The sequence below is a fragment of the Ammospiza nelsoni genome, chromosome 10 (genome assembly GCF_027579445.1).
Source record: "Ammospiza nelsoni isolate bAmmNel1 chromosome 10, bAmmNel1.pri, whole genome shotgun sequence".
In the NCBI taxonomy this organism is placed as follows: domain Eukaryota; kingdom Metazoa; phylum Chordata; class Aves; order Passeriformes; family Passerellidae; genus Ammospiza; species Ammospiza nelsoni.
Genome location: NC_080642.1, coordinates 20,451,784 through 20,521,972, shown reverse-complemented (window position 1 = coordinate 20,521,972; position 70,189 = coordinate 20,451,784). Strand labels below are relative to the sequence as shown.

The 70,189-nt window shown below is 48.6% G+C and overlaps 2 protein-coding genes across 3 annotated transcripts; one reads left to right on the top strand and one right to left on the bottom strand.

The window, feature by feature from the left end:
• The first annotated feature begins 16,029 nt into the window (after positions 1-16,029).
• CLDN18 (claudin 18) lies at positions 16,030-33,932 on the top strand. Of its 2 annotated transcripts, none has more exons than XM_059479720.1 (5): positions 16,030-16,254; positions 28,933-29,097; positions 30,607-30,712; positions 31,093-31,203; positions 31,972-33,932. In XM_059479720.1, the coding sequence occupies exons 1-5, from the start codon at positions 16,035-16,037 to the stop codon at positions 32,147-32,149; spliced, it is 780 nt and encodes a 259-aa protein (XP_059335703.1). In that variant the 5' UTR covers positions 16,030-16,034; the 3' UTR covers positions 32,150-33,932. The 2 variants fall into 2 exon arrangements, with proteins under 2 accessions (XP_059335703.1, XP_059335702.1); XM_059479719.1 differs by lacking the exon at positions 16,030-16,254 and adding an exon at positions 24,167-24,574.
• Positions 33,933-45,743: 11,811 nt separating this feature from the next.
• On the bottom strand, positions 45,744-48,974 carry A4GNT (alpha-1,4-N-acetylglucosaminyltransferase). The gene is made up of 3 exons (XM_059478887.1): positions 48,786-48,974; positions 47,655-48,104; positions 45,744-46,355 (listed from the first exon to the last, which is right to left on the bottom strand). The coding sequence occupies exons 1-3, from the start codon at positions 48,900-48,902 to the stop codon at positions 45,744-45,746; spliced, it is 1,179 nt and encodes a 392-aa protein (XP_059334870.1). The 5' UTR covers positions 48,903-48,974.
• Positions 48,975-70,189: the final 21,215 nt, after the last annotated feature.

Here is a 70,189-nt window from a genome sequence, read left to right as displayed (position 1 = left end):
AACCTCTCCTGCCCCAGGCTTCTCACTGTCATTGATGTCTCCTCTCACGCCACAGGGACACAAGAGCTGGAAAAGAGCTGGATCTGGTGGAGAGGCTGGATCACTGGGGATCCTCCCCATCCCTTCCACATGCTCTGAGAAGGGGGAGGTTAACTGAGGAGAAGATGTTTCCCTGTATCCCTTAAAATCTTCTTTGAACAGAGCTGGGTTTGCCAGCCACAAACCAAAAGGAAACCTCCCAAGCCACAAGAACAAATGGAATAATAAAGCCCAGATAATTTGAATGGGGTGGTTATTAAGGGCTTTGCTGCTCCTTGGACCTGTTAACTTGTCCTGCCCAGAGGCAGTGCATCCTGCTTGGAATAACCAACTTTGGATCACTAGTTTTTCCCTCTGGTCATCAGCTCCTGCTCTGGTTCCTGTTCTGTTCATGAGAGAATAAGGTTACCAGCATCATCCCAGCTTGTTCCAGCTTGAATTCTCTGCCAGAGCTGGGATGCTCAGAGGAGCAGCAGGCCCACACTGGTGGCCCCTGTCAGTCCTGATCCTGCTTGTGCAGGGAAATGGAGAAGAACCTCCTTCTTACTGAGACCATAGAACACCAGAATGGTTTGGATTGGAAGGGAACTTCAAAGCCACCTCATTCCACACCTCTACCATGGACAAGGACACCTTCCAGCAGAGAAGGCTGCTCAAATCCTCATGTAGATGATCCATGACCTACAGGATGAGGCACTGGCAGATCACCCTACTCCAGATAATTCTGTGGAGTGGCGCCACCAGTCAATTCCCTTGTCATTACACGATTCATCCTCAGACCTCAGAATCTGGGTTTTAGCTGGGTCAGACTCATCATCCCCTTATTCCTTGACAGATCAGGAGTAGTTTTTCCTCTTTCCATTGCCCTCTGGAGCTGGTGCCTTCTCAGCCAAGGCATTTTAGGAATGGGGGAGCTATGAGGTGATTCAGAACACCATGTCTGTGCCCTGCTCCCACTGCAGATGGCACAGGGAGGGGAAGATCCCAGACACCCCATGTGCTGCAGGCTTGTTTTGGTCAGGGTTGGATCCCTGCCCAAGAAAAGCCTCTCCGGGACTGGTGCTGCAAGTCTTTTCCACCTCCTCATGAGAATGGTGACCTGGACTTCTCTCCTCCATCCCGGACAAATCCCATTGAGTCGCAGGGGTGAGTGAGCCAGACTCATAGAGTCCGGCAGCTCTTCCTGCTGGAGGGGACAATGTTTGAAAGGACGTTCTGCCTGTCCTTTCAAACCAGAGCCAGAGAGTTGGGAAGGGAGGGAAAGGGGGGAAAGGGGGAGGAAGGAGACACAAAGGATGAGGCTTTGCTAGAAAGGGAACACAGCTCTCCCCAGTCTAATATCTGCCCTTTATTCTGCATTACAATATCTGCAGACTTCCAGACTGGACACGATGCCGGAATCAAGGCTGAAATTACTTTTCAGCCATTCATTCATAACTGTTATGTTTGAAAAAAAAAAAAAAGAAAAAAAAAAGAAGAAGAAGAAGGAAGAAAAAAGAGGGAGAGAGAAGGTGGGGGAAACAAAAGTAAATACAAAAAGAGAAATGTTAACATGTGTGGCACAGAATGTGTATGGCAGACAAAGCTCTGCTTGTTCTGCCACAAAGGCTTTGAAAAGCAGGTGTCATAGCAGCTGTACAAGGTTAAAGCACAGGGACCATTATGTACAAAATGAGGGAGTCTTTATCCACAGTCTGCTTCAGCTCTTAAGAATGTGCTTCCTATTGTGCCAGTGTTTGCTGGAAGGACTCCATCTACACAATGGAGAAATTTTTCATTCTCACCTTCCCCCCAACCTCCGTTCCACCATCCAAATCTACAGTTATGGATATAATACAGACCTCTGGCATTCAAGGTCCCCATTGCCCCACACTTCTGAAACAAAAGCTATTGTGCTGCACCATGAAAGGCGCCTGCGGCAGAATAAAGCCCTTCAGCAGAGGACCCTGAGAGAGTATTTGTGAGGCTCTCTCCAAAGTTAAAATCCTGGCGAAAACAAAACACTTCCAATTAAAAATGTTCCCTCACTTTGTTTTGTGTGGTTCTTTTCCTTTGCTCCCTCTCCCCCTCTCAGAGATGTCCAGAGAGATCCTCGTACAAAAAGGCAAGTGACCTGTCCTTGTTTTCGTTCTCAAAGGGAAGGATGGAACAGCAGGAATGCAGGGCTTGGAGACAAACAGCATTATTAAAAGAAAGAAGTTGGAAAGCAGGCCAGGAAGCATCTTCTTCCCTGTGGGCAGTGTGCTCTGAAACACAAGGTACGAGCTCAGCAATGACACACAATTTTTGGTATTAACAAAGGGGTAACAGGACTATCCCATTCCCAGCTTTTCCATATCTTTCCCCACAGCACATCCAGCATGCCTCAGGTGTCTCCTAGAGGGAGCAGGACAGATGGTCCCTATATCACCTGACTTGTCCCCTGGGCTTATCTTTGAGGCACAGCAGTGTCACAGGCATGGAGGTGGCTCCTGTTTCCTGTTCCCAACCCTACCAAAAATAAACACTCAACCAAACCCTGAAGCCAGCAGAGATCAGTGAGCACTTGGCTGTCACCCCCAGGAGATGCTACTGAGGTAAACCCAACCTGTTATTCCAGAAATATTCACAGAATCTCACAATGGGCCAGGCTGGAAGGGACCACAGTGCTCACCTGGTGCCACCTCCCTGCTTCAGCAGGGCCATCCCAGAGCCCATGGCACAGACTGTGTCCACAAAGGTCTGGAATATCTTCAGTGAGGGAGACTCCACACTGGTGGAGTCATCATCCCTTGAAGAATTCAAAAAAAGACTGGATGTGGCACTTGCTGCCATGATCTAGTTGAACAGTTAGAACATCGACTGGACTTGATGATCTTATAGGTCTCTTCCAGTCTTGAACTTCTGTGATTCTGTGATTCTCTGGGATCTGTTTAGTGCTTGGTCACTGCACAGGAAAGTTCTTCTTCCTGTCCAGGTGGAACTTCCCAGGCATCAGTTTCCCATTGCCTCTCGTCCCTGGGCACTCAGAAGGTTGCACATATTTTCTATCTTGAGCTCCCACTCTGTTCTTTCCATGGGATGTGTCCCCATGTTTGTGGCATGGTCCCTACTGGCTTGCACACCCTTCCTGGGCTCTGAAAGCATCAGTGTGTAGCTGAGGAGGCAGCACAAGGCTGGAATCTGCTGAGGGCGACTGAAATGAGGGGGACACCCAAGGAATATTGAGCTGGCAGGGAGCTGATGTCTCCAGGGTGGTGATTAAACCCCCCAGAGGGTTCAGTGAGGTGAAAACTCCTGGCTGTAAAGGGGGTGTGTGCAAGGGTGGTTGTGTTAGGCTCCCAAGATCTGTGCCTCAAATTTCCCACATTTATCAGTGTCTTTGGTATTGCAGAGAGCAACACAGGGAAGGCAGGGACAGTTTGAGCTTGATTTGTCCATAGCTGGCTGTTTTCAGTATGAATTTTTTATTTAGTGTGTGTCTGGTGGAGTGTGGAGCCAGGCAAGGGAATCTTTGGCTAAGCAGCTACTGCAGCCCATGGCGAGCACAACTCAGTGTAAATAATGTCCCTTTGAGAGCACTGCCTGGCTTGTGACACCAACCCCAGCCAGACTGTGCATCCAGGGTGCTGAGTGGGACTTGCACAGATGAGGATGAGGAACTAAGCCCCAGGACCCCTTGCACTCCAGCAGGTGACAAAGGCTGGAGTTGCTCTTTCATCCTCAGTGCTTGGGTGGGAGCTCAGGTGCCAGCTGGGAGTTCCCAGATGAGGATCCCCCCTCTGGCTCCTGTCCAGTGTTCCCCATTCCCTGATGGCTTCCACTGCAGTAGGAATGTCTTTTCCATCAGCACCAAGGTTTTTGCACTGCCTGGGACATGTGTGACCAGGTGCTGGTGTGACACACTGGTTGTTGAGCTCTGTGCATGCACAGCCTTGGTCACGTCTGCCTGGGTGTGGTTCAAGTTATAAATGCAAGGAGTTGAGAACAGGGATCAGGATGGAAAACCAGAGAGGGTGTGTGGAGGGTGGCCCTCCATAACCAGGATGGCCACAGAATCCCAGCATGGTTTGGGTTGGAAGGGACCTTAAAGCTCATCCAGTCCCACCCCCTGCCATGGGCTTCCACTGTCCCAGGTTGCTCCAAGCCCTGTCCAACCTGGCCTTGGACACTTCCAGGGATCCAGGGGCAGCCACAGCTGCTCTGGGGCACCCTGTGCCAGGGCCTCAGCATCCTCACAAGGAGGAATCTCTTCCTAAGAACTTACCAGCTTCTCTTGACACTTTGCCATCAAATGAGTTATAAAACTCTCTGAGGAACCTTGTTCCCAAATTGTGAGAAGCATTTGAGCCTCTTTCTGTGTGGTCCCGAAGGTGTTTTATTTATATTGTATTTTAATCACCTGGGTGCTTTTTGAACCCTGCTTTTAGGGAGCTGTTGCTGTCACTGTACCTTTATCAGGTCTATTCCCAGCTGGATTTTCCTCTGGCACTGGTGTGAGCACCCCACCCTTTCCAGTGGAGTGACAGTGACACTGTGATCCTGGAGGAGTTAATCCCAGCTGACAGCTGGACCATTTCCATGAGCCCAAGAGTGAATTAATGCCAGGTGTGGGGGAAGGCTGGACATCATGGCTTGGCTTCTGGACCCAGAGATGGTTTCAGTATGAAACCCAACACTTGGGGCCACTGAGGCAGAGTGACAAAAACTGCAGTGCCAGTTCCTTCTTTCTGACACAATCACCTCCCATTCAAGGGGTAAAAATGTCCCCTAGAACTCAGATCCAATGGCAAATAGCTCATGAACAGTTTTTCTGCCTCTTGGCACTCTCACCTTCCTCAGCAGAGACTTGGATCCACAGTTCTTGTGTGGTTTATGCCCAGAGGAAGAAATGGAGCTGGAAAAGCAGCTGATGTCAAGAAATGAGCTAATGAAGGGAGATCACAAAGTGTGCAACCCCAGACGCTTCTATCTTTCTCTCCAGTTACCTTGGTAACTGGGTAGTGATATGATGTTGCTTGGTTTTGTATCCTGCAAGTAAAAGAAGCTCAAAGTACCCACCACTGGCAAAAATATTGGGAAGATATCACATTCATCTACAAAACAACAATTAAGTTGTGGCCTTGCTAGATGCTGTACAGAAGGGGGGATGTATCTCCCCCAAAGCCTGGATGAAATGACTTCTATTTTCCTATGAGCCAGCAATTTAGTGCAGCTTTTGATGGGATTTCTCAGGGCCAAATCAAAGGGATCACCCCAGGACAGCTCTTTTCAGGGACATGGCTCACTGAGGCTCTACATCCTTTCCTCTGTAGGCCTTTCTGCTGATGATAATGTTGGTTAAAGGCAGATATGGGCTCCTGGTGAACAGAAATGGGCTTAGACTACATGTGATGGACTTTCTTAAGGAGGACATGGAAAACCCAGCAGCTCCCAGGGGTGTGGAGACACCTCTAACATGAGGAATGACATTTGGTGCCAACAGCGGGGCTGGGCAGTGGTGCCCCCAGTGACCTCTGTGGGCAAGGGGCTGGACTCACTGCAGCTGCCAGGAGTTCATTCTTTCCCCCACTTCTCAGATATTGAGGATTTATTCTCTCCAAGGGGGTCAGCAATGCTGCTACATCCCAGTAACTCTCCTCAACACTCCTCCATGTCCCCCCCACTGGGTGGGATGGTTTGGAGTGGTCACAATGGAAATAGGTTTTATTCCAGCCACTCTATCTAACCAACCAGCAGCTGTTGCTGCTGAATTCTCTTTTCCAGCCTCATTTGTGGTCCCCAGCCCTGAGGTCTGGGTCTGGAATGTCACCCAGGTGTGTCTAGGGCATGATGCTGTCACACAGTCTGGAGCAAACCATGGTCTGCTTCCCACTGCTTTGCTCCTCCTGGTCCAAGCATTTCCTTGGTCTCCTTACAAAACCTGCAGCAAATTGTTGAAACTAAATTCTCCCTGTAAGTCAAAGACTCGAAGAGGAAAAGGAGGTGAGAAAAACAGTTCAAAGGGGAAAGATTCACCCAGGAGATTCACCTGGAGATTCACCCAGGAGATTCACCTGGTGAAAGATTCACCCATTCACTCCTCTGCTGAGGGGGAAAGATGCCCAAATAATTTATTTGATTCTGAATATCATCTCCTTCCCAGCCTCTGCACCTGCAGGCATTGAAATGGGAATGGAAAAGTTAGTCTGGGAATCTTGTCAGCTCTGGATCTAAAATCTGGGTAGCCAGAATTTCACAGGTAAACCAGAGCCTCTGGGAGAAATGGGAATGGTATCTTTGCAACAGTCTCCTTTGCCATTCCCATGTTTCCTGTGCAGTTCTGTAAATCCCTGGGAGTGGGACCTGGAGACTTGGATATTCAACCAGAGAAAAGTTTTAAAAGAGGATGTCATGGAGAAGGCAGGACTGGATTCAGGGAGCTGTCTCCTTCTGCATCCAGGAGGAACATCAGAGGGCCCAGTGGGGCTGCTGAAGGTCTGTAACTAAAAATTCCAAACCTGGCTTCGGGAATTGGCTTGTTTTTGGCAATACTGCGAAGAAGTTAAATTTGATGTAAAAATAAAATACATTTCTGGCTGGATATTAGTTTAGAGACTGTCAATGGCTTTAAACAGGCAGAGAATAGGGTGAGATTTGACATTAGGAAATTCTTCCCTGTGAGGGTGGCAAGGCCCTGAGACAGGGTGCCCAGAGAAGCTGTGGCTGCCCCTGGATCCCTGGAAGTGTCTAAGGCCAGGTTGGATGGGGCTTGGAGCAACTTAGGATAGTGGAAGGTGTCCCTGCCCATGGCAGGGGTGGGACTGGATGGGCTTTAAGGTCCCTTCCAACCAAACCATTCCATGATTCCATGAACATGGGATATCTGTATGCATAATTTAGATATTTTTTCTTTTTCCAAACACTAACAGTTGATCAAGGTCTCCAAAATATGGAAATTAAAAAAAAAAAAGTAGAACAGTTATAGTGCTATGGTTACCAAGGTTATTTGCCTGCATAAATCCTTAATATTTGCCTTTAAAGGCAAAACTGAATTGCTATTACAGAGAGAGCAGGCAGAGAGACAGGGCAGAGGCAGCAGCAGCGATTTGAAGTCTGTGAAATCCCTGCACTCCTGGCACAGCCCCAGCCACTCCTGTGTGGTGAAGCACACGGAAAATGCAGATCAGACATGGATGGAGTGGTCCCTGCCACGGCTGGAGGGTGTTTTCCTTCCCCAGTGCCTGGCTGTGCGTTCAGGGCTGCCCAGCCCACGGCCACTGGCGACAGCTCAGCCTGACAAGTCAATAAAAAGGAGGGAAGAGGGAGAAGAGCAACAACGCACCTGAAATGGGCTGGAAAGGCTGGAAAGCCTAAGTATGTAAAGCTTGGCTAAGCAGAGTTTGAGAGGAGGGAGCAGTGATGAGGACGAGGAAGAAGGTGGACTAACAGCCTTTTCAGAAATATATTTATTTTTTAATCAGTGTTCAGTGGTTGTGCAGTGTCTCAGAAGAAGCAGCAGAGTTCTCCCACCAATTAACCCCAGCCCTGTGCTGTGCCCTCAGGGGTGCCTGGCTGCGTGGGCACCCTTATCTTTGTGCCATCTTCTCCGAACGCCAGAGCAGGGGTCTGGCTGGAAAACCGTAGAAATTTCTTCCAGACAATAAAACGATTCAATTTACTGCCCATAATAGAGGGAGTCCATCAGGCAGGGTGAGGATTCTGGCTGGTGCTGCATCGCTGAGTTTCTGCTGCCATCCTGTGGCAGCACCGCAGCCCTTATTTCATCTGAGAGGATTTTTGGCTTGAGAAACATCCAAAAATCACAGAATCATAGGGAAAAGATCACAGAATCATGGAATGAACTGGTCGGGAAGGCACCCACAAGGGCCATATGTCCCTTTTGTCCCCCTCTTGGCCTGCCCTTAGGCCTGCTCTTAGGGCTGGGGCTGCTGCTGGCACCTCCCTGCCTCATGCGCTCAAACTTGGTGCTTTTCCCCTGCCAAACTGATGGTTTTGCAAAAATATTTTGTTGGGGAGGTTCTTCCCTGAGTTTGCAGGGTTAATCTGTGCTCTCTTGTCCACTGTAAAATGTCCTTTTTTCCCCACTTTTGGCTCAGTGTGTTCCCATCACTCCGGCAAATCATAAAACCTCCACAGATTGTGCAATTCTCAACGAGACAAAATAATTTTAAATCTTTGTGCATTCAGGTCACAGCACAGAGATCTCTTTTATTTGGATCAGTTTAAAGCCAAAACCTGCCAGATATCCCATGCAGGGTCAGGCAGCTCCCACAGTGACACAGTGACAAAGTGAGAGGCTCTGGTCACATCCCATCCTCAGGGTCTGCAGGATCTCCACCTTTTCAGGGGAAAATTAATTCCTCAAATATTTGTGCATTGCTTTGCAAACACAGAACCCTGGAAATACTCTGGATATGGCCAGTGACAATATTTACAGGGCTTTTTTGTCAAAGTGATCCCTGCAGGAGAAACGTTGTCATTACTTTGGATGTCAAGGTTTTTAGTAGTTCTGCCACTTGAAAAAAAAATGTAGGAGGAAAAGAGGAAAATAGGGAGAAAAGAATAGGAAAACTCAGGAGGGACTATGGAGTTTTACCCTGGTTTGCCCAGTGAAGAGGAGGAGCTGGGAGAAGGTATCTGGGATGAGAACAGGATGTCCAATACAAATAAAGTAATTTGACATTCCTGTCTTTTTTTTTCTTTTTTTCTGGAAAATCAACACAGGCTGTGTATTAAACATCCTAAGGCTCTGAAATGGGGGTTCAGCCAGTCTTGCATTAAGGGGATTGCACAGACGCATCTCCTCTCTGGAATTATGTGCCAGCCCCACTTTGGTTGACTTTCCAGAAAAGTTTACCCAAAAAACTGAGTTGAGGAATTTTATAAACAATTGTTTGTTTTCCCCTCTCTGCAGAGCCCTGTAAAACCGACTGAAAGGCACCTTGAGAGGCCTTCAGTCTGGGCCACACAGGTTTTCTTGGGAGTTAGAAGGAAACACAAGAAAATAATAATAATAATAGGATGATTTAGAGGACTGCCCATGCTCTTTCTGGCCCCCAGTGCAGGAGAGTCTTGCCAGGGTAAATTTTGTCTTTCCAAACCAACAGGAGACACACAATTGTTCATTTCAATGCCAGGCTTTAGGTCCTGGGAAAGCTGAGGGCTGTATTATGTGCAAGCACAATTCCTGAATTTCCAGGGGGAATCCGTTGGTGTGAAAGCAATGAGAATGAAACAAAGGCTTGGAGAGGAAAGGCTGGGAATGCTGTTTGTGACAGATGTGCCCAAGCCTTTCGATTCTGGCCACAAAGCCTGACACAGGAATTTGCCATCTGTTTGGGCTTTGGATGGTAAAAATCATCCCCCTCCCTCCCCCCACAATGAACTGCTGCTGCTGGAACAGGTTTAACATGGATTTCTGTGTGTAAGAATGATGGGATTGGCTTGTGATGGCATTCCAGCAGGTCACCTCGTGCCTGTGGCATTCCAGGGATGGGATGGACCTGGAGGGGTCGTTCCTGCTCCTCTGGGGAGCTCTTGGCTGAGCAGGAGCACTGATCCATGCTGGGATCTTGCAGTCAGGTGAGAGGAGCTGGGATGTCACTGTGTTCAATCTGGTTTCCCTCTGGGAATCACCTCCCAGGGAATCTTTTCAGACTTCTTGCTTTGGTGGGAATCCATGTTACAAAGGAAGATTTGGGAATAGAAAAGGTTTTCCAAGAAGGCTGAAGATTAGGATTTGGTCCTGGGATGGCTCAAGTGGATTTGAGCTCAGAGATGGCTGGTGGTGGCCAAAAGGTTGAAAAACACTGTGTTTTTGGGAAATCCTGGAGAAGCAGAGCACCAGGACATGTGGATGAGCACAACACAGAATTGTGTCTCCTGTGAGCAGTGGGAAAATAATTTTGTATCCTGGAAACCACTGAATGGCAACCCCATCCCTGTGATAAGCTGATCTCAGTTCAGTCTTAGCTCTGTTCCTGCCTTGGATGTGGCAGCCAGAACACTCCAGCTCTGCACTCCCTGCAGCCTCTCTGCTTCCAGAGCTTTCCAACATCACTTCCAGAGCCTGGGATTGAAAAACCATTTGTGATTTCTTCAATACATAGAAGCTGAAAAACATCAGTGTTCTGTCACCCAAAACTGTGTTGATTTGCTTTGTCAGGTGACCACTGCACATCAAATTTATATACTTCCGTTTATATACAATGTATTTGTTTATTTTATTTAGTTCTTCCTGTCTACATCTGATGAACAGAAAACTCTTCCGTGGCTTGTTTCCAGTATGAAAATTAATGAAGATGTCAGGATTCAATACATCAGAATGCCTTGGGATGTTTGAGGAGCAGCATGACACCACCTCTGAAATCCTTTTGTGTGTAAAATGGGACTTTTCAGGCAAGTCCTCCTTCACTGGAGACGATGAAGTCTGAGTGTCTCACAACAAGATTCTGTAGTTTCACTTGACTTTTAACCTCAGCCTCTGCTTTTCTTGGCTTCTAAGTAATTAAATATTCACCCTCACTGGTTTATTAGCACAAGAGGGTTTGTAGCAAGGGATAACAACAACAACAATAATAATAATAACTAGTGTAGACTGGACGGGGTTGAAATTGTATAACAAATACAAGAGTAGTGAATATGATTTATGGAATGACATTATAGAATCATGAAATGGTTTGAGATAGAAGGGACCTTAAACAGCCTTTTGTTCTTCACCACCTGCACTAAACGACTTACACTAGACCGGGTTGCTCCAAGCCCTGTCCAGCCTGGCCTAGAGTGCTTCAGGGATGAAGGGATAACTCCTGTGTCACCCAGAAGCACAACAAAAGTGGTATTTGTATACAAATGTGGGAGGAGAAATGACATAAAATGATCAATAAATTATTTCAGGTGGAAAACTCCTGTCCATCCTAACCCAGGAAGGAAAGGAAACGAGGCTGGCTGGCAGCAAGAGCATCCATTTCTGGACCAGGAGGTTATGGAAAGGCTCTGTGTGGTTGTAGGAGCTCATCCCTGGGACTATCCCCCCATGCTCCATCGAGGATAGTGGCACTGTTTGGGTCACACCACTCTTGCTGTCACTCAGAGCCATGAAGTTAAAGCCAAGTACACACAGGAGTTTGGGCAGTACTTCCATTCTTCCTTGGAAGTGCTGCTCCAGGAGATCCACTGCTCAGGGATGTATTTAATTGCAGTTAATTGCATGGGTGTTTGCCTTGCAATGGTGTCAGTGACACAAGGTCCTGGATGTGCAGCCTGCTCCATGTTCTTTCTTGCAGACTTTAGGCTTTACTTGTAGATGTCTCTGTCTGGGTTGTCTCCCTCCAGTGGCTTGATTTATTCCCAAATCTCCTGTTCCCAAACACCAGCAGACCTTGGAACAGCTTGCCCAGAGAAGTTGTGGCTGCCTCATCCCTGGAAGTGTCCAGGGCCAGGTTGGACAGGGCTTGGAGCAACCTGGGACAGTGGAAGGTGCCCCTGGGCATTGCAGGGGTGGAACTGGATGGCCTTCTTCCAATCCAAACCATTCTGTGATTCCATGATCCAGAGAAGGCACATTGGCCAAAGCCCTCCCATCTCGGTGTGTACATGTGTCCAGGTGCCAGTTCTGTGTACTGCAGCCCCTGGAACCACCCCCTGTTCAATGCACCTGAGCTGGGCACCCTTCAGTAGGGGGAAGTTTTAAGTTCTCTGGTAGAAACATGAAAGGCTGCAAAGTTGAGTTGAGTTGAGGTTGACGTTCCCTAAACCTCTGGTGGGGCTCCTCCTTAGTGCAAACCAGGGAAACAACCAGTCATTCATGATTCTGCTGAGCTATTTGAGGTGGACAAAAGCTCCTCCTGCCCACACATTTCCCCCAGCTCCTCCTGGGGATAGGCAGGGGAGAAGCAGTTGAGAGATTGTGTGAATTTCACCCTTCCTGAGAAGCTGCTCATGCTTGGACTTGTCCAAAGAGCTGTTGTGGTGGAGCTCATGAGCTTGTGCAGGGAAAATGCTGCTTGCAGCTCCTTGAAGACCCTGAGAGCAGGAAGCTGTGGGTGTTCTTGTGATGTGTTGGGACAAGCAGGGTGACACTGCTGCCTGTCTGACCCTACCCCTCTGAGTCACCCCCTCCACCCAGCCCTCCCTGCAGAACTGCAAAATATTCTCTCTCTCTAAATTTCCTGGTGTGCCCAACATTTCTGAGACAAAGCTGGCTTTGCCATTCTGTATTGGAGGTCACATCACCATTGGAAGGAGTGACTTTTTGGTGTGGTCTGACTCTTTTATGGCAGCTGCCTTTCTCACCTCATGACTGACACTGTCATGTCAAACTTGGTGACAGAAGCCATGGCCAAGTAACACTCTTAGAGCTCTTCAATCTCATGTAGTAATGAAAATAATAAATAAGTTTTTGGGACATGTTGCTAAAAAAAGGAAATCACAGGAAGGTACATTTTGACTGGACCACAACATTTTTTCTGAATTCTCCTCTCCTCTCCTCTCCTCTCCTCTCCTCTCCTCTCCTCTCCTCTCCTCTCCTCTCCTCTCCTCTCCTCTCCTCTTTCAAACTTCTTCCTGTTCATGTAAGCACAGCTAGAAATAGAAATGCCATTTTGAGGTGAAAATTTTCTCTGGACTTAATTTCATATGAAGATCTTGGCTTTTCTCTTCTCAGACATTTAAAACCAGGCTTGGCAGAAACTTCTCCTGAGAGCCCTCCAGCTCCCCAAATCTTTTATAAATAACTTCTACAGCACCAATTAGCCCTGAGAGTGGTTAAGCCACCGTTCCAGGTGGGTTTACCTGATTCCAGGGGTATTTGAGGCTTGTGGAGCTTTCCAAGCTCGTTTTTCCTGACCTGTGGTAGGTGCTGTGCCTGGTAGTTTATCTCCTTGGCCACGCAGGAGTTCAGGAGGCCAGGAAGGAGGGATGCAAACAAAGGTGCTATTGCCATGTTCCTTGGCTCTCAATGGCCAGAAGAGAGGCAAGAGTCTTCTGGCACAGTGGTATTTTTCCTAAAAAAAAAAAAAAAAAAACGAAAAAAAAAAAGGGAAAAAGGACTTTAATTGAAGCCTGCAATGTTGTATAAATGGAAGATCTAAGTTTTAATTGAAAAATAATTATAACCACTTAATCATTTTAAATGAGGGCTGTAATTGCAGTCAGTTCATAATAGCCAAATACAGACACTTAGATTCCTGCAATAAAGCAGGGATGGTACAGCTTGATTTGCTAATAGCTCTTCCACTTCTCTCCTCTTTTGTCTCAAAGATTAATTCAGGCAAGGGCTATTAGTGCCGTTAATTGGTTCTGCAATTTAGACCTTGTGCTTGTGAATGAGTGACTGATGCAGACCCATCAGCCAATAATGTGAACACTTTGTCAATGTGTTCCTCATTGTCCGGCTCCGCAGAACTCCCCCGGCAGCTCCTCCGCCACCCAACCCCGGCTCCCCGGAGGGATCAGCGGGAGCAGGGCTCCTCCGGGGTGAGGGATTCACTTAGCTTTAGATAGGTCACCCAGATGTCTTTGAAAGCACGGTTGGCTTATGAATAAAATAATTAGGCAGTCCAGGCGTCCTCCTTGGCAGGGACAAATCCCATAGTCAAGAGAAATCTTCTCCACGGTGCTGGAAGCAGGAGGTTCAGCGAGGTTGGGAAGGTGGTGAGGAGTTGTGTTAGAGGGAGAGTGGACCCCGCAGGTAGGAAGGGGCTGATGGCTCCAGACAGCACCCCGGCAGGGGTCCCCTTCTCACGGGCGGCAGCCAGGATAAAGTGTGGCTAAATCTCTTAAATCGCAGAGAACAGCACAAACTCTACTTTTTAACAGGTGTAGTTTCCCACTTAAGCTGTCACAGTATCCACAACGGGCAGTGGGCACAGCTGGAGGGACTTTTGGTGTCACTCTTCAGAAAAACACCCAGGGAAGGCTTTGTCCTTGCTGTGTCCCTGTCATGTGAGATAACTGAGATGAGTTACACAGGTCACACATCAAGTTTAGGTAGTTGATGGAGATCAGTCCTTGGCTATTTTTACTGTGAGGTCCTCCAAAAGGAGAAAACTGTCCTTTTTGTTGAAGTTAGCTCACACACCAAGACCCTACTCTTCTGGCTGCTGTACACTGGCACATTTTGAAATAAATGGGTGATAATTTGGACAAAATTTGTCCCTTTGCAGGTATCTTGCACTCCCCACCCAGGGATCAGCATGTACCAAGGGAAGACGCTTTTCCCAGACCTTCCAAGTTGATCGAATGCAAGGTGAATTTATCCTTTGAGTTAATGCATTGAACACAATCGTTGGCTGCCATGACTCTTTTCCGTCTCCAGGCGATCCCGGTGGTGACAAACACAGGGTGTGTTTGTGCTCTGGACTCAGGCTCTATATTTAGCTACGTGATACTGGGAAAGCTTTCCGTGATTAAGTTCTGTTGACCGATACCGAAAGTAATGAACAGCCCCAACATGGAGCGGGTGAGGTGTGGCACCAGGACTGGGTGTCACTGGGACCAAAAAATGTCTGGGAGAGAGAGTTGGTTGTGACAGCACATGAATCACCAATCCTGTTCTTTTGGGGAAAAAAAGGGAAAATGGGGTAGTGTTCCATTTAAACCTGAGGACTGTTTGGAGTTGTCTTTTCCCTGGTTGGTGTTTAATATTGAGCATTAATTTAATGAATTATGTGTAACAAACATTGGTATTAGACATAACACTTTTGGAATTGATAACAGAGGCTCTGGAATCTTAAGTGGGAGCGACATCTCCCTCAGAGCTTCATGACTAGACCTGCTCTGCTTTGGACATGGGAACAGACTGGGTGACTTCCCATGGTCCCTTGCTTGGTTCTCTCAAAAAGGTGCAGGACCAAAATAATCTCTGTGAGATTTTGCTCCCACAGCAGGTTGGATCTTCCTCAGAAGCAGCTTTAAGGGAAATAGGGAAGTCCTCAAGGCATTGAGGCCAAGCATCTGGAAGAAACTCCAGGGTCCTTAAGCAAGGGTGAATTCAGCCAGGTGACAGAATGGGCAGAATGGAGCAGAATGGGCAAACAAGGCATTACCCCACAAAAGCATTTTCTGCAATAAAGCCAGATCCCTTAGGGTGCTCTGGTCTCACAGCAGGTCTGCCCTGCCATCTTCCTTTGTCCATGAAAACAAGCCCAAATTCCTATTTGGATGAGAGGTATAAAACAATAATAAATGAGGATATGCAGCTTTATCTGTATTTTCCCCTGGGTCCTCCCACAACAAACTACAGGTTCACACCTTTCACTCCTCAGAAAGTGCTGCCTTTCCTGTGGGCTCCCAGCCCAGCTTTCCTGAGGTGTGCCCAAACACCCAATGCTACAAGATTCCCTTTTTTATACATTAACCTTGGCTTAAATGTTTTGGTTGAGCCAGATGGAGCCATGCTAATAAATAATGGAATCATTTAGGTTGGGAAAGCGCTCTAAGATCATCAAGTCCAACTGTTCCCTTAGCACTGCCAGGTCAGTCATGTCCCCAAGTGCCACATACACACATCTGTGAAGTCCCCAGGGATGGGGACTCCACACTTCCCTGGGCAGCCTACTGCAACACTTGACAACCCATTCCATGAAGGAATTTTTCCTAATATCCAATCTGAACCTCTCCACTTGGCTCAAAAGCATCATCCTCACCAGGAAAGGATTAGCATCTCCATAATTTTTATGTTTCATCCAATTTAGGCTCCTCTGTGCTCAGTCTCCTGAGGTGCCCTGGCGTTCCTGTGGAAGCTCTCCAGAGGGACCCACTGGTCCCGTCCGGCCGTGCCTCTGCCTGGAGGGAGAAGGTAAACAGAGAACGAGCTGGAACAAATGGCTCTTGGTACTGAGCGAGGAAATTATCTCACCGAAACAGATAAAGGAAAGGGGAGGTTTGCGTGGTGCACCCGGAGCTCTCCTGCCTGCTGGCGTGACGTAGGCACTGCCTCCAGCTAAAAGTCCCCGTCGCCCTGGCTGCCTGCCCCAGACTCGGCTTGTGGAGGCTCCCGCGCGCCTGGCACCATGTCGGTGACAATCTGCCAGTCCATGGGCTTCGTGGTGTCCGCCCTGGGCATCGGGGGCATCATTGCCTCCACCTGCATGGACCAGTGGAGCACCCAGGACCTGTACAACAACCCAGTGACGGCCGTCTTCAACTACCAGGGCCTGTGGCGCACCTGCGTCCGGGAGAGCTCCGGCTTCACCGAGTGCCGCGGATACTTCACCATCCTGGGGCTGCCAGGTAGGGCCTGATGGCGCCAGGGAAGAGTGGGAGGGGGTGGGACACAATCTCTGCATGAGCAATGGGGGATTTTCTGTCAAATTTCGGCCAAAAGACATCAAGTACTCACCCTGTTTGGAAAGCAGGTCCTTGGAGGTACCTTGAGGCAAATCCATGGCCAAGCTGAGGTTCAGGAAACTCGTTACATGCATCCTGAGGTGTTGTCCAGGCTGCTCCAAGGGGAGGTTTGTCCCCTGTGCCCTGTGTGGCTCAGATTCCTGCCCCAGCTGTGTGGCTGTGTGTGGCTTCCCACCAGAAGCCACTAATAGTCTTGTCACTGGAGAAGATCCTTTCCTAAGAGGATATGTCACAGTTCAGCTCACTGTATTTCTATTTGGGCTAACACCACCAGGCTGGATTTCTCCCTAATTCTCCTTTGGTTCCAGTTTTTTCTGCCACGGGAATAATTCCTGTCCTGGTTGTGCCCAGAGTATCTCGGGGTGCAAACAATTAGGTTACAACAGGATTATCTGGGGTTTCTTCTTGCCTTAATACAGTGAGAAAAAAGGCACTTAGACTCATATACCCATCTGGCCTCTGTGCTTTGATACAGCCAGAATGGAGGGAAGAAGCCAATTATATCAGGAAATCACTGCAGAACTTCTGCAAAATGGCATTTCCAAAACACACAGAAAGGGGCATTGTGCACAAAAATTGCTTCTCTCAAGAGAAGGCACAAATCAAACCAATATAACCCAGCGTGGCTGTGGCCTCAGACACCAGCTGGGGAGGTGTTTCATCCCCTGAGCTGTGTTTTTGTGTTGCTCCTCTCTGGATGCTCATTCCTAGCTGCTGTCTGGCATTGGCTGTGCTGCGGCTTCCCCACACCCTGAGCATTGTCCTCTTGCTGGAGCTGTGGCTTGGAATGGCCCTGCTTGGACTCTCAGGTACAGAGATGTGTTTTCCCAGAAGGACATGAGCCTGATCCTGGCAGAGTGTCCAGCTGAAGGATGACATGCAAAGAAGGGTGTTTGTGCAGGGCTGGTATTCACACACTGCTCTCCCAGTCAGCAAAGCTGAGCAGCTTCACCAAGGGAAAACTCAGGGAGAAAAGGGCAGGGCAAGTTGGTAAAACTCACTGGGTTAATGGCTGGACTTGATTTTAGAGGTCTTTTCTAACCTTAATGATTTTGGAAAGAGATTAAATTTACCATGTGAAGAATAAATTGAGGTGTGAAAACTAAACCCTCCCCACACAGATGCTCCCACAAAACACTGCAATTCTTCCAGTTCTTGCAGTTCTTCTGCTCAAAAAGCTTAAAATGACAAAAACTGTAACTCCACGAAAGAAGCAATTAACCTTTTCAAGTGCTCAGCTCTGGGAACTACTCAAATCTTTGAAGAAATCAGAACACTTGAAATCTGAGGGATTTTGTTCTTTCTCACCTTTGTCACTGACCTCAGCCCTACAGCAAAAAGCAGAAAACCAGGGATGGTTTCTTTGTAATTCCAAGACCTCCAGACTGGTGTCTGTTGGGTGGGTATTAATGTTCTAAAATGGGAATGTTGAGGGGATGGATTTCCTGCATTAGCAAGATTTTCCTGCATTTGCAGGGGCTGGTAGAGATCGGTGTGCCCATGGCCCTGCTCACAGAAAGGGGGTGGAACAAGATGGTCCCTAAAGTCCCTTCCAACCCAAACCATCCTGGGGTTCTGTGTTTCTGTGATTCCTCAGCTCCATCTCACAAGCTCTGTGGATCCCTCCCAGCCATGGACAGAAATGAGCATCCTACCCTAAATATTGGGGTTTCTGATGAAGCCCTTAAATTAGAGTGGAATTCCCACTTGTGTTTGCCAGGTTTACTGCTGTCACCTACAAAAAGGGATATTAAAAAGCCCTAAAAATAAAGGACAGTCATAGAGATGGTGGATGCCTGAGCCCCCCAAAGTTGCTGTCCTCACCCTCAGTGGTGTCAGGGAGATGGTGTGGGCTCCGTGTGAGGGAATATGAATATTTATGTACTTTGTCCCAGATGATCCTTTTCGTAACCCGTGCTATCAGCACTGCCCTCCAAAACGAGGTGGAATTTTTCCCTTTCTTTTTAATGAACTGGGCTTGTTCTTCTGTAGTCAGCCCCCTCCCTGCTCCCGTTTCTTGTCCTGTTATGGATTGTCTGACACTTCCAGTCTCTGGAGAAGCTGGAGCAAAGCCTCACATCCTGCTGCTGTGCTTTATGGATTGGCTCTGTCTCCTGAATCCAGCTGCTCCTATGGGCATTTCTTCCCATCCACCACCAGCAAAGGTGGCACCCCAATCCGAGGAGGGGAAATGATGCTAAAAATCCTATTATTAATTTACTCAGATACTATTTAAGTGCATCATCCCCATGTTTATTTTAAGTGTGCGGCACCTCGATCCCCATGAAACCTCCCTCACAAACTACCCCAGAGTTAATGGTTTGTCAGCATTTCCATTATCAACCCCTATTTATTATTCTGACAATGGCAATTTATATTGGGAACAATAGTGCCAGAGTGAATAAAAATAATAGGACTCTGGCAAAGCAGCGAGGTGACCCGAGCACATCGAGGAAATTTTGGGTTCCAAGGTTTTTTTCTCCTCAATCCCTTGCTCCCACAGCAAAGATTAAGCTTGTCTTGCCCATCATCTATCTTCAATTTAGTTGGGAATTTTAATTTCAAATGGATTGAGGAAAAATCAAGATAATAGATAGAAATGAGAAATTACCCAGTCAGTTTATGGCTCTGGCTGCTCAGCTATAAACAGTCGCTCTCTGGTGAAATGTGGCACTGGAGGACTGGACAAATTTGTTCTGATTTTGTTTTCTCCTGTTAATTTTCGCTTCTTGCTTTAGCGTGAGATGGTCTGGAGGACATAGTTGGAAACTGAGCACACAAATAAGGGAGAAATAGCAAAAGATGAACTGGGCAAGGCTGGTGGTTTCATCTTGTGTGGAGATCATGAGGTGATTTCTGCTTAGAGCAGAATTTTGCAGTTTCTTCCAACTTTGCTAAACTACAATTGCACAGGCTGTGATTTCCCTGGTGTCTGTGTCAGTGTCTTTTTCCACAACTCTTCAGGGAGCCTTCTCCAACAATTTTTCCAAGGACATTCCTCCATCTGGTCCAAAGCTCTTTTTACCCCTTCAGAAGGGCTGAGATATCTCTCTGCTGTGGACCAAAGGGCTGTTGGCTTGAAATAGGAGAATATTCTTGCTTTTCCAATGGCAAACGTTGACAGTCTTGAGAGCAGAACAGAAGTTGAACAAGTCTAACTTGTTCAACTTCTCCAACTGATAAAAATGCCCAGGTTCTTAGAGTGCTCAGAGGGAAAAGAGCCCATGGGAATGCAACCACAACTGCCCAGATTTTCCATAAATTTCAATTTGGCTGGTGCACGGTAGCAGCAGTGCATAGATGTTTCCTGAGGGGAATTCATGTCTAGGAAGCATCAATATTGGCTTCTCTGGATTTTTCCGTTGTACATCGATGCTCTGACAAAATTTTCTTTCATTTCATACAACCCACAACCATTTTGTGGCATAACCATAGCAAATAACCTGATTTTGGAGACAGGGCAGTTGCTGGCCAAGGCAACAGCATCTCTGCTCCCTGGAACTGCCCAAAGTTTGTAAGGATGGGAAGTGTTAAGTGCCATGTCATGATCCTCCACCAGTGATGTCCAGGGCAAAGTCTCTTTCAATGTCTGTTTACTGCTTGAAATCCTTTCAACCAGCCAGGTCAGCTCTGAATTTTGAAACATCTGCAGGCAACTGCTGTAACCTGCTAAAAGTCTTTTGAGGTAACGTTTTGGGTGCAGAAGGATTTAGGTGGTCCAGGTAGGCTGGAGACTTGATATATCCTGCCAGGACATGTGTGAGGCTCTGATGGGTTTGCCCTCACAGCTGGAGCTGAGAGAGGTGTGGGGATGGGGAAAGCACCGATGAGAGACCTCAGGAACCCCAGGGACACTCAGGGTGCAAGGAGGTGGCAGGGAGCCGAGTACGTGTGTCATATTTATTGTTTTGGGCCTTTACACCATGAAAGGATGAGAGAAAAGGTAAAAAAAATCCTAAGGGATTTGGGATGAGGGCCAGAAGAGGAAGGAGCAATGGTGTGGAGATTTGGGGCTGGGCTACAGCTCACAGATGTGTAGGCAAGTTCAGCCTCATGCACCCCAGCTCTGCTGAGGGATCTCAGAGCACACTCTTGATCACCCCCAGTGGTGTGGATCTGAGCTGGGATGGGGTCCTTCCATGACTCACTTCCCTAACTTAATTCTAGAAAGGCCATTCAGCCCTTCCTATTGTGGACCACATTCACGAATCCTGGGGTGGTCCCGACAATAGAGGGGCAGGAAGAGAAGGGTGGGTTTGCTTAGTCTGGGCCTGAGCAGGCTGGGCTGGTGTGGGCAGCTGGCAGGGTGTGAGCTGTGTTTGCAAATTTGAGAGCAAACATGAGCTGGAGGTGATTTTTGTGGGAGAGGCAGAGATAACATTCAGGAGCTGCCTGGGCCCAGGGACTGGTTTTGAGATAACACAGAGTCAATGCCTGGAGAGATAAAGCAGCTATGAGCTGGAATAAAGGGGAACAGGGGAGTGGCCACAAAGCCCCCTTCTTTTCCTCATTTGGGTAAGCCATTGGAGCTGTCCCAATGCTCAGTGGGAGCCCTGTTCTCTGCTCCTTGGTGAGCTGCAGCCTTGCCATTCCCTTTCCTCAGACACAGCTCAGCATTTCCACATGGATTGGGAAACCCTCTGGCCAAACATTCAGCTGCTGGGGACAATCCACAGATTGTTTGGAGAGAGATTCCCATCCTTCAACCAATCCTGGCTGTGGTCATCTCCACGGGGTGGCTGGAGATGAGCATCAGCTTGTGGTGCAGATGCTCAGACGTGCTCCACAGCCTTCCTCTCACCCAGCCCCTTCTTGGGTTGTGCTGAAACTCCCAGGGGATCTTCTGTTATCTGGGAAAATGGGATGAACATATTTTTTTTCCCTATCATGGGCAGCTCAGAAAAAAACATTAAAAATTGTTTAAAATCAGAATATTTGAGAAAGGCAAAGGAAATGTGCTGGGTAATGTCTGGGAAGAAAAAAAGTTTGGATTTTGTCTCCAGAACTCTGTTTCAAGAATCCACTGAGGAAGGTGTGAGAGTTTTGAATTCCCACTCTTTCAAGTACGTTCTAGTCAGAGCAGGAGAAATGGCAATGGGATGGCTGGAGGACACTTCAGACAATATTTTAGGGATGAACAAACAGAAGCCCCCCAAACCACAATAATTCTTCAAAGATGGCAACATGTGGAGTGCTGAGCATGGCTGGGTGTTTAACTCTTAACCAAAGACTGCAGCATGACCATTAGCAGCAAAATCCTTTCCTTGGCTCCATTTTTGAGGACAGCACATGAGTGAGGAATGTCCAACCTTGTGTTGGTTTCTCTTCTTTAGAGACATGGTTCCGTCTGGCCTTGCAAATGAAAGCCAGGCTCGTTCTCCTGGACTTTTCTGCACACTTGGAGATTTTGATGTTGTTTTTTGATTGCTCCACCCTTGCATTTGGGTTTTGATGTCCCCGAGTAAGAGCCATGATGAGAAACAGCATTTCCATCCACAAGGGAAAATTCCATTCCCAAGGAAAGTTACTGAGGTGATGGACTGGACATTGGCACATCCAGGGGTGGCTCTCTTTCCAATAGATGTCTTGGGGGGATCAGCAGAGCTTGGGATGTGAAACATGAGAAGGAGAAGGAGGAGAAGGAGAAGGAGAAGGAGAAGGAGAAGGAGAAGGAGAAGGAGAAGGAGAAGGAGAAGGAGAAGGAGAAGGAGAAGGAGAAGGAGAAGGAGAAGGAGAAGGAGAAGGAGAAGGAGAAGGAGAAGGAGAAGGAGAAGGAGAAGGAGAAGGAGAAGGAGAAGGAGAAGGAGAAGGAGAAGAAAAGCTCCTTGTTGGTTTGAAGAGCAGCTCCTGCTGCACATGGCCAGAACCAGCAGCCAGGGTGGAGGAAGGATTGGTGTGTCCCCTCCCACCAAAGCAAATGTGCATATAGGGATGGAAGGGCCATCAACATTGATATTCCTGCAACCACCCAGATGTCCGACTGAGCAGAAAAAACCCAATCATTTAAAAGTTGGAAGAAGTGTTTGGGGGAAAAAAAGCTGGGAAAAAAAAAAAAAGTTCACCCATTTAATTCTCCCCCTTTCCTTCCCTTTTCCTCCCCAGGGGTTATTTTTAGCTATGGCCAGTCTATGGGCTCATTTCTCTGTGCACTGTTGCACGCACTTGGGAATAGGGGTTATGTCTCAAAGGGATATTCCTCCCTCTGATGTGTTCTGACGAGGTTCAGCCCAGAAGAAGGGATGTGGGCTGTCACCACTAGATGGCCAGAAACAAGCAGGCAAGTCCTGGGGCATAGGAAGGGCAGGAATCATCCTGGAGAGCTGCTGAGGAACATCAGGGCTTCAATGAAACTGGATTTTCTAGACTGGGACACAGTTCTGGCTGTGGGACTACAAGGGATGGGATGGAGAACTGACCACATTTTAGCACCTTTTGTCCTTCTGTCTTCCATGTCCTTCTCAACTCTAGTTGTTGTCTCAGCTTCTAAGTATTCTCCAGCACTGATCTATCACAAATCATTATCCAAAATGATGAATTCCCTCATCATTCCTTATCCTTCACAGAAAATGAGCAGCTCTTTGCCACCTCTGGTTCTTGAGGGTTCCCTTCCATGTTTTTTGTTCACTTTATTATTTTTGCTGACAACTTTAGGTAGATCAGAACTGACCCTTCCTGTGATATAAACTTGCCAAAGTGAGTGAAAATTATGACATTTGAATAGAACTGATAGAAGCAAAGACATCTTGTGCCTGACCTGAGAGGGCTGTGATTGCCACTAGACATGGAATTATGCTCTGGCTGCCCCAGCAGAGCCCCACAAGCTGAGGAATGTCCTGGATGGCTGTTCTTCATAAGGTAGGAGCAATATCCAGGGTGTAATAACCCTATTGTTGCTCCTCATGGGCACAAATAAGCCTTTCCTCTCTTCCTGGTGGCCTTCACATGGCTTCATATCGAGGTGCTGTTGTGGATGGTGCCTGTGGTTATGGACAGTTTAAAGTAGGAATTTGCTTCTAGGTCAGGACTGAAGTAAATCAGTTGGAGGGAGATACTGGATGAGAATGGATGAGTGTAAAGCCTGGAAGGTCCTTGTACCTCACTGACACCACTGGCAAAGTGGCACAGCAGATTTATGTTGTTCCCACGAGCTCAGCCCACCTCTCCACTGTGATAATGAATTTCCCACTTTTTGCATCCCCCATTCCTTTCCCAGAACCATCCCTCCAGTTGACACAGACAAGCACCCCCTCAGAAAGGCCATTTCCCAGTGCTCCCTGTGCTCTCCTCCCTCCCACATGGGTTTCAGTGTGTCCTCATGATGGCAGTGGGGATGTGGGTGGAGAACGGGGCTGGAGGAGCTTTGCTGGATCAGTTTGGGGCTCTTGGCTTGGTGCCCTGGGCTGTGCCATGGTCAGCATCCAGTGGAAGCTCAGCGATGCCCGAGGGCACTGCAAGGAGCAGCCACATCCCTGGGCTGGTGGCCCCACATCTCTGACAGAGCCCTGGATCTCATTGTGCCTCTTGTGAGGACACCTCCATGGGGGACAGATTGTCTGGTGGCATCAGCAGAGGGATGGGAAGGTGGTGGCCTGGGCCAGCTGCTGGATTCCCCTGGGAACACGGTCCTTGCCCTGTGCCAAGCAGGCAGGAGAGGCCCAATGGGCAGCAAAGGGTTTCAGGGGGCTGGCCAAGCCCCAAGTGGGTTACCCAACACTCAGCAGAGCGTGGCTGCTTAAACATGGAAGGACAAGCACTTCTAAAGGACAAAAGCTCCTATCTCCAAGCCCTGCCGGCACAAACCTCGCCGGCAGTGAGAGTGAAACTGGACTATCTTGCAAAAACACTTTGAGCAAACAGCCCTCAATGGAAAGCATCTGATAAGAGCAGCTGCACTGCTGGTGGCTCAGGCAGGAGGACTCGGGTGCCCCAGTAGGACTGCAGCTCCCTCGGGGCCGCGTCACCTCCGCTCTCCGGGCACTCACCATGTCCACCACCATCTGCCAGGTGATGGGGTTCCTGGTGTCATCGCTGGGCGTTGGGGGCAGCATCATGGCCACGGCCATGGACACGTGGAGCACGCAGGACCTGTATGACAACCCGGTCACGGCCGTGTTCCAGTACCAGGGGCTGTGGAGGAGCTGCGTGCGGCAGAGCTCCGGCTTCACTGAGTGTCGGCCGTATTTCACTATCCTTGGGCTGCCAGGTAGGGGCAAAAACACTCCAGGTGTCACCCACGGGCTCTCCTGGAGCTCTGCATCTGAAAATAGGAGCAGATATCTTAAAGCACTTTGTGAGGAATAGCACTTCCAGTGTTATGTTAGGAGCATAAAAATAGGAGCATATTTGTTGCCAAAATGATTTTTGTGGTGGGGGTTATTGGTGGGGGTTACAACCTGGAGCATGTGTGTGGGATGTCTGGTGAGCATCATGGGTTCAGCATCACTGCTGGCATAAATCAGAGCAGCTCCACTGAGGTGAGGAGAGTGAGGATGTTTAACCCTGTAGGTATTGTTGCTGGGAATGGAAACACAAGGAAAAGGGCTGCATATAATTGTATAGTGTGTTGAAGTGAGGGGGAGAACGACCGTCCTATAATGCATCGAACTCCGAATTTATTGATCGATCAGTCACTTTAAATAACAGTGTTAATTAACTTCATGCATATTCCAAAATCCAGGTTTACAATAGGCTAACAGAGAAAACTCTAACCACTCCTTTTGTTTTACAATACCGTTGATTGTTTACACAAAATAAAACCAGTGTTCTCACTGTGATACGAACGGTTCTCAAAACTTCCATAACTGTTCCCAGGGTGCCATCTTTTCCCAGAGAGGATGTTACCTTTGTTATGGGAAGACTGCCTGAGAACTTTATTGTTTATACAAGGATGCCTGAGAGAGACTAATTGTTTATAGAAGTCAGGCTGGAAACTGCTTTGAAACTGCTTCACAGCTACCTGTTACTTTTCTCTCAGCTGCATGGCTTCGTGGCCTTTTTCCTCAAGCCATGCTTGAACTAAACTCCCGACAATAGTGTTATAGGATAATGGAAATGATTGAAATGTACTGTTTTTCCAAAGATAGAACTGGAATGGGAGAAATCTGCCTGTGAGAGGTGCAGGTAGGAAGGGCACAAAAGGGAAAGATGTGTTCAGTCACTGCCCATCACCTGGGCAGTGTTAGTGCCTACAGAAGCAGAGTGCAGAGGTGTATTGCTGTCCTGTTTGCTTACTCACGTTCCCAAAAGAGCTGTTTTTCCCACCCCACCCCACGTGAGGGTATTCCACTGCTCCTAGACCAGCAGTGAATTTGGCCCTGGGAGTTTCTCGCTCCTGGTGCATGATCACAAAAAGGTCCAAGCAAGCAGTGCTGTGCATGGGCCTTTTGCAACTGTTGATCCAAGTGTGATGTGGGTTCCAGCCCTGTATCCTCAGGGATGCCCTCAACCTTTGCTGAGGACCTGTGACTCTCTGAGGGGTGCCATGGAATAAATGCGCCTCTGTGTACCCAGCTTCAGGATTGCCAGGTGAATTCTTTCCCATTTGGAAAAGCAAAACTGATATTCAAAGTCACCTCTCCCTTGAGGATTTTTTTTAAAGACTAAAAATTAGATTTATGCAACTATCTCTACAAAATGTTGACCACTATATCTCTTCATAATGCTTTGGACAGGTGATTGTGTTTTAAATGAGCCATAAGGAAATGGGAACCATCATTTTAATGTCAATTTATCCCAATCAAGATTTTACTTTTTCAGTTATTTTAAAGTAATATGGCAATGAAGAAATATGCAAAGCACTCATGGACAATTTCTGTTGTTAGAGATATCCTGTCAGAGTTATCTTTGTGAGTCCATTTAATTGATTTATTCTTTCAAACATATAGAAAAAATGTCCCTGTTGGTATTTGCTTAACTTAAACACCTGCTGAATGTACTTAATTTCCCTAAAATTTCCATATCCCATCAATTATTACTGGTCATAAAGTCAGATTCCATCTTTTTATTATGTACTAGCAACAGAAATGCAGGTGATGGTCATTTAAATGACTTAAAGTTGTTTTATCTTGCTCACCTCTCACCACTCACATGAGGGAGGAAGACAACTATCCAGTTTCCCTTACCTCTGGAAAACAGAGATGCAGGCTGTGGTTTCACATCGCTGCCATTTATTTTGGTGGAGAAGCTGTTTCTGTTGGTGCTTTTGCTATTCCCTTGTTATGGAACACCAGCCCTGGTGTGGAAGCCAGGTTATCCTCCCTCAGGTGTGTGCGAAAGGCAGGTTTTGTAACTCCAGGGCTGTTTGCTTCCTACTGCTCCTGATACCACTTTTCCTTAGTCTCCCACTTTGTTTGTCTAAGCCCTTCCACTCCTTCCTCCAAGCAGAGGTCATTCACCTTTGGAAAAGCAGCTCTTTTCAAAGGACTTTCAATGGATGCCAAAATTCCCTTGAAACTGCAGTTCTGCCTTTCCAAACAGCTCCCACTTGAAATCCTGTGAGCCAAGTGGAGAGGTCTTCATGCCACAGCAGAAACAACTTCTTTCTCTTTCCATCTCTTACTGGAGATGGTCAGTCTCATGGAGGCAGGAATGATTATCTGGCATTTTTTCTGTCATGCCCTGCTGTACTCCTCTCCCTCCCCTTTCCAACAGCTCCTTTCAATGGAGATTCACAACAGTGCTCCAGCAAAAGTGGAGCATCCTTGGCTACTTGGCTTGGCCCTGCCTGTTGTGTCCTTCCATGGGCACCCAAGGCACTGGGAACACCTCCTGAGAACCAAAGATCCTCTGTGGGATCTTTGTTTGGGGTCACTGCTTGAAGGGTTCAAAACAGCCCAGTGATGACACCCAGGAACCTGCAGGGAACACCCGGGAATGAAGCACTGTCTTGGGGACAAGGAGCTTCCATCATGATCCATGCTCTTGGATTATCAGCCTCTTCTGCCTGCCCTGAAACAAAAGCATTTGCAAAGAAACTTTGGTGGTTGCAAAGACAAACGAGATTGAAATTTCCTCCTCTTTCTGCTTCCCATCAGGTGCTGCGGAACAACCTCTCAGGGCTGATAAGGCGTATCCGCCATCCTCTGATGGATCATAACTAATGAGCTCCTACCTGGGGGCTGATGAATGGGAGATTGAAAACCCCCGGCTCGTTAGCACTCGTTATCAGCTGATAAGGGCAAATTGAGTCATAAGAGCTGAGGCAGTGGGACTGCTGGATGGGAGAAGGTGGTGTATTCTCGGCCTGTGGAATGGCAGCCCGCCCGCTTCCGTGTGCGCCGCGGTGCCAGCGCGGTTCTGCTCCGCTTCCTGACACCCCACTGGCCAGGAGAGCCACCCAGGCACCCAGCACCCTCCTGGGAAGGGTTTATAAACCCTTCTCCCAAGCTGTGCAAGGGCTCTGTGCTCCCCTGCACCCTTGGGCACCGTGGTCATCCAGCAAAGGGTTGACAGCCAGGGCAGAGATGTCCCAGGGGCTGTGGAATCTGTTTTCCCCGTTTCACTCCATCATGAGCCCACTTTCTCTTCCCTGAAGAGGGGCAATCATGCTTTGGGAGAACCAAAGCCAGACCCAGGGCTGTGGGAGCTTGTGGCAGGGTAAGGAGAGGCTGTCAAGTGTCCCAACCAAATCCCAGCAGCCCTTGAAATACTCCCAGCACCCCTTCCAGGGCTCTGCCGCCTTCCTGTCTCTGCCAGGGACTCGTGCACAAGTGGGGAGGGGAAGTGTCTGGAAAGAGATGGGATATGTGCCACCTTATTAGAGAATCACCTTGGTATTCAAGTACTCTTTCCCCCACCACTTCTCCAGTTTTAAAGGTGCCAGTCTCCCCTTACTTCTACTTTTCTACTCCACCCAAGAGGAGTCTGAAAGGTTTTTGCCTCCTTCAGGCCTCAGCTCCCATGGGCATGACCCATCAGTATTCCCAGCTCATGGCACACTGCTGCCAATTCAGGATGAGGATATTTGGATGTTTTATTCATGAACATGGACAGATTTGTCCAGGACTGATGTTCCAAACAAGCCTGGGAAGAATATGGTGAGGGAGATGGTTCCCAGAGCTTTGATGGTCTCTCCCCCTCTCCATGTAATGTTTGATTTTCCTCTTTTCCATGTGCTTTACTGGGAATCAGGAATATACAGAGCTGCATTTTGACTCATGCAGTAGCTGGAAATATTCTGGATAGGTGGGTGGAGCTGTCTGCTTCCATTGCTGACTGGGGAGGAAAGAAGAGCCCTTTCTCAACCACTGTGGTTATGGAACAATCTATGCTTATCCCAGCTCCTCACTAACTCTTCTCTATGAATTTCACAACTGCTGCTATTGAATACTTCCAAAAAAAAAAAAAATGCTGCCTAAACCACCAAACTCCTTGGGAAGTTAAGTCAAACAGCTGTACTTCCAGAGGTGCCACAGATAATACGGAATAGATTCAGTGCTCATTTTCCAAGGTTTTCTGCTTTAATATTTCTATTTTCAGACAGAGGAAATCTTTGAAAATCCCCCAGACTCTGACAAATCCCATTTCAGCCACTCATTGAGGCCCTTGCTGTTTGTTTTGCAGCGATGTTCCAGGCTGTGAGGGCCCTCATGATCGTGGGGATCGTCCTGGGACTCCTCGGCCTCTTTGTGTGCATTTTTGCTCTGAAATGCATCCGGATTGGGAGCATGGAGGACACTGCCAAAGCCAACATGACCCTGACCTCTGGCATCATGTTCATTGTTGCTGGTAAGTGGGAACTGTCATGTCTTCCACGTGGAAGGTTTGCATTTCCCTGGAATTGAGAACTGGGCAAGTCTTGGGGAATTTCTGAAGTTATTGGCATAGTCCTCCAGCCTGATTTCCTGGGGTCAGGTGGTTTTTACCTCTGATTAAGGAACAAAAAAATTTCTGGTAACCAGAAAAGTTTGCATGGAAGGCTGAAAAAACATCCCACAGATGGAAAAGGAAGTATATCTCTTGATTTGTTTTATAAATGTTTTTGCTGTATATTATTATAGTCTTTATTTATATAGAATATTTCTTTCCATTTCAGGCTTTATCCATAATAATTTTAAGAAGATTCCCAGGGTTGTTGTGGCCTGGTTTGTAGGTTTTAAATACCAGCCTACAAGGCTGCAGGAATGCCCAGGTTCCTCAAAACTGCAAATGCTTAAAACATCACTTACATGTTTTCCTACATTATTTTTGAGATAAGAGTTAAATGAAATCTATATCCTAACAAAGGGAAGGAGAATGTCCCTATTTAAAAAAAAAATCCCAATGCTTAACTTTTGCTGGGATATGAGACATTAAACACAAGTTCAAAAAGTATAAGCTGGAAAGAGGAATCACCTTCTGCCACACAGCTTTAATTTTGCATTTTACATCTATCATTTTAGAATAATGGAATGGGTTGGGTTGGGTTGGGTTGGGTTGGAAGGACCTTAAAAGTCATCCAGTTCCACCACTGCCATGGGCAGGGACACCTTCCACTGAACCAGGGCTTCAAGCCCCATCCAGCCTGACCTTGGACATTGTGGAAAGAAGAAGCAAAACTGTCATGTGAGGGTTTTCTGCCAAAAGTTCTGGACTTCAGCTCTTCTGGACAACCCAGCTCCTTTCTATCCTTGGTCTTTAAGGTCCCTTCCAACCCAAATCAGTCTGTGAGTCCATATCCAAGTGTTCTGCGAATTCCTCTGCTGAGGAAAACCAAAGGTTTGACATTGCTGCCAGGATTGTCAGGGATGGCCATCCCAGACATCCCCTGTTTGGATGAATGGAAGAAGTTCCCACCTCCTGGGCTGGTCTTCCACATCTGGTGATAAAAAGGCTGTGAGCCAAAGACATCTCCTCTTTCAGGTACAGAGAGCGTGTTTTCCCATTAAAAAAATTCTCTCTGGGAATTTTTGGTGCACGTTTTTCACTGTAAAACAAATGTTTAAAATGAACTACTGGTACAATGACTTGTTTGTTAAACTCATTTGTGTCACAAAATACACCAGGTCAAAGATTCCTGCAGGTCTGACTTGGGAATGTGTTGTGCAATATTGTATTCCTGATGTTGGATTGTAAATGCAAGGAAAACCTGGAAGAAAAGTGTGACACATTATGGGTCCCCCTTTGGGTCCCCCTTTGTGCTGAAGGCCACAGAGCAGTGTCTCACCCACCTTTCCAGAGGTGTGACACGCTTCCCTGAGGCCCCAGGTGACTTCTTGCACTGTGTGGCTCTCAGTCTGTCCTTCTGTCCCCTCTCAGGCCTGTGTGCCATCACTGGAGTGTCCGTGTTCGCCAACATGCTGGTCACAAACTTCTGGATGTCCACCACCAACATGTACCAGGGAATGCAGAACGTCCAGAACAGGTGGGTGCTCAGCTGACTCTGTGTGCTACACCGTGGAAATCTCCCTCAGGGCTGCTGCTGAGGGATTGGCAAACTCTGGGAGTATGTTGGGATGGTTGCAGGGCTTGGAAGATTATTCTTAGGAAATGGAGTCTGGGCTGGAGGTCAGCAAATGGGCTGGGATGTCTCTGTTTTTACAGCTCAAGAATGAGATAGGGGAGGCTATTGTGGTTCAGAATGCAGGTGGGACTTCTGGGAAATTCTGGGGACTTCTGTGAATTTCTGGGGACTTCTGGGTACAACTGTAGGGCCAGAGGGAGTATTCTGTGCCAGTGGTCAGTGTGTCTGGTCAGCAGCAGACAGGATCTGTCACACCCTCACCAGCCACGCCTGTTTTGCAGGTACACCTTTGGCTCAGCCCTCTTTGTTGGATGGGTGGCAGGGGGCCTGGCCCTCGTGGGAGGCATCATGATGTGCCTTGCTTGCAAAGGGCTCATCCCAGAGGAATCCCGGTAAGCTGGGCTGGGTGGGCATGGGAAGGTACTGCAGGAAACCTGGGTGCACAGGATGTGTGGGTGTGTGACACCCTGTCATGATAGCTCTCATGGTGATGGAAACACAGAGTCCTTTAGGCTGGAAAAGACCTTTAGGATCAGAGTCCAGCCATTAATGCAGCACTGCCAAAGCCATCACTACCTGAAGTCCATGCCCAGTGAGGTCCAAAGTTAGCATTTGCCCTCTCTGACCCAGTGACTCACACAGGAACAGAGAGGACATGAGGTCCAACCTCAAAATGTGCTATTTGCACTGTGCTAGTAGATTCAGGCCCATGAATTGAAGGTTGCACAGCAAATCATTGGCAGGGAATTATATGGAATTATAGAATTCCAGAGGGGTTTGGGTTGGGAGGGACCTAAAGCCCTTTCCATTCCACTGCTGCTGTATACAGGAACCTCTTCCATAGATCAGGTAGATCCAAGCCTTGTCCAACCTGGCCTGGATGGTGTAAAATCACCAGGAATTTGTACCCCAACATATCTGGTTATTGCAGGTGGGTCCACGACGCCACAAGTGCTTTATTTCAGGGAAAGAAAGTACTCATTTATGAAAGAACCTGAAAGGGACTTGCAGCTTTCCACAGATGGTGGGCTGAGCTCTCTGAGTACCTCCAAGTGATGACACAGCACAAAGCTCCCTGTGCCACCGTGAGCACAGGGTGCAGTGCTGGGCAGTCACAGCCCCTCCATCAGAGGCTGATGTCCCTCTTGTGTCTCTTCCAGCTACAAAGCCGTGTCCTACAACGCCTCAGGCCGGAACATCTCCTACAGGACGGGGCCCTACAAGGGTGGCCCGGGGTATGAAGCTGACCCAAGGACCAGGAAGGGTGTGGGATATGAAGAAGCTCCTCGAAGTGAGGATGGGAGGCGCCCCTACCCTTCGAAATACGACTATGTCTAGCAGACCTTCTGCCCTTGAGTTGTGCTATCAGAGATTTTTAACTTCACAAGCAAAAAGTGCAGCAAACCAAGCAGTCTGTAAATAGGATTGTGTTTTTTCTACTCTGAGGTTGCATCTTTGTTGTGAACATCAGTTTTACTCGACTGCCTATTAGTATTAACAGCACCAGAAGGTCTGTGACCAAAGTAATGCCTTGTGGTGCTCTCAGAGTAGATTTGCTCCTATTTTCTGTATAAACTGATATCCAGAAGCAGTGCCTTGTGTCCTTTCTTAATTGCTCAGATAGTGAAAATTCCCCTTTGATGATCGCTGTGTATTTGAAGTAAATTCTGTTGTGTCCCCGAGGCTGTGCCCAAAGCAAACAAAGCCTGTGGTCAGGGCATTTTCCTCCTTGGTGGTTTCTCTACCCAGTCCCACCTTTGCTTTGCTGGCTGTACTCTAACGCTGATCTGCTCTGATATTTAATCTGATTTCTGTTACTTAGACATTTGCTGGAGCCTGTGATAGAAAAATGTATTTATTTCTTTGGATCTCTCCAGGGAATGTGCATAATCCATTGTTATTCCTGCACTAATAGCTCCCAACCTCTGTGCCAGTGGTGTTCCCACAGATGTCATCTTTAATGGAGCCAGGAGAATTTCTCATTTAGAATTAATTAGAGTTACCTTTGGAGCAGGACTCCCAGGGAGCATTAGATGTGTAACTCCACACCAACATCAGGACTTCCCTGTGGTAATTCTCCCCCCAGTGATGGGAAGATTAACTCCACAGTGGAACATTGCCTCCTCCAGCCAATCCATCAGAGAGGGAGTTTATTTGAAGGGGGAAAAGGGAGGCATGTCAGAACTTTTGTGGGAAGAGAGAGCTGTGAGCTCTTAGCAGGTCCTCCCACCAAGTGTCAGTGCACATCCTAAAAAGCTCTAGACAATGCCTATGGATAGAGAAAAGGGATAAGTTGGAGAGAAAAAAGGGGTTCCAGAGCCTCCAAAATAACAATTTAATGGCATCTGCAGTGGGCTTGAGCACCACTCCTCAGGATTACAAGTTCTCTGAAGGAATTCAGTTCAGGCAAAATTATTTCGGTGAAATGCCGGTGTTCCATGAGTGTTTGGTATCTTGGAGGGATCAGAATCTACAGCTGAGCATTTCTGCAGAGTTGGACCTTTGAAAGGTCAAGTTGCCACCAGCTGAGCTGGCATCTCTGGTGGCTCTGAGGATTAGAGAGGGCAGGCTGGGCTCCTAATGAGCACAAACTGCATCCCCCTCCTCCCCATGTCCAACAGTGCTCCATAAACCTCAGTTTCCATAACCACCAGTTTCCACAACCACCAGCTTTCCATAACCATCACCTCTCCACCACCACATGGAGCCAAATCCCCAGCACAGGTCCAGGAGATCCTGGGGAAGGTCAACACCTGGCAGGTGGTTGGAGGGAACAACCACCACACAGAGGGTGGGAAGAGCTTCCAGCCACCAGCAGATCAGGCTGGATTTTGGGATAAACCGCTCTGGGATGTCAGTACTGATCCTCCCTTTTGTTCCAGCAAAGAACTTGTTTTAAGGACTTGTTTTAAAAGGAGAAAAATTTCTTTTGCAGAGGTAGATCCTGTTCTGTTTTAAAAACATTGCTACTCTTTTCCATGGTTTGTATCTCATAGTATAAACTAAGATTTCTTGCCTTTTTTTTTTGCCTGCTGGATTTTTTTGCTTAATTGTTTTGTTGGTTGTTGTTTTCTTTTTTCTTTTTTTTTTACGTGAATATTAAAAAAGATAAAATCTTAAAGACCAGTTTCCAGTTGTTCTCTTCTTGTCAAAATCATCAGCTCCAACATTTTTGCTCAGCCAAAGCCCCCAACTTGTGTTGTCTATGTTCTTGAGAGGAGTATGGACACAGATGAGTGGTTGAGGGAAAAAATAAAAGATTGGGGTGTTTTATTTCCTTATAAAAGTCACACAATGAGAGAAAATTTCAGACAATCAGATTAATAATTATTGGGGGACCCCAAATCAGTGATGTGATGGAGTCAGACTTCCTTGGTGGGACCCTGAGCTTGCTGAAGAATAGAGTGCAGCAAGTTTCAGGGTAGAGATTAAACACTTCTGAACACTTAATTGTTCCTAGGAGGGCAGAAAAATGGTGGGTATGTTCTCAGGCTCCACTGAAAAGGGGCTGAAAAGCCCAGGAATGTTTAATTTAGATAGGAAACACATAAGTGGTGCTGAGGGAAAGGTACACAGTGGAATGTGAAAAGCAGGAAAACACCCAGAAAAATTCAAAATGCAGGTTTACGGCTGAGTTAGAACTAAAAAAAAAATCCCAAGGAAACAGCTTTGAAAGTTACATTTTATTTTTCTGCTACACAAATGATGTGACTAAGTCCCCGAGCTGGCTATCTCTCGGTCACACTTTGATGTGTGCAGGCGTGTAGATGACAAGATTAGGGCCAGGAGCCTTATGGGGAGCTGAGAGAGAGCTGTATCCAGGAATTCCTGCCCTCGCTGGGCTCCTAATCTTCCAGCATCAGTTTTCATTTCCTTGCCTCGGCCGAAAACTCGCAGGATGAAATATTTTAATGCAGTGAACTCCGCTGGAATAAAATCCCATTCCCGAGCAGAGAATCATTTATTTATGAGCCGGGTTGTGGCGTAGCTACACTTGGTGTTACAGCCGCTCCTGTGTTTGTGGCCGTAAGGGACCTTATCTTGTTCTCAGCACCACCGAGGGTGGTGAACATCATTGTTGGGAATGACGGCACCAGGAGAATCCGCAGCCACAGCCACGGAGCTGCAGCTCCTGCTGCTGGGAGAACTCAGGGTTTGGATGTTGAGAGTCCAGGGGAGGCACCAGGGTGAGCAGAGGGATGGAGCAGCTCTGCTGGGAGGAAAGTCTGGCACAGCTGGGAGTGTTCACCTGGAGGAGAGACCAGGGGTGACCAAACTGTGGCCCTCCAATGCCTGAAGGAGCCAACCAGAAACATGGAGAGAGAATGTTCGCCATGGACAGTGACATGGAGTGCCAGGACAAGGGGGAATGGCTTCAAACTGAAAGAGGGGAGATTTATGTTGGATATACTGAAGAAATTCTTGGCTGTGAGGGTGGGGAGGCCCTGGCACAGGGTGCCCAGAGAAGCTGTGGCTGTCCCTGGATCCCTGGAAGTGTCCAAGGCCAGGTTGGACAGGGTTTGGAGCAACCTGGGATAGTGGAAGGTGTCCCTACCCCTGGCAGGGGTGGTACCAGATGAACTTTAAGGTCTCTTCCAACCATTTCATGATTCTATGATTCCTTGTCTTGGACACAGACTCAAATATTCCCTTTTCAGCTGGGCTGATGTCTCCTTGGAGCCCTGAAAACAAAATTATCTCCTTGGGAAATCTCTGTGTCTTTACTGAGGCCAAAGTTCCCTTTTTCAAGCTTTCCTCTGCAGCCCAGCAGGCTAAAAAACCATAATTGTGATACCCTAATTATTTTTTGGACTTAGAGACCCAGAAGCACCCTGAGGATGACCCAGTGTCTTGGTGACAGCTCATTGTGTCCCAGTGCTGTCATGTGAAGGACACAGACTCCTGAGCCACATCCACAGCCCCCCGGGCAAAGGGAAGGGGGACACTTGCCCAGGTGCTGCCTGGGGACCATCCTGGGGCCACCCACCCCAAACACAGCCTCTGCTTCCCACTCCATGCATTGCAGGGAGACCCTTCACCATCAGGGTTGTGAGTTTGGGCTCTGGGATCCATCACATGGGACTGGGAAGGAGCAGCACGTGTGGAGCACACAGGGCTGGACCAAATCCCTCCTGCCTGGCTGTGGGCTGGGAGGAGCAGTTCCATATCTGCTGGGCTGAGCTGGGCTTGCTGGTTTGACCAATTGCACAGCAGAAGGGAGGTTTGAGCCTCTGGAGTTGCTTGGCTGAGTAAAGCCTGGAAAAAAACAGGTCTCAGAGGCTGCAGAACACATGGCCCTGTGAGTAAATCCAGAGTTTCCAGCTGCTGTTCCTGGTGAGGGAGGGAAGAGAACCCTCTCCCAGCTTCTATTTTGCCTTTATTGACCATAAACTGCAAGGGATGGGTTTGGTAGCACTTGTAAAACCAAGGGAGACGAGTCAGGGAACTCATGGACATTTGTTGGGGCTTTGTTTCCATAAATTTTGTCATCCTGTGAAAAATGCATTTCCCGTTCAGACGAGCTAATTAAATCTAGGCTTGTCTAATAAAGCTGAGCCTGGGTGCATTATCTGACAGCTCTGAACAGGCTCTTTCCAAGCCCCTGCAACATCTGGAGTATGTGAGAGCACGCTGGATTTGCATGGAGCTTGACCAAGGGAAAAACCGGAGCTACAAATTGGACTAGGAGATAAGAACTCTCCTGAAATCTATACGCAATTAAAAGCCCAATCGTCCTCCCTATAGTGACAAGGTTATTGCTTTTATGGAGTTGAACAGAGATGAATGAGTCTATGGATTAATGGCACTAAGATTTATGACACTGTGCTTGCCCCAAATATTATGGGAGAATAGCTCTCTGGGTGAGATATTCCAGCTGAATAAATTTGATAGGATTTTTATTTTCCTTTATTATTTTTTTTCAGCTTTGGGAGAGCTGCGCTGCATTCAGAGCTTGTTAGTGCTGTGAGTTGAATTTTTACTGATATTCCCTTGTATATTGATGATTTATAAAAGTATTGCCAGTAAGAGAAGCCCATCAAGAAAAAGTCAATGGGAAAAACAAAACCTACAAACCCACACTGATTTGTGTGATTTCTCCTTCATTTAGATGGCCAGATCTTTATCTTGCTGGCTCTGGGCTTTGTTTTACTGTTCCCAGAGACTCCAGAGAGGATAAAGCCAAAGAAGTCACTTCTGGCAGGAGAAATGAGGTGGCAGCAATTGGTGGAGACCATGGAAACCCCTCTGTGTTGTGCTGAGTCAAACACTTACAAAATTTAGGAGGAGGAAAATAAAAACCGATGGGATTTTAAGGGGAGCAGTTTGGAAGGGATGGAGTTACTCACCCAGGGCAGGGCAGAGGGGTGAGGACTGAGGGAAAACCATGCCCAGGGAAAACCAGGAGTGTGGGACAGGCCCTGCTCCTCCAGATCCCAGCAGGATGCAAGGATTGCATCATCCATCACTTAACAAAACTTTGGGAGTTGTTTTAAGCCAGCTTGGAGAGCGCTTGGAGCAAGTTTGGAGGAAGATGTTCCTGGTGGTGGAACAAGATGGGCTTTAAGGTCCCTGCCAACCCAAACCACCCCGGGATTTTTGGACTTTGAGGCAAAGCCTCTGTGGGTTGAGCAGCAAGGACAGGGATTTCCCTGCCAGATTTCATTGGGATTTCCCAGATTTCAGTGGGAAACAGTGTTTTCCAGCCTATAGGCTGAGCCTGACCCACCACCCTGCACCACCTGGGCTGGCAGGGCACAGCAACAGCATGGATTTGATCCCAACTTCCCATGGAACATGCTGGCTCGAGATGCCCAGTGTGGAACAAAAGCTCTTTTTGGCTCTTTTCCCACATCTCAGCTCCTTCACTGGTCAGAGGATGAGTGCCACTGTTGTATTTGCAGGGTTCCCAGACAAAGGAAGGAATGATGAATCTGACTCCATATTCTTAGAAGGGTAATTCATTATTTTATGATACTATAATATATTAAAGAATGCTATACTAAACTATACTAAACAAATACAGAAAGGATACTTGCACAATGCTAAAAAGATAATAATGAAAAACTCGTGACTCCTTCCAGAGCCCCGACACAGCTTGGCTCTGATTGGTCATTAAGTCAAAACAATTCACATGAAACCAATGAAACACCTCTTGGTAAACAATCTCCAAACTCATTCTAAAGCAGCAAAACACAAGAGAAGCAAATCAGATAATTATTGTTTTCCTTTTTCTCTGCAGCTTCTGAGCTTTCCAGGAGAAAAATCCTGAGCAAAAGGATTTTTCCAGAAAATACAACAGTGACATGCCACCTTCCTCTTGGCTCAAGGCTCTCAGTTATTTCTGGACTGTCCCAAACTTAGGAGAAGTTTCCCCCACTTTTCCACCAGCATTGGGACTTGGTGTTTGAAGCTCACCAAAAGCACCTTAGGCAGGGAAACTGCTGAGAAACCCAAGAGAAAAGTGATTTTTGCACTTGCTGGCAGCTGAATGAGCAGGCACCTGCCTTGGCACCAGCTTTGCCACGTCTACAGGGCAGAGCAGCTCCTGCTTTCTGCCCTTTTCCTTCCCCTGTTTGCTCTTTGGGGCAGGAATTTGTTCTCCCATTAGTTTTGGATGGTGCCAGCACCAGTGTCCAGACAGGGTTTCCTGTCAGCCCCTCCATGGAACAAATTCTCACTGCCACCTGGAACTTTTTACAGGTAAAAAGGGGTTTTCTGCCTATTTCTGAACAATTGTTCAGAAAACTTTATTTTTTCTTTTTCCAGAGGAATTAAGTTTGTTGCCCTTGTTCTGCTCAGCCTCACTTGGGTGTGTCCTGCTTCCTAATGTTAAAAGCCACCTGGAAATGTGGGAAATAAGGAAGGCTAAGAGTCTGAACCAGAAGTTTTCCAACCCATTTTTTTCCAGTGGGTTGGAAAAGAGAAGCAGAATTGAGTGCCAGTTTTCCTTGTTTATCTTCCCAAATTTCATACTTTGCAGAGACCAAGTTCATAAATTCACTGCTAGAAATGTCCTGAATACAGAGAGAATTGGGAGAATTAACTTAATTTACACAGATGAGGTCTGGAAGGGGTCAAGCTGACATTGTCCTGTCCACAGTGCAAAGAGTCATCATTGAGGTTGGATTTTCCCACTGATTCCAAAAGGAAAGGAAGGAGGACACAGCAGCTGGGGCTGGGTTTTCTATCCAAGTGAGTTCAGGCCAGGTTCCTCCTGCAGCAGAAAATGAGGCTTTTTCCATCACCTTCTGCGGCTTGGGCAAGGGGGAGAGTGAGGAATGAGGAGAAAGAGGAAAATGAGGAGAAGGAAAGCTGCTAAAGCATCAGGAATCCACAGACGGATGTGTCCAGTGTGGAGGGCTGCCCCCAGCCTGTGGGATGCCACATCCCATGGGAATTGGGTGGTGCCTATGCCCTAAGGATGCCCAGGGAGAGCTGCCGAGGCTCCTGGCGCTATCATCCCCTGGTATTGCTCATTGTTATTGTGTGATGAAGGGAGAGGAGAAATCACACCTGGGAAATGTCATTTATCCTCCTCGGTGGCTGACCAGGCAGGTTGTCACCTCGGGAGAGCCCCAGCACTGGGGTATTCCCAAAAGGAGAGCCCAGAGCAGCCCTGGGGGATGCAGAGCAGCTGCTGCTCGTTCCTGGTCCTGTGGCACCATCCAGTGGCTGCTGGCAGAGCGCTGCCACCTCCCTGTCCCCACCGTGTGTCCCCTCCCCGGCATCACCGATCCACAGGGAAGGGCCTCGGGTCACTGCTGACAGACATGGAGAGGCAGATTTGCTGGAGAGATCCTAAAAAGCAATTCCAAAAATCAGAGCCAAGAGGAGCAGACACCCTTGCTGCATCAGGACATCACACAGAGACCATTCCTCGACTTCCATGGCTAGAAAATTGTACCCAAATCCTCATTTTTATTTTATTTTGAATTTGCTGATGAATTTATTTCTATTTTTTCCCTGTAATTTCAGTCCTGTAATTTCATTTTTATTGCAATAAGGAAAAATAAATCTTCCCATTGTTTGTGCCAGGCCTTCCTTGGGTAAAATCTTTGTAATTTTTTTTTTTTTCTGTGCAAGAAGCAATTTAATTCTGACACTGTCACCACTATAATTACACCATTTTTTAGATTATGTCCTGCTTTAGTGTGTACTTTTGAGCTTCATATTATGGGATGGAGAGATCTTTTCACAGAGTAGGGAGACAAAACAATTCCTTTTCTAGCTTGGGACCTGTCACTATAGGACACGAAAGAACGCAAGCTCACACCGCTGTTCTTAAGGTGAAAAAAAAAGGGTAGCTTATTTTCTGACTCTAAAATTTATAGTTTTCTAAAAGTGACAGTGGATTGGAGGGTGACAGTGCCACCTCTCCAATGACACTGGACAAACCAACAGTCCATCAACTTTCTGTTCCTCTATAAAGGAATGCAAAACAATGAGTTATTTACAGAAAGTGTGTGAGAAAGTTCACTACAAGAATGTCAACATCAGAAAACTTTTTTTAAATCTTAAAATCCAAGGTGACAGGGACCAAGGACAAATGATCCAAATCTCAGGCCCAAGAGCACAAACAACATGGAATGAAGAGAGAAAAACAAGCAGGATGGGACTGCATGGGCTAAAGCTGGAACTGGACAATTAACTCCAATATGCAAATGGAGCAGAATTTATAAAAGTGAGAGACCCTGTGATCAGCTGTCCATTTTGTGACCATTTTGGTTCATCTTGGGTGCAACCCTGGCTGGGCTCTTGTGCTGCCCAAGGTGCATCCATTGAGGCCTTTTAATAAATCCCTTCTTTATTCTTTGACTCTGTCCAGCCTCCGTTCTAGGTCAGCCTTCCCAAGGCATCACCTCAGGTGGAGCAGAGCAGGGAATTTGTGCTCCTTGGGCTGCTGCTGATGCCTCACCAGAACCTGGAGTCTCCTGCAGGTCCAAGTGGAAATTCTCTTCACAACCTAGGCAGATGAGCCTGGCATTGTCATCCCCCAGGACAATGCACCTCAGCAGCACCACCCATCTCTCAGAGCATCCTTCGAGCTCCAAGCCCTGTCAAATCCCACGGAAGATCCCTGACACCCATCATTTCCCAAGATACAGCCCACGTTTGCTTTAGGGAAGGTTTTGGGAATTTTCAGGCTATGGGATATGTGCAGCGCTTCCTCTTGGGAGGTACTTACATCCCAAGGGGTTTTGTGGCCAGGAATGTCCTGGGGATGTAAAATATGAGAAGTGAAGGGGGGGTGTGGGTCTGGCTTTGGGCACCTCTGCTGCCTCCCACACTCCCTCAGCATTCCCAAATAACGTTCCAGGGAAAGGGGGATGTGCCATGCAGTGAAACAAACCCAGGAATGTGTCATGGACATATTTTATGAAAAATCCTTTTGCTAGGAGTTTTTCTCCTGAGAAACAAAATGTAAACAATGGTTATCTGCTGCTGTGGAATGCAACAGGTGCATCTTTGATTGGTCTCATGTGGTTGTTTCTAATTAATGGCCAATCACAGTCAGCTGGCTTGGACTCTCTGAGAGTCACGAGCTTTTGTTATTCATTCCATTCTTTTCTTTTCCTTTGCTAGCCTTCTGATGAAATACTTTCTTCTATTCTTTTAGTATAGTTTTAACATATCAATATAATATAATATAATATAATATAATATAATATAATATAATATAATATAATATAATATAATATAATATAATATAATATAATATAATATAATATAATATATTCATCCTTCTGAAACATGGAGTCAATATTCTCATCTCTTCCCTTGTCCTGGGACGCCTGTGAACACCACCACAGGAATGCTCCTTAAAAACATCTCCAGGAAACATTCACGGGGAAAATCCTCGAGTCACTGCTTTTTTCCAGGTGCTTTTGGAGCAGAAGCGCTGCCCTGCTGTGGAGCAGGGGCGGATGGAGCATCCCGGGCTGCCCGTGTCCCTGCAGGCGCTCTGCTCGGTGCTAGGTGGTGGTGTTGCATTGCCGGCAGCTCGGGCATGCTCGCAGGAACAGCTGCTCGATGTGCTTGGCGTGGAGAGGGCTGGGACGGTGAATGTCCCCTTGAAATCCCATGCCAGGGCCCTCCACACCCTCAGGGAGGAGCCGTGGATAATTTAGCCCAGGAAAGGCTGCTGGGGAGGCAGAGCAGGAGCGGGGAGATCGTTCTGCCCCTGTACTGGGCACTGGTGAGGGCACACCCTGACCGCTGTGTCCAGTGCTGGCCTCCCAGTTTGGGAAGGATGTTGGGACACTCGAGTGCATCCAGAGGAGGAAACGAGGCTGGAGAGGGGTTGGGAACATAAATCCTATGAGGAAGAGCTGAGGGAACTGGGGGTGTTTAGCCTGGAGAAGAGGAAGTGCTGGTGGTGGAGCTGCCCAGCCAAGGGCACCAGGGGATTCAGCCCCCCTGTGCCCCCAGCAGTTCTGCCCAGCACTATGCCATCCCCACTCACAACACCCCCAGCCCAAAGCCAGCTTCATCCTGGTGCTCTGGGGACAGGGATGGTCCCAGCTCTGGCACCACGCCTTGGAGAACAACCTCTGACTGTCACCGTCATATTTTCTGAAAAATCCCTTTGCCCAGGATTCTTCTCGTGGGAAGCTGAGAAGCCTCAGAGAAAAGGAAAACAATATTATCTCATTTGCTTCTCCTGTGTTTTGCTGCTTTGGAATGTGTTTGGAGATTGTTTATCCAACATGTGAATTGTTTTCACTTAATAACCAATCAGTGCCAAGCTGTGTTGGACTCTGGAGAGAGAGTCATGAGTTCTCATCGTTTAGTCTTCTGTAACTATACTTTCTGTATTCTTTAGTATAGTTTAGTTTAGTATTCTTTAATATAATATAGATCATAAAATAATAAATTAGCCTTCTAAGCGTCAGATTCATCATTCCTTCCTTCCAACAACAGGGATCTCAGAAAATACCACATCTGCCCTCAAGGCCACTGGCTGGAGGATGTGAAAGGGGTCACAATGCCCCCTTGGGTATTTGCCAACAGCCAGCCCTGGTTTAGGACTGGTTTTATTTTATTTCCTGCCTGCATTAGGGAGCAGAAATCCCCCTTTTCCTTTCCCTGGACTGCAGTGAGGGATCCACAGCAGGCCCTGTTTGTATGCAGATAACCATTGGCATAGCTTGAAGGAGGTCCCCTTGCTCTGAAACTTGCTGGAAATCTCATGGAAATGTCATTCCTCTGGGATCTGGCTGTGATGCCAAGGGACAGTTTTGGTTTGTGAGCTGTGTGGCAGTGGGAGAACTGGAAGTGTCCAGTCCATGGCTCACATGAGGGGAAACACAGCCAGATCCCTGTGCGGACTCCATGGCTGTTAGAGAGGGACACAGAGAAGAGACTGTGCTCTGAAGGGATGGAAGTTATGAAAAACGTATCCACATCCAAATTGATTCACTTCAAAATGAGATCATTACCTTCAGCTTTGTTTGCTGAGAGCAGTTGGATCTGTACAGAAACAGACTGGGCATCACAGATCATTTTTTGGTAATTTTTGGCAATTTTTCCTTTCTTTGCAGAATATTATTATGAAATGCATTCAAAACCAGAGCAGAAAAGAGCAGACTGAGCACGGAGATTCCCCAAGAGCTGTGTCCCCTCAGCTGGCCATACCTGAGAGGGGCCAACTCAGAGCTTTTCCTTCCCACAACACAATCCCCTGGCCATCAGGTGCCATCCTGTCACACCCCACTTGTCACTCAGACCTGATGACAAGGAAAAGATGCTCTCAACTGGAATTCAAAGAGCTGCTCTGATGGATGACGCCCTGGTGGGTGACTCCTGCTGACATATTCATGTGATACTTTGTGTTTAATGAGTGCCAAATAGAGTAAAACATCACTGGATGGGCTTGAAATGGGGCTTGAAATTAGGCTTAGTCTAAACTCAGCAAATATTTTAAGGCTGCTTAGAGTTAAACATCTGCTTAAATGCTCTTAATGAGCCAAGGCCTCTTTTTTATTTTTTCCTCCAATATTATTATTTCACTTGTTTTCTTTTCCTGGGGTGTTCGTGGCCTAGGGCTGCTGCCCAGGATGGGAGCTGAGGCAAATATGGAATGAGAAGGTGGGAATGTGGCAAAGTGGGTTTGCAGCCACCTCTTCCCCTCACCAGCCAGGGAAGCTCTCTGGATTTTTATTCATCACTGGGATGTCTTCCAAAGGGCAGAAGATGTGCCACCAGGTACAGAGTCTGCTGGTGACAATTTTGGGTTTTCTCACTGGCCACGACAGGACACAACTTCAGTCATTTCTGGTGTTATTTCCCTTGATAATTTAATCATGGAATCCTAGACTGGTTTGGGTTGAAGAGGACCTTAAAGCCCATCCTGTTCCACTCCCTGCTATGGGCAGGAACACTTCCCACTATCCCAGGATGCTCCAAGCCCTGTCCAACCTTGTGGGTTTCTTATGGCCATGGGCACAGTCTCATCCATGCTCAAAGAGTAGATTTAGATGGAATGTTGGGAAGGAATTGCTCCCTGTGAGAGTGGTGAGGTCCTGATTGCCCAGAGAAGCTGTGGCTGCCCTTGGACCCGTGAAAATGTCCAAGGCCAGTTGGATGGGGCTTGGAGCAACCTGGGACAGTGGAAGGGGTCCTGAGCTGAGAGCAGACATCCACAAAGCAGATGCTCCCAGAGTTGCCTGGATGTGGGTCCATGTCTATCCACAGGCATCTCCTGGAGGGCACAGCAGGGGTGAGAACATGGGAAAAATATTCCATTGTGTCATGTTCCTGCTCCAACAATCACCAGCACTTGGCTTGGCACCACGTAGCCTTACACTGGAGTGATTTTGGGGGGGCACAGGGCAAGGAGGAGCCCCTTGCCCAAACACAGGAGTACACAAACCCTGTGTGCAGAGGGCTCCCTTGTCCTGCTGAACCCCAAATTCTGAGCTGCAGCCGGCTCAGCAGCTGCTGTGTTTGCAGGAGATAGCATTGTGCACACGGCAAACATTGGATGACGGGGACAGATCCCCACCTTTCTGCTCCTGAGTTAAAACCAGGTGTTCAGGGAGACTCAGCAGAGATCTGCAAGCTGGGCTTCTCTTTAGAGAGTCGGGTGGATTGGCATTCTCCTGGGAAAGAGAGAATCTGAAGGGGATTGCTCACTGGGAGCCCTGCTGGGATTAAATGGGATTTTTGCACAGCTGGACGTGGGTGACCACCTCATGTCCATTGGAATCCATTTATTTAAGAGGCATTTGGGATCCTGGAGGACCATCCCTATCCTTCCTTGGTGTCTCAGCATCCCCTTTCCAGGCACACTTTCTACAGCCAGGATTGACCTGGGAGGATGGGGCAGAGCAGCCACTTCCTGGCAAAACACAAAGTAAAAGTGTGGGAGCACAAACCTTTGGAAAATGTGACTCATTTTTAAGGGAGAAGTGAGCTCAGAGGAGTGGTGGTTTATGAACTCTTTTATTTTCATTCTGAAAGTCCCTCTCAAAAACGTAGGGTGTAAAGACCATGTGAGGAAAACACCAGGAAAAGACGCTGGTTTAGGTTTCTCCTCTTTTGCCCCAGAGGCTCCAGTCCAAAGTCTGTTGTGCTTCCAACTTTTCTGACGTGGGAAGCTGCTGCTAGTTCCAAGAGGAGCAGAGACAACATTGCTCCTGGGAGGCCATCCCCGTCTTTAGGAGCTTTTCCCTTGGAGAAGCTTGTGAACAGGCTCAAAGTCTGTCAGATTTGGGAAGGTTTGGTGCATGAGCACCTATCAGCAAACAGAACTGAGGCAAAGGAGTCCTTGGAGGCTACGTCTTACGGATACCCACCACCATCCTCAGCATCCCAAGGGAATAGGAGTGGTGGTTATGGAAAGTTCTTTCTTTCTCCTACAAACCTGGATACCAACCGAGTGGGGATTGTGTTTGGCTGGAATGATCACCCTTCTCCTCCTTACTGCATGTCACTCCACCTCCTCAGGCTCTGGGAGATCCCTGTGCTTGGCATTCTGGATCAGGTCCTCATAGGTGCTGGGGCAGTAGGTTTTGTAGAGGTTCTCAGCCAGGGTGTTGCTGCCGGCCACCACGACCTTGCGGTTGCGGTTCATGAAGTTCCACAGGTGCAGCGCGTAGGAGTGGGTGAAATTTGGGCTTTTATCCCACACCTGGTAGTACCGGCTCCAGGCTGGGTACGGGATGGGGTAGAAACGCTGCGGGTTGAGGAAGGAGATGTTCTGGCAGCTGTGGTCCTCAGTGCCTTGGAAATCCGTCAGGTTGCAGAGTGTTTTGAGCATCCTGGTCATCAGGAAGGGGCCCTGGTTGCCCCAGATGTTGCCGTTGTACTTGAGGACGAAGTTCTCCATGCAGTCCCAGATGAACTTGTGGCGGGCGGGGAAGCCGAAGATGCCATTGCTGGAGAAGCGCGACTTCTGCGCGGCCAGGAAGCTCTGCTGGGGAATGGGCCGGATGGAGATCACATCCGTGTCCATGTAGATGCCCCCGTACTTCCAGATGAGAGCCAGTCTGCTGGCGTCAGAGCTGACGTGCACCCAGTTCTTCTCCTGCTCCGGGACCACCTGCAGAATGGGAAAAGTGAGACTTGATGCTTCAGGCAAGGCATGGATCCAAGCCATCCACGGGACTGCAAATAGCACCATAAACCCTCAGTGCAAACCCTCATGGCTGCAAATGGCACTGACAGCCCTGGCTGCCTCCAGCCATTGGATTTACTGTGATAAGATAAGGAGCAGAGTGTAACCGTGTTCACAGGGGTCTTAGGATGAGGGAAGAGATAAGGATCTGACTCCATGTTTCAGAAGGCTTGATTTATTATTTTATGATATATATTACATTAAAACTATACTAAAAGAGTAGAAGAAAGGATTTCATCAGAAGGCTAGCTAAGAATAGAATAAGAAAGAATGATAACAAAGGCTTGTGGCTCAGACTCTCTGTCTGAGCCCACTCACTTGTGATTGGCAATTAATTAGAAACAACCACATGAGACCAATCACAGATGCACCTGTTGCATTCCACAGCAGCAGATAACCATTGTTTACATTTTGTTCCTGAGGCCTCCCAGCTTCTCAGGAGGAAAAATCCTAAGGAAAGGATTTTTCATAAAAGATGTCTGTGACAGCAGAGCAGTGCTTTGTTAGTATTAGCAATGCAGGAATGTTTCCCAGGTGGTTTGATGGCACCTACAGTGTTAACCCAATGCCACTGTGAGTCATTCCTGCTATTTCAGAGGGACACAACCCACTTAGCATACTCCCAGATCCCTCCCAGCTCTTTGAACCAGGCTGGAGGCTTTTCATCGGCGTTTGTTGGCATTTGGAGTAATTTTTTCTCAGGATAAGAAAGACTTTGGAGAAAATCTGCCTGCCCTGCCCAAGCAGTTTGACCAAAGCTACTTGTGGGAAGTTTGCCCGAGGAACTTTTTCCAGGGTGGGGCTCACCAGATCCCACCTTGGCTTAGCATGTTGCTGCTATAGAACCTGAAATCTCTCCCCTATCTCTTATCTCCTGCGCGCTTTGTCAGAGTGAGGCAGCTCTATCAAGTGCTCAGGCAGCACATTTTGTTCAACCAGCTTCTGTTGGGGAAGATTATTAAGGCTGTTTTCTCAAAACACGTCTGCAATCTATTTTTACCGATGTTTCCTTTGCCAAAAAATCCGATTCTCCAGATAAGGCCGATCACGTATGCCGTAAACAGAGAGATGAATACACAGCAGAATGCGGCCAAAATGAATCTGTTCCCAACCAAAACAATGAAAGTCACTAATTTCACACAGTCCTGGATTCCTCATTCCTTTTAAAGCCTTTCCCCACCTCTAGTTACAACTAAAGAGTTTTCAACTTTTTTAAACACTCACCTGGTTGTACCACTGGAGCAGGGGCGTCTCCTGGAAGACAGTTTCCATCTGGAGAGGGAAAAGGAAGACATTCTTCATGGAAGACAAGAGGGAGAAGGCTGCGTAGCTGGTGTTCATGTCCAGGGCTGTCTCGTTGGTGAGCCCCCTCATGAAGAGGATGATGGGCCTGTCCTGGTAGATGCGGGCGGCGGATTCCACGGAGCACGACACCAGCGGCGGCGGCTCCAGGCGCTCTGTGGTCTCCAGGAAAATTATGCTTTTGCCAAGGTTCAGCACCTGCTCAGGCGTCAGGTACTGCTGGGCCATGGGCAAGTAGGAGGAGACACAGCTGGACAAGAGGGAGATCTCGTACAAAATGCCCGAGACAAAGCAGAAACAGAGGCATATCTGGATTTTCCTCAACATTCTTTCTTTCCTGGAGCGTTTGGGGGCGTGCCTCCGACATGGGTGCTAAGGAGAGACAAGGAACAGCAAAAGGAGGAGCCAGTTATTGCTCAGCAGGACTGGGAAATGGAGGGATGAGGCTTTGGACAGTGAAAAGTGAAGGCAGCATGGTGACAGGACTGGTGACAACCCCTCTATGCGTACAGAGGGCTCTTCCCCCAGGATGAAGATCTGGGGTCCCACCTCCTTGGCCACAGCCAGGCAGGGGGAACCAGGAGAGGGCTTGGAGAAGGGATGGGCAGCTGTGTCTCATGGTGCAAGCATGGGCTTGGCAGAGAGGGAAGGACCCAGGCAGAGCGGGTGGGAAGGGTCACCACAGCAAAGCAAGGAGCCCCAAGAGCATCCCTGGGGCAGACTGGTGTGGGAAACTGCTCCCAAGCACTGCAGTGCCGTTCCAACACGTGCTTGTCCCAGGGAATCTGTGGAGCCAAATGTGCCCATGGAATTAGGTACCCAAGGAGGTGCCACAGAGGGAAGGTTGTGATTTCAGTTTGGGGTCTGTCACCCAAAGCTAAAACATCAGCATGCCAAAGGCTTTTTCCCAATCCATCCCTTCTGCTAACACTTCAACCATGAGTGATGTGAGGGATTTGTGTCCTGCAGGGATGGAGTCTTGTGATAGGCCAGAGGGAAGCAGATGAGGGTAGAAAGCAGATGGTTTCATACAAGGAAGGAATTATGACCTACCTGGATTATAGTCCTGACAAATCTACATTTCCAGCACCTTTTCTTGCCCTGGCGGTGACTGTTGGACTCCTGCAAAGCCCAGCTCCCTGGTGAGGACACCCAAACCTTCTGGAGCATGCAAAGGGATTTCTGGAGGTACCAGGATGCTGCACAGGGGAAAACCAGCTCTGCTGCTGGCTCAGCCTCAGTCCCAGCAAAGGTGTGGGATCCACCTAGAAGGACAAAGAAGGGCCATGTTTGGTGAGACCCAAAAGGACAAAGAAGGGCCATGTTTGGTGAGACCCACCTTGTGCCTGGCACAGCGCCCCCTCCCAATCCCAGCAGCACACGAGGCCATACAGCCATGTGGAGTTCCTGCTGGTAAGAGGCAGGATGGAATGGGATCTGCACCGCGCTGTCTGGTGACACGAGGAAATTCCCTCCTGAAATGACACCTGCTTGCACCTGAGTGGCAATGCAGGGACCATTCCAGCCAAGGGGACAGAGCTGGAATGACAACCCAATGTCCAAGAGGCCCTGAAAGTGCCCAGAGCTTGATTGATTGAAGGGAATGGCAGGAAACACAGCTCTGTGTGCTGGGATAATTAATGAGCCTCATTCCATGTCACCCTTCCAGAATACAGATAAGTCTGGAGCGAAGCAAACCCCATGGAAATTCCCTGCCAGTGCTGAACTTGTGCTTGGAGCTGTGGCAACTCCTGATCCATTTCTCAGAGCTGGATCTCATCAAATTAAATATTAAAGCAGTGACTGTTCCCATCAGTGCTGCTTCCCATGCTGAATAACAGATTTTGTTGTTTTCCATTCCAGCTGCACAGGGTTTCTCATCACATCCTGGGTTCCCAGGACAGCACAGGAGTTTGGGAAGAAATTATTGGGTGTGAGGGTAGGGAGGCCCTGGCACAGGTTGCCCAGAGAAGCTGTGGCTGCCCCTGGATCCCTGGAAGTGCTCAAGGCCAGGCTGGAACAATCTTGGAGAGTGGAAGGTCTCCCTGCCTATAGCAGAGGTGGCCCTGAATGGCTTTAAGTTGCCCTCCAACCCAAACCTTTCTGGGATTCCATATTCTGTGTTAATTTTTCCAATCCCATTCCCAGTTTCTCTTGCTGTCCCTGCACTTTGCTGTGAGTGGCAGCCCCTGGGGCCTCCCTGCAGATATGGAATTTGAGCGGAAGAAGGGAATGGAGAGCAAATATCCGCGGTTTGGAAGGGCCACGTTCCCGAGCCTGCAGATAAGGCAGCCTCGTGGGGCTCAGGTGGAACACACATGTCCAGCCCAGCCCAGCCCCACAGGGCTCAGGAGACACCAGCACTGACATTAAAATAACTACAGTGCTCAATCTCCACATTTCCTCCCACCTTTCCCACCTGTGTCTTGTTCTCAGACAGGCGCAGTCAATTTACTCTGGTCGTTTGAAAAGAAAACAGAAAGAAAACGTTGCTCCCTGGAAGCTCTGTCACAATCTTGGGTTGGACAGATTTTTAGGCTTCTGGTTGTTGGTTTTTTCCCAGCCCAGAGATTTTCAGGATTCTGGTTGTTGGTTTTTTCCCAGCCTAGAGTAGTTTGGGTTGGTTCCATTTTTCAAGTGCAGGATGAGCTCATTTTGTTCCAAGCCCCTGCCACTGGAGCTCACACCCCTTGGACTCCACAGCCAGGACAGGTCAGGGGGATCCTTCCAATCTAACCGGGGTCATCCCAGTCCTGGGGGGCACCCAGTGGTGCTCCTGTACCCTTCAGACAGGGACAGCTCCCACTACCCCAGGTTGCTCCAAGCCCCATCCAGCCTGGCCTTGGACACTTCCAGGAGTCCAGGGGCAGACACAGCTTCTCTGGGCACCCTGTGCCAGGGCCTCATCATCCTCGCAGGAAGGAATTCCTTCCCAATATCCCATCTAACCTCTATCAGTTAAAGCCATTCCCCCTGTTCTGCTACTCCATGCCCCTGTAAATCATCCCTGCTGCTCCTCCAGTGCTGACCAGGGACTGGAGCCCCTCTGTTCCTTTTTAAATCTTGATGCCACTCTCCTGAAGCAGAAACCCCTGGCTTTGCTTTGATTAGAGTTGGAACCACGAGGACATTCCCATTACTGGATTCATATTTCTCCTTTGATGGCCGCCAGATCCGGTGTCTCAGGTCTTTATGAGCAGCCCAGCGAAGCCGTGCTCACAATCGTCCTTCAGATTTAAAACAGCCCGGGAGGCATTTTATTTGCAAATTGTGGGCAGAGAATGAGGAGCCACTCCAACACCTCCGTGCTCTGTGCATGACATTGTGAAGAGAAACACGCATCTTCATCGGCTCATTCCGGGAAATTGTTTTGCTTGGTTGGTTTTCCAAAACCCCTGTGTGGCGAGTTATGAATTCTCATCACATTTGACCTGGAGGCTGCTGTTATCAAAATGTTCCCTTCCCTGCTCGAGTTAAAAGGACTGCGGAGCTGAATGTTAAAAATAAATCCCGGCCATTGAATAGATTACCCTGCTGAGTGGGATGATTCCGGGCTGCGGCTGCTGCCTTGATGGCCCATCTTGTAAAGAGATTTCTTTTCTTGGGGCAATTTCCGTGTTTCAAGTGCAGCATGAGGACGGCTGGGAGACTACAAGGGAGATTACTACAGATGCCTGTGATAACTACCCAAGGTGGCCTGTGAGACACAGGCTCTGGGAATACAGTGGGATTTTGCCACCGAAAAGGGGCAATGATGCTGCTGGGTCCTGGCCCTACACCCCCTGCACATCACACCCCTGGAGTCCCTGTGGTGTGCAAAGGGATGAGCCCAGGACAGCCCACGGGGCACCACCAGCCCTGCAGGGACTCGGGCTCAGCTTGAACAAGGGCTTAAACTCCTCATATGCTAAAAAGGCTATTAAATAAATAAATGAACAAATAAATACATAAATAATTCCAGCACCTGCAGCTCGCAGTTTGCCCAGCCCTCGAGCTCATTTCAGTTTTCTCATTTCAGTTTTAGGCTCTCCAAAGCAGAGCTGCATCACAAACTGCAGTTCGAGCGCCACGGACAAACACTGCACATCTCGCAGTGCCCCGGCAAACCCCAGTGCCACTGAATCCGCATCCCCACAGCTCCTGGAATCCCTTGGGATTCAAAGCAGAGACCTCTCCCCTCTCTGTAGCTTCGGTGGGATTTGCCTTTGGGATGCACCCACCCTGATTCTGGGAATAACTCCAGGCCAGTCCCTGATTTCCACACAGACAGAGTCTGCTAAACACACACTGTTCATTTTTGATTCTCTGAGGAAATTACAGCTGCAAACAAGCCAATGCACATGCACACAGGCCAACCCCAGCTTCATCACATTTAACACCAGGAAAGCGCTTCCTGATGGAAAACCCGTGCAAGGAATGTATGGGGTTCACAGCAGATTAATTAATGCATCTGATCTGAGCAAAGGAAGGGGCTTCTCCCTGCCCTGTGCCACACCTGCCTCCCCATTCTACAGGTTCAGGGACAGAGCCAAACTCACCTGAGGGCTGCCAGGAGCAGGTGAGGCGTGCAGGGTGCTGGGGAGCCGCGCTGGGAGCGATCCAGAGGCACTGGGGAGCCCGAGGAGCTGCGCTGCCTCCCGGCCGTGTGCTCCCCTGGCAGGGCTCGCAGCAGCCTCATGGCTCTGCTGTTTGCATTCTGGGGTGCCCAGATAAGGCTCAGCTGGGGCTGTGCTCTCCCAGCAGTGGGCAGTGCCAGGTGCTCCCGTGGCCAAAGGTGAGTCCCCTGCTCTGCCAGCGTCACAAAGCAGGGGTGGGACTGGGAAAAGGCACATTTGGGGGTGGTTTGCAGCACCTTCAACCTTTTCTCCTTGTGTCCAGATCCACACCTAGGGAGGGTGTTCTAGGGCAAGGAAGAACTTTGTGATGTGGGGTTGGTGCTCTGCATACTTCCAAAGGAGGAAACGTGCAGGAGTGTGGTGTTTTTGGGGTCTCCTGTGACAGAAAGGAAATGATGAATCTGACTCCATGTTCTTAGAAGGCTATTATATTATATTATATTATATTATATTATATTATATTATATTATATTATATTATATTATATTATGCTATACTAAAACTATACTAAAGAATAGACAAAGGATCCTTACAGAAGGCTTAACAAGCTACTAATGAAATACTCATGACCTCTTCCAGAGTCTCAACACAGCCTGACCATGATTGGTCATTAAGTTAAAACAATCCACATGTTGGATAAACAATCTCTAAACCACATTCTAAAGCAGCAAAACACAGAGGAAGCGAATCAGATAACTATTGTTTTCATTTTTCTCTGAAGCTTCTCAGCTTCCCAGGAGAAGAAATCCCAGCAAAGAGATTTTTCCAGAAAATATGATGGTGACATGGGAGAGCCAGGACTCTTGGACAACTAGCCAATATGATTAAGCAGAAGCTGTCTATTGTTTACCTTACACACATAATTATAGATTCTACAAACTACTAAATACACATTTCTTGATTGGTGTCTTTGTCTTGTTCACTCATTTTCTGCCTGCATTTCCCACAGTATGTGGCAAATGGTTGCAGTCTAGGGGTTTTACAGCCTGCTATTATCTAGTTCTTGTGGTCTTGGTCTTTGGTTTCTCAGCCTCTTCTTTCTTAATTTAGCACCATTTATGTTTCAGTAGCTTTGTAGAATTATTCAGGCTTTGATAACAAACTTAGAAGCAGGCTGGCTGGTGCACACTATAGCCTGACCCTTGCAAATACTTTGCAACAGCAACATCAGGGCTTTCTACACAAACACCTCCCAAATAACCCAGCACATCCTGCCCAGGCAGGTGGGGAGGTTCCCAATCCCTCAGAGCCTCTGCTCATCCTCAGCAGGATGCCTTGAGGAGGCAGGAGCAGGATGGGGTGACCCACCTCTGGCTGGAATTTTCCCCCTGAGCTTTCCTGGCTCTGGAGTGTGAGGGCTGTGAACTCCAGCCTGTGCTGGAACATTTGTGAGGAGAGGTGGAGCTGTGGCATCCAAGAAAACTGCCCAGTGCATCCCCCTGAACCAGACCCTGTGTGAGGACACCACAGCATCCAGGGGAGATGTGATCCCTGGCTCCAGCCACCAGCAGCAATCAGGTTCTTTGCAGGTTCTTCTCTCCTCCTCATCCTTTTCCTTTCTTTTCCTATTTTTGGCCAAGCTGCATATCCAGAAAACCTAGGAGAGCTGGATGGCTGGATGATTTGTCCAGCCAACAAGTGCCGGCATCACCACGTGCTGCACCCATTTTCCATCCATCTTCCACCCAAACCCCCACCTCTCTCCACCAGCAGTGGTCAGAAACCACCAAAACCACTCAGTGCATCCCCTCCTGCAGCCTGTGATGGCACCAAAAAGCCAGCCAGCTTATCAAAATCAGCCACGAACATCCCAGGGGCTCTGGTTTGCTCGGGGCAGCCCCTCAGCCCCAGGCAGGGTGCAGAGATCCTGCTCTGGGTACGTGATTCCCTCTGGGAGGGCTGGAGGAGGATGGGAGAGCAAACAGCGCCCACGGGAAAGGCAGCGAGATACCCAGGGCTTAATCAGCTGATAAGAGCCCGGGTAATAATGCCGGGAGGGCTCCAGGTGTGAGAACCATCCCTGGGGCAATGACGTGGGTGAGGAGCCCAGTGTGCAGGCACACCCCTGGGTGAGGAACCCTCCCCTTGGGCAAACACCCACGGGCCCATCCTTGCAGGTGACCTGCAGGGAATTGGGGGGGCCAGCACACAGCTCCAATGCTGGGGGTGAACACATCCATCTGCCCATCCAGCAGATCCCTGGCATTCGAGATGGATGATCTCCAGGGTGCCCTCCAACCTACATGAGCCTATGATTACATGGTGGTCCATTCCTCCCTCCCTTCCCAGGGCACTGGGAAGTGTCTGCTGAGCCTGGAGGATGCAGCACCACCAGGACAGAAATAGCAGCTGATATTAAAAGTTCCAGCCCAGTTTTTATCTTATCCATAACATGGAATGTTGGGGAAGATGAAACAGGAAAGCCTTATAAATATGATTATCTGGCAAAAGATTTTGAGAATATGGAAACTATAAGCGAGATTGAAATGAAAGCAAGCTTTGAGATACCTTAGGTACAGAACAACTGGAAAACAATGGTGTGGCTACCTGAAGGTAATTCCCTTTTGATGGAACAATTCCCTCTGCTTGCAGACAGGCCCCAGGGTCAGAGCAGACCCTACAGCTTGGCAGAAGGGGTCCAGAGAGGAGTATTTAGGGTTTAAAATGCAACACAGTATGGTGATGTAATGATTCTTATAGGCTGCATGTAAATGCTATAGGATTTGTATCTTGTACTAGATTGGTTAAGTGAGAATCAGAAATTCAATACAGAAGAAGATTTATTGTATTGTAACTGGAACCTTGCCCCCTTACCCTCTTACTCTCTTGCCCTCTCATCCTCTCTCCCCCTCTCTTCTCTCAGGCCTGCTCTGAGCTGTGTTTGGCAGCTCCCAGCAGGGCCCTGCACCCAGGCCCTTTGCAATAAACCCCAAATCCCAGCAGGGCCCTGCACTCAGGCCCTTTGCAATAACCCCAAGTTCCTGACCTGGCTGTAGAGATCTTTCGTCTCCGTCTATCCCCACCATCCTACCCACAGACACTCCTACAACGGAAACTTCCCCATCCTGCCCCAGTTCTCTCCATTGCCCTAATGCCCTACTGAGATCTTGCCACAGATTTAGGAGGAGATTTTTCCATGGAGATCACTCCAGCAGAAACTTACAGCCTGGAGCAGCCTCATCCTGCTCCTTAATTCCAGGTGAGCTGAGGCCAATCTCTTTGTACCCCCTGGATGCTGCAGGCTGAGCATCCCACTCCCACCAAGGCTCTGCCCATTCCCTGCTCCAGGTGCCACTGCCACAGCCTCACTGGTGCCCTGCCAGCCCAGCATAGCAGTTTGGGTCCCCAAAGTCTGCTGGGGACACAATAGGCAGGGTCACAGCTGGTCCACAGTTGGTGTTTGGGCTGAGACCAGACTAACACTAACCACAGGGAGCAGTTGAAGTGCTGCTGCTGCTGCTCTGCATTGCCCTCTTTTTCCACAGAAAACAGGAGTCTGGAGGCAGACCTATGCCTGGACCTCCTGCACCTCCAGGGGCTGGGTGGCAGGGCCAGGGGAGGCTGAAATCACCCCTCAGTGTCAACATGAGCAGGAGGAGGCCCCAGCTCCCAGGGAAGTGACTGGGGCAAAGTTAGGCCTTCCCTTCCCTTCCCTTCCCTTCCCTTCCCTTCCCTTCCCTTCCCTTCCCTTCCCTTCCCTTCCCTTCCCTTCCCTTCCCTTCCCTTCCCTTCCCTTCCCTTCCCTTCCCTTCCCTTCCCTTCCCTTCCCTTCCCTTCCCTTCCCTTCCCTTCCCTTCCCTTCCCTTCCCTTCCCTTCCCTTCCCTTCCCTTCCCTTCCCTTCCCTTCCCTTCCCACAGCTCCTGAAACGGTTTCTGTTCTTCCACAAGGATCTGCCACCAGCAGGACTGCAGTGGGACCTGCTCAGGTTGGGTTCACTGGGACATGGATCACAGGACCGTGGAATGCTTTGGGTGGGAAGGACCATAAAGTCCATCCCATTCCACACCCTGCCATGGGCAGGGACACTCCCACTGTCCCAGGCTGCTCCAAGCCCTGTCCAGCCTGGCCTTGGACACTTGCAGGGATCCAGGGGCAGCCACAGCTTCTCCTCCCAGAGCAGGGGAGCATTGATGTTGTTTGGGGTCTGCTCTCCAGGAGCCCAGCCGGCCCCTGGGCTGGATCTGTATATCTGCTGGGCCTGGATTGGGCAGAAGCACCATTCAAAAAGATGATTCAAAAGAGGAGTCGGGACCTGAAGGCAAGAATCCCATCTAGACATTGCCATTCACCATGAAACAAATCAATAATATAATAAATATTATAATATCATTATCTAATAGCATTTAATTTCTGTACACATTCTCAGCATCACCCAAACCAGCCTGGCTCAGCTTTAACAAGGAACTCTTAAGCAGAGAGAGACAGTGACCAGATTCCCTTTTCCTCTGCTGTTCTGAGCATCTCCCTCAGCCTCTCCTTGCACCCCCCATATAAACATCCTGATGGGCTTCCAGGAGCACCTTTCCTTTGGGGAAAGGCTGAGCAGTTTGGGATTGTTCAGCCTGACAAAAAGAAGGGTCACAGGTGACCTCATTGTGGCCTTCCACTGCCTGAAGGAGCTTACAGGAAATATTGGAAATATTTCCATGTTTCTCTCTCCAGAACATGGAGAGAGACTATTTCCAAGGCTCTGGAGTGGCAGGACAAGGGGAATGGCTTCCCACTGCCAGAGGGCAGGGTTAGATGGGATATTGGGAAAGAAATTGTTCCCTGTGAGGGTGTGGGGCCCTGGCACAGGGTGCCCAGAGAAGCTGTGGCTGCCCCTGGATCCCTGGAAGTGTCCAAGGCCAGGCTGGACAGGGATTGGAGCACCCTGGGACAGTGGAAGGTGTCCCTGCCCATGGCAGGGGGTGTGAGTGGATGAGCTTTATGGTCCCTTCCCACTCAAACTGTTCTGAAATTCCATGATCATAGATTGGTTATTGAGGACTTCCCTCCACACACCTTCTCTGGTTTTCCATCCTCCTCACTGCTCTTAGCTCCTGGAATTTATACCTTTGGGTATTTATTGAAAGCCTATGTCATTTTTTAGACTTATGTTGATCTGGTAGAAAAGTAATTTGCTCCTTTTGAGCACCAGGGAAGTTATAAATTAATGTTTTCTTAGTTATTTTCCCAAAAATCAATAGCTGTGCTTGGAAAACAATAAAGCACTTAGAGCTTACATGCAGATGAACACAGAAGGAGAGAAGCTCATCTAAACAGACCCAGAGTTACATCTCCCGGAGGAGAGCTTGGCAGTCAATTCACAGGGAGGCAGGGGCAGGAATGCACAGAGGGAAAAATATCAGAGGAAGGAGTGCAAGGAGCTGATCTGTGCCAAATTACAGCCAGTTGTAAAGCAATGTCTTTGTGGTTGGGCTGGGATGGAGCTGATTTCCTTCAGTGGAGCTGGGATGGGGCTTGTTTGCCACACACAGCTGTGGAAGAAGGAGGAGGAGAGGGATTCTTGGAGTGGTGGCATTTCCCTTCCCCAGTCACCTGTCTGTGGGATGGAGCCTGGCTTTCCTGGGAATGGCTGAACACCTCCTTGTAGCCATATTTGCTGAAAAATCCTTTCCTTAGGATTTTTTCCTCCTGAGAAGCTGAGAGGCCTCAGAAATGAAATGTAAACATTGATTTTCTGCTGCTGTGGCATGCAACAGGTGCATCTGTGATTGGCCCATGTTGGTTGTTTGTAATTAATGGCCAATCACAGTCAGCTGGCTCTGACTCTCTGTCTGAGCCACAAGCCTTTGTTATCATTCTTTCTTATTCTATTCTTAGCTAGCCTTCTGATGAAATCCTCTCTTCTATTCTTTTAGTATAGTTTTAATGTAATATATATCATAAAATAATAAATCAAGCCTTCTGAAACATGGAGTCAGATCCTCGTCTCTTCCCTCACCCTCAGACCCCTGTGAACACAGTCACACCTCCTCATTCATGGAATGAATTCCTGGGGTTTGTTTGCTTGTGCACAGCTTTTACTTCCCCTATTGGACTGTCATTATCTCAACCCACAAACTGTTTCACTTTTGCCCTTCCAGTTCTCTCCCCACCTCCAGAGCAAAGGGAATTGGGCCAGCCAGGGGTGCTCCTCAATCCTCCTCTGCAGCACCAGAGCTTTTTGTGCTGCTAAATCAGAATGCAACACCACTAGGCTGGGGAGCCTCATGAGGCAAAGCCACTTTTATTTCCTCCTCCCATTAGAAATAGATCTGTTTCCCCTGAGCAGGGCAGTGCAAACTGCCACTTTACCTGCTGCAGATTATATCTGAGCCCCTAAGATCTGGATTGTGCCAATCCTGAAGTCCCTGCAAGGCAAAGAGACCCTCCAAGCTGAGCTCATCAGACCTTTATTTGTAGGGTTTCTGCTTGTGGGCAGGGTGGGCCAGAGCAAAGCCTGGTTTTACTGGACCCCACAGAATGAGAAAAGAGAAACTCCAGGGGGAGAAAACCTCAAAATTATTGGTTGTTTTGCCTGAAAAAAAAAGGTTTTTTTTATAACAAACATTTGTAAATAATAGTAAATACCAGATTTTAAGAAGAAATTCATCCCTGTGAGGGTGGGCAGGCCCTGGCACAGGGTGCCCAGAGAAGCTGTGGCTGCTCCTGGCAGTGTCCAAGGCCAGGCTGGATGGAGCTTGGAGCAACCTGGGATAGTGGGAAGTGTTCCTGCCCATGGCAGGGGATAGGACTGGATGGGCTTTAAGGTCCCTTCCCACCCAAATCATGCTGGGATTCTGTGGGGTGCTGTCAGCACAGTGCCCAGAGCAGGGTGAGGTGCCCCAGGCTGATCTGTCCTCCCTGTGCTCCAAACATCCCGTGGGGCCAGGAATCAGATGCTGAGAGGTGATGGATGCACATCTGGAGCAACAGCGTTAGAAACCTCCAAAAAAATTCCATCAGAAAATCCTGCTCAGTTCCATCAGCAGCCAGCAACAAGAGCTTTCTATATTCATGAATTCATCAGAGTCATATTTCAAAAATAATAAATGCTGTTATTATTGTTATTATTGGAATGAATTTCTCCATTATGTACTGAGTGATTGTAAGCACTTACTGCCTCCAGCACAGGAACCACCTCAGGAATAATCCAAGCAAATGATATTTGTGTCGTGCCTGCCATGGGGTCATGTTCAGGGGGTTTTTAAGTGAGGAAGGTATTAAGCAGAACAACAGCAATAACCAGAACAGAAAGAAAGTCATTATAAGTTGGTGTAAAACACTCTCAGGCTGGTTTTTTTTTTTTTTCAGGCAAATTTAGTTTGGGGCACATGACTTGTGCTTGGTGAGATTTGTTCTGGTTCCTTGGAGCTCTGCCTGTGCTCAGAGCCTGCTGCTCTCTGCTTGTGTGCAGAGGAAGGGAAGGAGAGCAGAGCTCAGGGAATGAGGATGGGATGGAGCACTGCTGTTTGCTCCAAGCCCTTTGTCACACCAGTTTGTCCCGATGGCCACCATGTGCCTCCTGAGCCCTGGAGCTGGAGATTTCCCTGCCCTGGGCCCCTTCCCTGGCCATAAAATGCTGCAAAGAACAGAGGAGGTGAAACAACTGACCAGGAATGATGCACTTGGAAGTTAAATCTGGAGAACAAGTGGATGGGCTGGGATTGATGGCTTTCCTCCAGAAATCTGGAGCCTGGGAAGTGAAGGCAGGAGGGGTGGCCTGGTGTGCCCTGCCATCACAGAAGGGTCTGTGGGAGAAGCAGAGTCCTTCTCCACCCTCCATCCCCCCAAGCTCCCTCCCTGGCTCCATCAGGCTCCATCCTGACCTCTCTTTCCTTCCCCATGATCCAAGAGCTGCTGTGGGGCTGTAAAATACAAAATGGGAACAGCCCAGGATTTTTCCAAGAGGCCCAGCCGAGCTGTCAGCACGTTTTGACACGAGGCCAAGAAGATGGATTCCAAAAAGATGGGATCCCACCATGCCAAAAAGTAACATTTGCTTGAGCATCTTCCAAAACAAAACTAGCAGACTGCTGGGAAGGCTGCATTTTCCAGGGATTTTTTTAGGCATGAGGAGCAGCAAAGAGGATCTCTGTGAGCATCTTCAGTTTCCAGGCTATGAGTGCAAGGACTCCTTGATAGCTGGAGGGGACATTTACTCCAAATGGTAGGGAAAAATTCAATTTCTGGCCCTGGTGGGATGGCAAACTGCTCTGCTGCCACACTAGAAAAATCTCAGTATATCCAGAATTCAAGATTTTGCCCTGGAATAACATGGAATCATTTAAGCTGCACACCCTTGGTCTGCCATGACAAAGTGAAGGAACAACTTCCACACTGCCTTCATTTCAGTCATATCATGTGTTTATCTGTTAAAAAAACTCCTAAAATTTTATTTTGGTGGCTAAAATTCCTGGGGAACTTGGCCTCATTAACTTGGCCTGTGTGTTCATGATATCAGAGATGGGGGAAGACCTTCCCATGAGCAACAACCTGGCTCCAGATGTTGAAGATGAAATTAAGAAATTATTTATAATGGGGGTGCTGAGGCCCTGGCACAGGGTGCCCAGAGCAGCTGTGGCTGCCCCTGCATCCCTGGAAGTGTCCAAGGCCAGGCTGGACAGGGCTTGGAGCACCCTGGGATAGGGGAAGGTGTCCCTGCCCATGACAGAGGGTGGGACTGGACGAATTTTAGGTGCCTTCCAACCCAAACCACCCCAGATTTCCATGATCTCCAGAAAAGAGAGATGACAGGGATGGATAAAAATGTCAGGACAGGAAAAAAGTGCATCTTCAGTGTGAGCCTTGGAGAGCTTCTTTAGGGAAATAGGTAAATGCGGGCAGAAGGGGGAACTGCCAGGACCAGGCCATTCCCTGGTTGTCCATAATTCAGGGAGAAGGGACACACGGTGTGCAGGGAGGACAGCAGAGCTTTCTAATGAGCTTTGTGGGTCAAACAGCTCAGATTGAGGCCCTACAAGCCACTGGATCATAGGGAAAATAAGGAAGATAAGGAGAATGAAAAGCACATCCAGCTGTGGACGTGTTAACCCGTTTGTAGTCAGATGTGGGACTGCAGGACAAATTCTGAAGGAAGCATTAATTAAAGCACTGAGAAAAATGAGATAAAGTGCAACCTAGGCTTACCAAAAGCAGTTTGTGCCAGCCTGTGCTGACATCTTCCTTTGATAAGATAATTGGTTTTCCAGACAAGGGAAATTTGGTAGATCTAATCTATCTGGAGTTCAATAAAGCATTTGATATGGGGCCACATGGGAAATTATTAGTGAGGCTGGAGAAAATGAGAATTAACAGAAGTTGGGAGTGGGGAGAGTCGAGGCTGGCACAGAGGCCATGGTTGGATTGGGATCCCCACGGGAAATCAGGAGGGGCCAGAGGATGAGGATGGCTGTCGGGAGAGCCTGTCCTGAGGCTGATCCTGGGAAAATCCCTCCATCTTCGGGGCTGGGAGTGAAGTTTCAGGGTTTCCTGCATTTCCTGCAGCGCCTCCCGAGCTCTGGGAGCGGAGCATCCCTTTGGAGGCTGCAGGGAAGGCGCTGCACCAGGGGATGGCAATGTTGGTCCGTGGGATGGCAATGCTGGGCCATGGGATGGCAATGTTGGTCCGTGGAAGAGCATCCCACTCCTTCCAGCTCCGGTTCTCACCGCCTGGACACATTTCGGTGCCGACTCCAAGAAATCTGTGATTGCAACTGCGAAGCGGCGCTGGTGGAAGCTAAATCAGGAGCGCGGCTCTGGACAATCAGCTTGGGTGCTGTGGGAAGGGAAATGCTTTAAATCCATCAGGCAGGGCTGTCCTCCCTGCAGGGCCAGCCCAAAGAACCTTTGCCAGAGCACAAAAAGCCCCCAAATCCCCCCAAAACAGGCAGAGCTGCTGAGGGAAAGTGCAAACACAGCCGGGTGTGTGCATGGCACAGGGAGAGGAGGAGAGGATTTTATATAGAAATAAAATCTGCTTATCCCTTGCCTGTATTTTTAGCTGAAATTACACCTAAATGCCATCTGATCAATTCAGCTAAAATGAGCCCTTAAATCCTAATAAGTCTTGATCACCTTTTTAAGCCTCGTGAAACAGCAGGGAGGGTGTTTGCATTAAGTAACAGCACCTTGATTCGGATTCCTTTGGCATGTAGCAGACTTACATAAGCACAAAGTGCTCCTGTCAATATTAAACAAGGGCTTGGAGAGGGCCAAAGGAATGCCTTGGGCTGCTTTTTTGCTTTTTGTATTATATCTGGTCACTCCAGCTCCATCCTCAAGTATGGAAGGCACATGGAATCTTTAGGGATTCACCAGTCAAGGCAGCAGTGGGTCACTCTGCTGGGGTAACAAACCCCACCCAGGCCATTTCCATTTGCCAGGGATGTTCTAATCCAAAGGAAATCCAGAGGATTTCCAAACAAGGTTGGACTTGATGATCTCAGAGGTCTTTTCCAACCTTGATGATCCCATAATCCTGAGGACGTTCCACAGGGAAAGAGCTGCTGCTGGATTTCACTCAGATTTAGCCATGGATGGGACTCACGCTTTTCTATAATTTTTCACCAAAAAAAAAAAAAATCTTGGAGGAGCTCATTATTCCTCAAACCCAGAACGACTTTGTCAGTTTTAATAAATCTTCAGGGGGACTTTTTGAAATACTGAATTGCCAAAGGATGCTGTTTCAGGGAAACGTGGGAGGCACCACCCACTGCACCCCTTCCTTCCATCATTAGTGATTATGATGCCTCCTGAATGCTGGAATTTATACATTTTTACTGTGGCTTCCCAGATTCCTTCCCTTTTTTTAGCACCTGCACAAGCACTGCTCTGCCAGTGGTAGCCTATACAAGAAAATGGTTCCTTTCTCTGTCTCATTTTCCAGCTACCCAGGAATTTCTTTAGGTCATCTCTCACTCAGTAAATTATGGGTTAGGGCTGTAAGAGAGCAGGAGCTGGGAGGCAGAGGCTCTTTTTATAGGAGCCTTGAACAAGGCTGGCCCCAGCTGCTCCAAATTAATGTGGATCCAGTGGTGTGAATGGAGATGCATTCATTGGAATGCAGCTGGGATTTCAGTTCCCAGCTGAGTGTTTGGTGTGGGGTGGTTTTCCTGGTAACCTGCTCATCCCTAGACCTGGTGCTGAGTGTGCTGGAGGCGTGGGAGGCTCCCTGGAAGAAGAGGGAAGGTGTGGGGGAATCCTGAAGGTGGTGGTGTTTCCATTGCTAACCAAGAGCAAACTCACTGTCAGCAGCAGCTGTGAAAAATAGGATGGGGCTGGAGGTGCCCCACAGAGATGGGGTCAGCAGGAGCAGGGGATGGGATGGGCTGGAACCTCTGAGGATGGGGTGAGGTGTACAAAACTGCCTGCTCTGGAAAAAAAAACAGTGGGAAGGGAAGGAAAATTGGGATTCTGCGGATCAGTGCTTGTAGGTGTGGGTCAGATGGATAGGACCTTACACTCAGGTGTGGATCCAGTGGATGGGATGGGATCCCACTCAGGCATGGATTGGATGTGGGGGAATCCATGCTCAGGTGTGGCTCAGGTGGGTGGGACCCCACACTCATGTCTCCAGCTCAGTTTCCCTCTGGGAACACTGAGTATAATCCATAGGGAGTGGGTCTCACCCTTCATGTTCACCTCCAGTGTAGGGTGTGGTAAAATCTTTTCAGGATCTCATTTTCTGAAGGATCCATGGAATGGGGCTTCCTCCTGGGCTCCTTCTGAAGCCATGCTGATCTCACAGCCCTGAGCAGTCTGAGTGTTTGGTCTGAACCTTCCACACGTTCTCCCCATGGACCTAAGGCTGGCTTTGCAATCCCTTGGAGCTCCAACCCACAGGTGCCTCCTGTCACTGTGTAGCTCTGGAATGTGGGCGTGCAGGTGCCCTTCCTCACGTCAGCATTTCCCAGCTGGAGCCCTGGGATGGCTGCAGAGTCCCCTGCCGTTTGTGAATAAAAGGATCAAGGCGCTGATCCTTGGCATCTCCTGGTGGCATTGTGCAGCCCTGCCCAAAGCTCTGCACGGAGCTGGCGGGGAACATAAATCTGGGAAGAGTTAATGAAGACCCCCAAGGCCACGGCTCTCCATGGCTGTCTTGTTAACATGATCTAGGAAAGACAGGGGGCCCTTCAAAGGATAAAGCCCAGGGATGAGAAGTAACTCATCAATGTCAGGGAGAGCCAGAGCATTGGCAGGGAATGCTGCATGAAGGTTTGCAGGTCATCCTACCCCCAGCACAGCAGCACCACGGCCAAGGGGCTGGGGAGGGGCAGCTATCCCTCAGATCCTCATGGCTCATCAAAAATCAGCATCATGGCTAAAATGCATTGAAATGTTCCCTCCCTTGGCTCATCTCTTTTCCCACTGGCAAAAGCCCTTTTGGTTCTGTCCTGATGCCAGCAGGGACTGAAGCTCTGTGGGATATTGAGCTCTCTCACTCATCCCAAAGGCCTGGGTTTGATATTTTATGAGAGGTAGAGGGAGTGTGGCCATGGTGGCACCCTCAGGGCAATGAAAGAGGGATAGGTTGTTCTCTTGGTAAAATGAGCCCCTGCCAACCCAATGTCCTGAAGTTGGAAATGGAACTCTCTTGGCAAAGAAGTGGCACTGAAAAGGATTTGGGGTCCAAATGCCACCCCTGTGGTGGCTGATCCAGGCAAGTGTCCAAATGACATTTGAATTTTGGGTCCAAATGTCACCTCTGGGATGTCAGGGGGAGGCAGCCCTGGTGGCCAGGGCCAGCAGTCTGTGGGTGACAGCAAGGCAGAGAGGCAGCAGTGAGTGTCAGGTCCCCAAATTTCCACACCCTTGCTCTTGACCTTCCTAAATGACTGGCAGATGGATGGGAAAATTGCATGGGACAACAGAGAGTCTGGTAATGATTTTAAAACTGTTTCCAAGCTGGCTGCTCCATCCCAGCTCTCCAGTGCTGCAAGACAGAGTGTCACTGCCTTTCCAGGTACTGCAGGCACTGATTTGCCCTAAAATTGTCTTCTGGCTGCTCCTGATGTCGTGGCTGTCCCAGCTGCCTTTGGGGACCCCAAAGAATCAGGTGGGTTCCTGTTGTGTTCATCTGTTGGCCAGGCCAACGTGCCAAGAACGGATTAAAGATGGGCACCAGAGGCCTGGGGAGCCCTGGTAGCAGCCTGAGTCCCTGCCTAATCCCGTTCCCTATTAATTTGTTATCCCATTAACACCTTGCACATTTCTCTCTCTCGCTGCTGTTGCTGCCCTGAGAGACTCCTGGGGACTTTGTAATGTGGTATTTTGTTGTTTAGAGCACAAGGCAGCCAACTCTTCTCATCTGAGCCCAGAAATCCCTGGATAGAGAGAGAGAAAACTGCTGCTTTTTTTCTTCCAATCAATACCATCCATTAAGGTCCGTGTCTAACAGAGTGAGTAACTGAACGAGCACCTCCTGCTCGCTCGCTCAAACCTTTGGAAACAGCAAATGCTCTTCAAAAAAGAACAATTGGATAGCACACCCCTGGCTGGAGCAGGAGGGGTGGAGGGGGGCAGCTTTTTTCTCAGAGGTGTGGAAACCAAACTGCTCCCAACTTCCATAGGAAAGGAAGTTCTGTGGAGAACAATCAGTGGTGGGTGATGGCAGCTGGGGCAGGCTCCTCTCCCCAGCCCTCCTGCACAGAGCAGGAGGTGTAAAATCCCTGCATTAAGCCATGGCTGGTGAGAACTGTACATTCCCATGGGCTTTGGGGGTGGGCTGTGAGCTGAGCTCAGCCTTGCTGTGCTGCTGGGGGGTGTGGGATGCAGCAGGGCATGGGATCGCTGGGAATGAGGTCCCTCTGTATCTCTGGAGCACAGCTGGACCGTGGGGGCTGCAGCCCAGCATGGGCAGGGTCCTGCTGTGCTCTACCCACACCAAGGGCGGTTGGAAACCTTCTCATTCCATCCTAAACCTGGCTGAGTCTAGCCTTTACCCCCTTGTCTTTGTGCCTGTTCCTTCAGGGAAAATCAATATTATGGCAACCAAAGTATTGCTGGTGCTGATGCCCTCCTTTTCTTGGGCACTGTCACAGACATCTATGAAAAATCCTTTCCTTACTATTTTTCCTCCTGAGAAGCTGAGAGGCCTCAGGAACAAAATGTAAACATTGATTATCTGCTGCTGTGGAATGCAACAGGTGCATCTGGGATTGGTCTCATGTGGTTGTTTCTAATTAATGGCCAATCACAGTCAGCTGGCTCAGACAGAGAGTCCGACCCACGGGCCTTTATCATTCTTTCTTATTCTATTCTTAGCCAGCCTTCTGATGAAATCCTTTCTTCTATTCTTTTAGTATAGTTTTAATATAATATAATATATATAATAAAATAATAAATCAAGCCTTCTGAAACATGGAGTCAGAACCTCATCTCTTCCCTCAACCTGAGACCCCTGCGAACACCATCACAGGGCACCTCAAACCAAACTCTGTTTGGAGAGGGACCCTGAGACAAAAAGCCCAGAGTTTCAGTCTGGTATGGCAAACTTGAGGTGATCCTGCTGGGAACCCACTCACACAGCCCTCGGACTGAGGGATTCCTGGTGCACTTAGGGAAATGCTCCTTGCCCAGGCAGCTACAGTCAACATTGCAGAGAGAAAACTCCAGCCCCAAACAGGCTTCACAAAGGCCAAAAGGGGGATGACAGCAACGGAGAGCCTGTCTGAGGAGGGCTTTAGAAACAAATCCATCAGGCAGTGCCTGCTGCAATGTTTGCAAATCCTGGAGCTCTGGAATGTGCTCCCTTCCCAGCTGCTGCAGCCTGGAGCAGTGTGGCATGGTGTGAGCATCACTGAGCAGTGAGTGCTGCAGGAATGTGATGTGTGCCCATCTCTGAGCAGTGAGTGCTGCAGGAATGTGATGTGTGCCCATCTCTGAGCAGTGAGTGCTGCAGGAATGTGATGTGTGCTCAGTGTGAGCAGTGAGTGCTGCAGGAATGTGATGTGTGCCCATCTCTGAGCAGTGAGTGCTGCAGGAATGTGATGTGTGCTCAGTGTGAGCAGTGAGTGCTGCAGGAATGTGATGTGTGCCCATCTCTGAGCAGTGAGTGCTGCAGGAATGTGATGTGTGCCCATCACTGAGCAGTGAGTGCTGCAGGAATGTGATGTGTGCCCATCTCTGAGCAGTGAGTGCTGCAGGAATGTGATCTGTGCCCATCTCTGAGCAGTGAGTGCTGCAGGAATGTGATGTGTGCCCATCACTGAGCAGTGAGTGCTGCAGGAATGTGATCTGTGCCCATCTCTGAGCAGTGAGTGCTGCAGGAATGTGGTCTGTGCTCATCACAGCCCATGGGGTGCACGGGCTCCCAGCACCCTGATCAATACTGCATTATCCCACCCATCGATCCCCGCTTTGTTTGTGAACTTTACCCCATTGATATCCATTAAAAACTTCAGCAGCACTGATAAGGTTTAAATCTCCAGCTCCAGACGGGGAAGAAAAGCTGCTTTTAGCCCCGAGCTGCCAATCCTGCCACATCCCAGGGGCAGGGGGACCTTGCAGGCAGATTCTGCTTGGATAAGAATCTGGGATGCTCCTTTCTCCAGGCTGGACAGGGAAATGACCCCTTGGTCTCTGAAAGCCTAATTAGAGCCAGACCCTGGACTGGAGCAAGGTGCAGAGGTTCAGGAGGGTTTGTACACCATTCAAAAAGTTTTGTTGTATCCCCTTTGTCCGTTCCTGGATCTAGGATGCTGCCTGGGAGGTGGGAATGGGAATCATTCTCCAAAGGACAGCTGAGCCTGGGCTACAGGGATCCCACTGGATTGGGACAGTGATGGTGGTGTCCCTCAAGGAACTCCCTGACAGTTCAGACCCAATTCAGGACATCCTGCTATAGATCTTTTATTTCAGCCCTAAACATGCTCAGGATGATCCTGGTAAGTAGAGTCTGACGTGAGGAACAAGAAATCTTGTGACAATTGAGGGAATTCAAAATTCCACACAGTCCAAACCAGCACAGAGACCTTGAGAGGAGTCCAGGCAGCTCCTGACTACTTTTCCTCCATGAGCAGGACATCACTGCTCTGCCCCATGTTCCTGTGGCTGAAGAAAACTCTTGGATAAGCTGTAGATCAGAGGTGAAATCAGTGATTTGCCTTATGGCCAGATGCTAAAGGACAAAGGTTCCCACACAATGATTTCACAAGACCAGAAATGCCCGGGAGGTGCAGCCTGAGTGGAGTTGGGCATGGAGCATTTCCCCACCATCTCCTCTGCACTCCCAGTGCAGGGAGCTCTTCTCCAGATCTGTCACTGACTCCACATCTACTATCCCAGGTTTTGAATCTCTGTGGCTGCTCATCCAGCTGCTGTTTGCCACATCCCCTGCTCTGCAAACACACGAGGGGAGTGAGTGTGGGAATTCCATGCCAAAGGCTGCCCACGGTGCCGGGGGATAGAGCCACCCTAAACATTCCTCCTCCACACCTGAAACCTGGGAATGCTCAGCTTTGGCTGGTGCCCTGAGGATCCCCATGGCCATGGAGGTGATTCCTACCCATGCTGGTTTGAAAAGACCCTGGTGCCGGGTGCCCAAGAGCAGTCATGGATGTCCCATCCCTGCAAGTGTCCAAGGCCAGCTTGGATGGGGCTTGGAGCAACCTGGGATAGTGGAAGGTGTCCCTACTCATGGCAGGGGATGGAACTAAATGATCTTTGGGGTCCCTTCCAACCATTTGGTCTTTAAGGCCCAATTTCAATCTCAAACCATTCTGGGATTTTATTGGCATTTAAAGAGTCTCTGATTTCCACTTTTTTAACTGAGGGCAGGTTCTCTCCTGGCCCCAGTGAAGAGTCACACACCCCTTCTGGACATCCCATTTCTGGCTTTGAAGGCACTGGAGATGTGGAGAATTTGTCCTTCAAGTGGGGCATCCTCACACACTGAACCTGACGCTTCTTCAATGCCAATGTTCCACCCTCCAACATCGTCCTGCTGTGGGCACCATCCTGCCCCCTTCCCTTCTCCTCTCATGGTCACAGAGGCAGGTGTAAAAAACACCAAGCAGCTTTAGGAAAAATAACCCCCATCCTACATTAAACACAGCCCTGCATTACCCCAAGCCTCCTGCTCAGCAATGGTTTTATTGCAGGATGTGAGCTGCAGCTGGAGGGGCCAGCCCCACTCTCCCCACACTCCCCCTGTGTTATTCACAGCTGCAAATTGCTTGGAGATTTCTGGAAGACATCAGAGCGGATCAAACCTGATTTCTCTGCAGTCCTTTTAAACGTCCCATTGTAAAATGGATTAACATTCACGGGGATGCTTGGGGATGAAAGGCAGAGGGAGAAAAAAACCCCACATCACCCGGAGGATGCGGTGCCTGGAGCTTCGTGCAATTTTACCTGAAAATGAAGCTTTTGTCAGTGTCTTTTCTACACCAGGCTTTTCCATTCCCTGATGTAATCTGAACATTTTACTGTTTGTGTCATTAGTGAACAAAAGGGGGAAAATGTGGTGGGGTTTTTTTTTTAAATTAAAGGGCTTTCCCCCCTCCCGTAGGAATGGTAAAAGAATATCAAATTACAGCCTGACAAGGTGCACTTGTGAGAGAGAATCGCCAGAGTACAGCAGATCTATATCTTATCTCTCTCTGAAATTGCATGGCTGGGCCGCGGCACCGGAGCTGATTTCAGGGGAGCAGGAATTTGGAGGGATGCAGGCTCAGAACAAGGAGTGCACTGGAACTATGCATGAACCCATTTCAATACCGATGAGCTCCTGGCCTCATAGATGAGCAGCAAGAGGCTGCAGGGAAGATGGGGGAGTAATTGTGAGCCCTCAAATCTCCTAAACCTGGGCCTGCAGCTGGGACAGGGGTGAAGGGAGATGTGGTTCTTCCCCA

What these genes read in the sequence shown, in the direction of transcription:
- CLDN18 (XM_059479720.1), top strand. Translation starts at nt 16,035, where the DNA reads ATGTCGGTGACAATCTGCCAGTCCATGGGCTTCGTGGTGTCCGCCCTG. An exon ending in CACCATCCTGGGGCTGCCAG is followed by an intron (nt 16,255 to 28,932) that starts GTAGGGCCTGAT and finishes TTTGTTTTGCAG; the next exon opens with CGATGTTCCAGGCTGTGAGG. An exon ending in CTCATCCCAGAGGAATCCCG is followed by an intron (nt 31,204 to 31,971) that starts GTAAGCTGGGCT and finishes TGTCTCTTCCAG; the next exon opens with CTACAAAGCCGTGTCCTACA.
- A4GNT (XM_059478887.1), bottom strand. Translation starts at nt 48,902, where the DNA reads ATGCTCCAGAAGGTTTGGGTGTCCTCACCAGGGAGCTGGGCTTTGCAG. An exon ending in TTGTCAGGACTATAATCCAG is followed by an intron (nt 48,105 to 48,785) that starts GTAGGTCATAAT and finishes GTCTCTCCTTAG; the next exon opens with CACCCATGTCGGAGGCACGC. An exon ending in TGCTCCAGTGGTACAACCAG is followed by an intron (nt 46,356 to 47,654) that starts GTGAGTGTTTAA and finishes CCCATTCTGCAG; the next exon opens with GTGGTCCCGGAGCAGGAGAA.